Consider the following 72,089-nt stretch of genomic DNA (forward strand, 5'->3'; position numbering starts at 1 on the left):
TCATGTTTATGATTTAGAAGCGGTGATCCTGTATTGCGGGGCTATATAGATTTAGATTATGCTAGTGACAGAGATTGTAGGAAGTCAACATTTGGGTACCTAATGACTTATGCAGGGGAAGCAGTGTCATGGCAATCAAGATTTCAGAAATGTTGTTTCGACATAAACTACAAAATCCGAGTACATCACCATAGTTGATGGTGGCAAGGAAGTTTTGTGGATGAGGAACGTCTTGCAAGAACTAGGCATGAAGGAAGAAAAGTATGTCATGTTTTTTGAAAGTTAGAGTACTATTCATATTTCCAAGAATTCAAGCTAGCACTCTCAAACCAAGCACATTGATGTGAGGCATCATTGGATTCGAGATGTTGCGAGTCCCAAGTTGCTATAACGTGAGAAAATCCATACCGACAAGAACTATTCGGATATGATGACTAAGATATCAAGCTACATGCATGATGCAAGTTAGCACATTTGGCATTGACTCCCTCATGAGTCGGAGGGAGGGTTTGTTGGGATATTCTCCTTATGTGGGCTATGAGGAGATGAAAAAAATGAAGCCTTTAGCCAACCCAAACATGTGGCAAAGGCCACTACCAATCAGGGTTGTGACCTATTGGTGTTTGGAGGTGAGGGAAGGGGATGTCTATCCCTCCATTCAGTAGCCACCAACACAAGTGATAAAAGTTGGGTTAGACTTCATTGGAGAAAAATAAGAGAAGCCAAGAGAGAAAGGAGAGAAATATTGAAGGAAGATAGTGATGGTTCATATCCACTACCTTGTCTCCTTCAAGTTGTGATTCCATCATGTTTGGTGGGATTGTTCCAATCTCTATCTCTTGAATCCCAAATTTTATTGTGGTCATCTAAGGTTGTCAGTTCTTGATCTATGAGAGGCTCTAGTGCTATCTGGAGAAGAACATGTTGTATCCCACCAATTGGTTATAGTGGAAAAAGATTTGGGTGGCTTCAGCCCGTGGCCCCCCCAACTTGGGGGTTTCCACATAAAAATACTGGTGTTCATCTATGCTGATTTCTGCTAATTTTTGTGTGCTTTTGCTTGGCACATAACCTATGAGATGGATGTCAACACTGGAGCAATTTACAAAAAGACTTTAAACTTCGTCATAAGATTTGGATGACAGAACTTACTCCATCTTGTCGTAAGTTTTGGCTTTCATGACTGAGCAACAATTTCTGAGTTAGTTGCATAGAGGTGGTTGTTGTGGTTCTAAGTCTGACAGTAGAATAGGGGGTATGTAGGAGGAGGCAAGATCCTAGCTACGATGAGGTTGTGCACGCAAGATTTACGAGTTCAGGCCCTTCTCGGAGGAAGTAAAAGCCCTACATCTCGGTGCCCGGAGGCGGTCGACTGGAATATGCGTGAAGTTACCGGGGGTGCGAACCCTTGTCTCAGTGGAGGGGGGTGGCTTATATAGAGTGCGCCAGGACCCCAGCCAGCCCACGTTACAAGGTGTTCAATGTACATTAAGGTGGGGCGTTACTGGTAACGCCAACAATAAAGACATATAAATGATCATTAACGCTATAGAGTGAACGCCTGACTGTTGCCATCCTGAGTGACTTTAGATCTTCTGTACTCTGAGTGGTTTCTTGGTACGGTCGAATGATGATATACTGGTCGAATGGAATTAGGTTATCCGAGTGGAATTATTGGTCGAGTGGTTCGCACTCTAAGATGATTCCAGTCGGTGGATGCTGCTGTGCTTTGAATGTTGTCGATCTTAGGCCAGTGTCCTTGGGAAGGGCGTCTAGGTCAGGACTATTACCCTACCCTAGGTACATGTCATCATCAGTGGTGTTGAAGTTACTTTATTTCTACTATAGTATTTCAAATCACTGTTAAATGTGCGCTAATTCCCTACATCTTTATCATATGGCCTAATTATTAAAGCTAGTAAGATATAATGTAGAACCATCATGACTTATGGAGAGGGAAAATATTTGTCTATTGCTAAACTTCATAGCTAGTTCATACACAGCTAATGCCCCACTCTAATTGGAGGATACTTCAACTTAGTGAGATATCAAAAGGATAAGAGCAATAGGGTTGTAGACTAAAGAGATGTGAAAAGTTCAAATTTTGGGTTGAGATTAGGAGTTCATTAAAAATTAAAATGACAAGCAAAAAATTCACATGGACCAACCATCAAACGGAAATGGTCATGTTCACCGTAGATAGAATCTTATGTAACGCTGTTTTTGGAACCTTTTTTTCCTTTTGGCTACTTTTCAAGCATGGGAATAAAATTTCAAGGGGTTTCTAATTTCATGCCCTCCATTCCTTAGTTCTACTCAGTTTTGTCCAACGCTCTAACTTGTGCTCACTTTTGCCCTGCTCTTCCTGAATCTCCCATATGGCCAAATGCAACATTTTTGTTGGGTTAACCCCTTTGACTGTTACATGCATGACTGTGAGAATAAGACATGTGGGCCACTATCAAGTACGGCCATGTCAGGCAACCAGCGGTTAGTCACCGATGCAAAGCATGGCAGAGCGTCATTCCAGCGATGGTTGGATGACATCTTGGCCTCTACCATTAGCTAGTGCTCGTGCGCGTCGAGGGGTGGCATCAGGGTGGCCAAGGGTGGAAGGAAATGAAGGCAGTGGGTGAGTACTATCGTGGCCAGAGTTTGGTGTTTGTAGGCAACAAAGCTATAGCACGGATTCGAACAACTTTTTGTGCTGGTGTTGTTCTACGGATTCTGTTTGTGCAGTTTGACACGATACATGACCAAATGGTCACCGGAGCGTCTTCATGAGCTCATGCCGGATCAAAAGGGAGGTTACGATTAATGGAACTACGCCATGAAAATGTTGACAAGGAGAGTGGGAAAAGTTGTGCATCTTGCTACTTGTGAGCTGTGCGGTGATTTCCTCGAATAGGAGAGGATGATGTTGATAACCCACAAGTATAGGGGATCGCAACCGTTTTCAAGGGTAGAGTATTCAACCCAAATTTATTGATTCGACATAAGGGGAGCCAAAGAATATTTGCAAGTATTAGCAGTTGAGTTGTCAATTCAACCACACATGGAGACTATTTGCAATAGCGTGATCATTAGCACAGTAGTATGATAATTTTGATAGCAGTGGTAATAGCAGCAATAGTAATGGTAACAGTAGTAGTAGTTTTGTAGCAATTGTGACAGTAGCAACAACAGCAGTAACTTAGCAAAGACCAATAAGTGAAAAACTAGTAGGCATTGGATCAGTGATAGTATTGGATAATATTCATCATGTAACATACATAACCTAGGGCGGCACAAAACTAGCTAATGTAATGTAGGCATGTATTTCGTAAATAGTCATATGTGCTTATGGAAAATAACTTGCAGGACATCTTTTGTCCTACGCTCCCGTGGCAGTGGGGTCCATAAGGAAACTAAAGGATATTCAGGCCTCCTTTTAATAGAGAACCGGAACAAAGCATTAACACATAGTGAATACATGAACTCCTCAAACTATGGTAACCACAGGAAATAATCCCAATTATTGTCACCTTGGAGTATGCGGATCATAACACGTAGCAGGTGCATATAACTTGCATGGTAGGATCAAGACCACAAATATATTCACAAAAACATAAAGAGTTCAGATCTGAAATCATGGCATTCGGACCCTAGTGACAAGCATTAAGCATAGAAAAGTCATAGCAACATCAATCTCAGAACATAGTGGGTACTAGGGATGAAGCCCTAACAAAAGTCAAGCCCTAACAAAACTAACTCGATTACATGATAAATCTTCTTCAACCTGTCGTGGAAGTGTCACGGCAGATGTCCTCATGGAAGGACTTAGTTGTGGAGCGATTGCGACGAGGTTAGCTTAAAGGGGTTAAACAGGACAAGGGACACGGAGAGTTTATACTGGTTCGGCCCCTTGCGGTGAAGGTAAAGGCCTACTCCAGTTGAGGTGGTGTTGCTAGGGTTTCGATTACCAGGGAGCAAACACGCTTTGCCTGGCTCTCGATTTGATGTTTCTTGCCCTAAGCCGCTGCCGGTCGTCCCCTTATATACACGGGGTGCGCACTGCGGCCTACTGAGTCTCGGCCGGCTCATACAACGTGTCCGGTTCGGTGACGTATCTTACATGCCTTATATTACAAGTCTACTCATACATGGTGGTTTATACTTACGGACCTTAAGCTGTCTCTGGGCTTGGGCCACTTGCCGACCTATCTATGAACCGCCGTCTGGTATGCTCTTGGGCTTCTAGGATGAACCATCATTGTGGTTGACCCGGCCCCTCCTGGGCGGGTCATACCTGATAGTCATATTCCCAACATTAGGCCCCAGGTTGATTTGAACTTGTTCAGGTCAATCTTCAACACTTAGAAAAAATCCTTCCTCCTCAGCTGTGAAACATTGTAACCCGCCATGCTGTCATCTCCAGAAATTTTGGAAACCCGCCACGACGTCATCTTTAACGGATGGATAACCATCATTTGGCTTCCTCATTTTTCGCGCCTGCATGTTGCCTCTTTCCTTATAAATAGGGTCAAAGCACCCCTTTCCCATTCTCCTCTCTTCTTCTTCTCGTCTTCTTCTTCCTCGCGACACCCCAACCCTCTTGAGCTCCGCCACCGTCGGCCTCCGTCCCTTCATCAACTTCGGCCGCTGCATCGCCCTGAACGGTCCAGAAATGCCGCGGCACTCTTTCGTTGTCAGCTAGCATCAGTAAGTCTCCCCTTTTCCATTTCATGGATCTGTTCTTTAGGGTTCCGGTGTTCATCGGTGTTCATCACTGCTCCTCCTTCTTATTGCTAGATCGCGTAGTTTTGATCTGAAAATAATGTAGGTCTTGTGCGGTAGTAGTTTTAGCACCCGCTTTTGATATTACAACATATCCTCATTGCGATAGATCTCTTCTGGGGCACCTCCACTTTTCTGCTGCCGCTTCTGTAGGTTTAGAATTTATTTCCTTTTTCTAAACAGTTGTAGATCCAAATTTACAGCTTTAACCTGTGGAACCTGTTCGTCCCAGTACTTAGCAAATTTCGCTCTTGGTAGATCTTGAATATCTTAGTCATGGTGGCTTACTTTGTCGGCTTATTGTTACTTCATATATCATTAGCCCTCGCTTAAGCCACCATTGTGAACATACAATGCAACTGTTAATTTGTGATCTCACCAACTAACTTGAGCCAGCCAATTATTCCCTTCCTTTAGGTTGTCCTTTCACCATGCCGCCAAAGACAGTTACTACATGTAACTGGGTTCCCTCCATCATCACTGAGAGTACTTTAAAAGATTTTGTCATGGTTGGATATCTGCCAGAGAAAAGTGTCATGCATTACCGTGCTCCTGACCCGGGCGAAGAGAGACCTCAGCCAAAGGATGGTGAAGTCATTGTTTTCACTGATCATATGAACCGGGGGGCTTCTCGCCGCCCGCCTCTAAGTTCTTTAGGGATGTTCTTCATTTCTTCAAACTCCATCCGCAAGACATTGGACCCAACTCTGTGTCAAACATCTGTAACTTTCAAGTTTTCTGTGAAGTATACCTTCAAGAAGAGCCTAGTGTTGAGATTTTCAGGGAATACTTCTATCTGAACCAGAAAAATGAGTTTGCAAACGGGCCCATCTTGGAACTTGGTGGAATTTCAATTCAACACAGAAGAGACGCCATCTTCCCTCAAGCAGCTCTACCTAGTCACCCCAAGGACTGGAATCAGACATGGTTCTATTGTAAAGATATCTCGCCGTCTGATGAAAATCGATTGCCAGGTTATCATGCTGAACGTCTTGACTCAAGTTACCAACTCCCTGAGATACTTACCGCCGCCGAACGCCAGAAACTCATCCCTACAATCAAGAAAGTCCAAGCCTTGCTAGGAGACGGTTTAACCGGAGTCGATTTAATCCGCTTCTGGGTCGCATGGCGGATCATACCCTTGAGCCGCCGATCTGGCTTGATGTGTACTTACACCGGAGGAACAAATGATCCATTATGCCATAGTTCTCAGCGTCTAACTGAAGAAGGCATTATTGAAATGGCAACAACACTTGTAAATAGCAAATTCGAAGATTGCAGCAGAGTGGGCCTGAATCCTTTCTGCAAGCTTAACCCGCCGCCAGACGTAAGTCTCTTGATTTCCCTTACTTTACTTCATTACCCAAACATTATGTGAACTCAAATATGTTGGTCTTCCGCAGTCTAAATCTGACTTCTGGAAGGAAAAATACGACCACGAGGCTGCCAAAAATGCTAGGGCTGCCGCGAAAGCCGCCAAAAAGACCAGCAAGAGACCTAGGAAGAAATCAAGCGCCTCTCATCTTCTTAAGCTGGACGATACCTCTGAGTCGGAGATAGCCCTTGAATATCTTGGCTTGTTTTTCAACCACCTTATTGACACTGACTATTGCCAGGATGACACGGGAGCCAGCCAAGCGGTTGAAGAAGAGGTAACTATTATTTCCTTGGACTCAGAACCTTTACCAAGGCAGAAACTTTGGCGAGTAACCCGGAAATTAAGGTTTTCACACCCCTTGGCTTATTTAGATCCTCACTTTCTTTTGAAACGACAGCAACACGAGAGCCGCCGCCAGACCCGGACCAGTGGAAGCGAAGATTAATCCTCTGGTTTACCAAACACTCCTCGAAAATGCAAAATGAGGTTCTTTTAGCCTTTACTCTTTTATTTGCTAGCAGGTCTTTCGTTAACCACTCAACTCTTTGATTTTATTTTGCAGGAGATTTCCTGTTCTTCCTCTGGCGATTCATCTCAGACTCAGCTGCCGGCTTTCAAGACTACCCCTGGGTCAGAATAATTACCTCTCTTTTGTACCTTTATATATTTACCCTTATGTTGACTTGTCCAAATTCTTTTTAGCGGCCAAGCAAAGCCCAATAAGAAAGCAAAGGTGATAAAACCGGCCGAAGACCCTAAAGCTGCTGAACCAGACCAGCCAACTTTTGCACCACAAGCCTCTGAACAACCAGAAGATCCTACTCCCAATACTCAACCTGAGATGCCTGAGTTGTCTGTTGATGACACCAATATTGACCCGTCAACTACTGAACCGTCAAGCTCACTTAACCCGCCGGAGACTCATGCTGATGACATCCTTATTACTGGCACTGACTTTACTGAACGGGGAATCCCACTGTATTAGCTAGACATTCTGCCAAACAAGAAGTCATGGAAAGATGGAAAGCGAGGTTTGATGTCTCCCACTATACTCAATTGAGTAATAGTGAAGTATTATCTGGTTATCTCAATCAAGTACACTCCAACCGTGACTTGGAAATTGAGATGGTTAAACAGATGCACCAGAAGTATGAGGTACGTCATCCGGCTTACATAAGTTATATATCCTGCCAGCCCCCAAGTCTTCTGATTATGATAAGATTGAATAATCTGTAGACTTAAAACTTACAAGCTTCTGTCCTAGACTCCTTCCAAGTCCGGTTTACAACTAAACCAGATGCCGAAAATAGCATAATTTTGCACTTGTAGTCCCCAAGGGCTGGTTTAATCAGTACGAATGAGCTGGTCCTATTGATCACTGTGTAAAAGAGCAGAACTTAACAATACAACCCCCATGAGTCGGCTGAGACTTTTTACAGCATGTCCGGCTCATCCTTAGGAAGAGACAAGCAATATGGATTAGCCCCCAAGTGCCAAGTGTTGTTTCTTGCAAAGCGCTTGGGACTTTAGTTATAAAAGCCATTTCTATTGAAAAATTGCGCTGATAGACATTAGCCCCCAAGTGCCAAGTGTTGTTGCTTGCAAAGCGCTTGGGACTTATATTGTTGCAATCGCCATGAAATATGTTTGATAAATCTATGCTGCCTACAGGCTGCTGCCACTGAATTGGAATCTCAACTGAACGATGCCAAGAACCAGTTGGCAGCTCAGGAAACTGAGACCAGGAAGGCTGAATCGAAATTCTAGTTTAGTGTGTCTGAATTGGAAAAATTGAAGACCAGTTTTACTACAGATAAAAATGCTTGGGCTAAAGAAAAGACTGCCTTGATACAGTGTGCAGAGAAGGCAGAGGCGGCTCTTCAGGAGGCTACCACTGAACTCACCGGTTTAAGACACCGTGTGTCTCAGATGGTTTCGGCTATCTTCGGTGATTCGCCTTGTTATTCATTGAAAGTACTTGTCGTCATATAAACTGCCATTTTAACCAATCTATGACTTACTCAGGTCCCAGAAGCAGCAACCTCAGCCAAGATACACTTGTGAAGCTCAAGGCGCTTTATACTCTTGTTGAGCAATTATATACTGGAGCTCAACGTACATTGGCTACCATCTTCCCGACTAATCAAGGACCCAATTTGTTGAGCGATGAACTGAAGAAATTATCCATCCTACTCACTAGAATCCAAGAAATAAAGTGGTCTTGTGCAAGAGCCGGCGCTGTGACGGCCTTGAGCCGTGCCAAAGCGTGGGTACCGGAATTAGACCCGGCAGATGTGGTCAGTGGGTATCCTAGCTTAAAGGAAGACGGAACCTCCTTCGACCAGCAAGGCTTTGCCGCCTGTGTCAAAGAGATTCGTCCTCATGCAACAGTCATTGCTAAAGAGACCAATCTTTCCAAGTATCAGCCGGCTTATGATGCAGGTAATCAGAAGATGCATATGCCTACGTACAAAGTGATGGACTTAATTCTGCCGATTCGTAAGCACACCTTTGCCCCTGATATTGACCCGTCCAATCCGATTGACGACAAAGCTGAATTCTTCGCCTTGCGTGGCTTTGACTGGTCGAAATCAACTTCCAGACGGCGGAGGAGGAAGAAGACCCGGCAAGGGATGAAACGGAGGCCTCCCGTCAGCAAGATCAAGAAGAGTGAACCGCCAGGCGGTTGAAAGACTTTAAGTTTGTGTTAAAACACTTGACCTTATGTTGGCTCATGGAGCTGTGTAAAAGAGTAGTTAAGACTTGAATCGACCGTGCCATCGTGCATGTTTTCTATTTTCCATAACACTGATGATCCACCGGTTTAAATGACCACTCTCTGTATGATAATCTTTGACTTATGCAAATGTGAATTATTATGATCCTGCACACAAAGAAAAACCAGAAGGCCTCTGGCGGCTTACCACCGGGTGGGTCATGATACCCAATGGAAGACGCTGGGGACGAATAGTCCATAACCAGGGCCGGTCTGATAACTGCAAAGAAAACAACATACCTGTGATATATATATACTTAAACTACCGGCTTATCAACGTCGTGCAATTTAGAGCTATAACTTAAACCATGGTATTCATTACACGTTGGCGATTTAGAGGCTGTCCTCCCGACGGGTTATATAAACCCCAAGCATACTTCCAATGTGAGCCGTAAACAGGGCAGCTGGGCCCGACTTAAAAACCAGAAAACAACGAAAAAACTCAAACGCGAATAAGAAACCAAACGAAATTCGGGACTTTAATAGATTGTCAAAGTAACGTGTCATCTTCAATGAAACTAGCCGGAGCCACTGGATTGTTCGTACTGCCGTGATCCTGAGTCATAGTGTGCCCAATCGACATTTGAACCCTAGATAAGTCTGGTCTTGCTCAAAGACTTATGAGGAGTACGCGGGGCCGGAGCAACAGTATCATGGGCTGATTTATCCAAGTTTCAAGGAAGGTGGCTTATGAAGCCTGGATCCATCCGACTCTATAAACCGTACTCTCCCATGACAAGTCGTTGTTTGAACCTTAATCGAGCTCAGATCTTGGTCGAATACGCCGTAAAGACTGATCGTTAAGAGTTCGGCGGGTCAATCAGGATGACCTGATGGAGTTGAAGTATTGGTGTTATAGGTAGGACGACCCGGTCAGAGTTTGTTCTCTTCGGTCGAATACGCCTATGTTTGAACAAACCTGTTCAAGAGGGTAGTAACGCTATGTTCTCTTCGGTCAAATATGTCTATGTTCAAATAGGAAGCCCCCAAGTGACATACTTACAAACGTGGCGTTGAGCCGATCAAGAGGGTACCGACAGCTATGTTCTCTTTGGTGAATACACCTATGTTTGAACAGGAAGCCCCCAAGTGACCATATAACCTTTTGGCCTTGCGCCGATCACGTGGGTACTGACAGCTATGCTCGATGAGCAGGAAGCCCCCAAGTGATCATATAAGTTTTTGGCATTGCGCCGGATCAAGAGGGTACCGACAGATATGCTCAATGAGCAGGAAGCCCCCAAGTGATTATATAAGTTTTGGCATTGCGCCGGATCAAGAGGGTACCGACAGCTATGCTCAATGAGCAGGAAGCCCCCAAATGATCATCAAGGACCTATGTTTTAGCTGTTCTATGCATCCAACTCTCTTTGGCCCTAGAAGTTGTGGGTGTCAAGCCTCTTAAATGATGATAAAGACTTAGATTTGAATAAGTAAAACGGCAGAGGCCCTGAATTGTCAGGGGTGCCGGCTTTATTATACTGCTTATAATATATACATCAGATAACTATGTACATTATGAGAGCCGGAGGCTCAAGTGTAGTAGGGCCGAAGATGAGCAATGTTCCATGGCCGACGGGTCTCCTCCTCCGATGTGCGTGAGTCTTTGTTGTCTCGAACGTCGATAAGGTAGTATGACCCATTATGTAGATTCTTGCTGACCACAACAGGTCCTTCCCAAGGTGGTGATAATTTGTGCATATCTGTCTAATCTTGGATGAGCCGGAGCACTAAGTCGCCTTCTTGAAAGGTTCTAGTTTGACCCGACGGCTGTGATAACGCCGTAGGTCTTGCTGGTAAATCGCCGAATGAGCCGCCATGAGGTCATGCTCCTCATCCAATAAGTCAAGTGCGTCTTGACGCGCCTTTTCATTGTCGGCCTCAACATAAGCCGCCACCCGGGGTGAGTCGTGACGGATGTCACTAGGGAGAACCGCTTCTGCCCCATAAACCATGAAGAAGGGTGTGTGACCCGTAGACCTGTTGGGGGTTGTGTTGATGCTCCATAACACTGAAGGTAACTCCTCCACCCAACAACCCGGCGTTCTCTGTCAAGGAACCATAAGCCGGGGCTTGATACCTCGCAGAATCTCCTGATTCGCTTGTTCTGCCTGCCCATTGGATTGAGGGTGAGCTACAGAGGAAACATCATGCCAGATATGCCCCCGTTGACAAAATTCTTCCATAGCACCTTTAGAAAGATTAGTGCCATTATCTATTATGATGCTGTGTGGAAAGTCAAAATGGAAGATCACCTTCTTCATGAATTGAACCGTCGTTGCCGCATCACATTTACTAACCGGCTCTGCTTCAATCCACTTAGTAAACTTATCAACCGCCACCAAGAGGCGGGGTCTTCTTATCCTTGGACCTTTTAAAATGCCCAACCATATTAAGCCCCGAAGTTGCAAACGGCCAAGTAATTGGAATCATCCTCAATTCTTGAGCCGACACATAAGGTCGTCGTGCAATTTTCTGATAGCTGTCACATCTACTTACCAAATCCTCGGCATCAGCATGAGCCGTTAGCCAATAAAACCCATGACAGAAAGCCTTGGCCACCAGAGATTTAGATCCGGCGTGATGACCACATTCTCCCTTGTGTATTTCTTGTGAAATCTCACAGCCTTCTTCAGGAGAGACGCAACATTGAAACTCTCCTGAAACGCTGTGACGGTGCAAATCTCCATTGACAATCGTCATTGACTTAGACCGTCAGGTTATCTGTATGGACAAGACCTCATCCTCTGCCAACTCACCCCGGGTCATGTAAGCCAAATACGGAACCGTCCAATCAGGAATATCATGGAGAGCCGCCACCAACCGTGCTTCCGGGTCAGGAACTGCAAGGTCCTCCTCGGTAGGTACTTTCACGGACGGTTTAAGCAGAATATCCAAAAACGTATTGGGCGGCTCCGGCTTACACTGAGATCCTAGACGGCTTAAGGTATCAGCCGCCTCGTTCTTCCGGCGATCAATATGTTCAACTTGGTAACCCTTGAAATGACCTGCAATGGCATCAACCTCCGGGCGATAAGCCGCCATAAGAGGATCCTTGGAATCCCAAGTGCCAGAAACTTGCTGAGCCACCAGATCTGAATCGCCAAAACACCTCACCCGGCTTAAGCTCATCACCTTAGCCATCCGAAGACCCTGGAGTAAGGCCTCATATTCTGCTGCATTGTTAGTACAAGGGAACATTAACCGGAGAACATAGGAAAACTTGTCACCTCGCGGGGAAGTTAAAGCGACTCCAGCCCTCCAGCTGTCTGGATCCGTCAAAGTGGTTAGTCCAATATGTGTTATCCAGCTTTTCCTCAGGCGCCTACAACTCTGTCCAATCATTGATGAAATCCACCAGTGCTTGTGACTTGATGGCCGTGCATGGCACATACTTTAAACCATGAGGACCGAGCTCAATAGCCCATTTAGCAACCCAGCCTGTCGCTTCTCTGTTTTGAATGATATCTCCTAAAGGAGAAGAACTCACCACAGTGATAGGATGACCTTGAAAATATTGCTTGAGTTTCCGGCTTGCCATAAAAACCCCATAAACAAGCTTCTATTAGTGTGGGTATCTCTGTTTGGACTCGATAAGCACCTCACTGATATAATAAACCGGACATTGAAGCGGATATTCCTTGCCTGCCTCCTTCCTTTCCACCACAATGGCTACACTGACGACCCGACTATTAGCAGCCACATATAGCAACAAAAGCTCTTTATCAACTGGGGTAGCAAGCATGGGCGGCTCAGCCAACTGTTTCTTCAGATCCTCAAACGCTTGATTTGCAGCATCACTCCAAACAAAGTGATCTTTCTTCTTCATCATCAAATAAGAGGAATAGCCTTCTCCCCCAACCGGCTTATGAACCGGCTCAGAGCTGCAATACGACCCGCCAATCGCTGGACATCATTGATACATGCTAGTTTAGCCAAAGACGTAATAGCCTTGATCTTATCCGGGTTAGCTTCAATGCCTCTGTTAGAAACCATAAATCCCAATAGCGTGCCAGCTGGCACACCAAAGACACATTTGGCCGGGTTAAGCATCATTTTGTAGATTTGGAGATTGTCAAATGTCTCCCTCAAATCATCAATCAAGGTCTCTTTCTCTCTTGACTTCACCACAATGTCATCTACATAAGCATGAACATTGCGCCCAATCTGATTGTGAAGGCAATTTTGTACACACCACTGATAAGTCGCCTGGGCGCACTTGAGCCCAAAAGGCATAGACACATAGCAGAAGGCTCCAAACAGAGTAATGAAAGCTGTCTTCTCCTGGTCCTTAACTACCATCTTGATCTGATGATAACCAGAATAAGCATCCAAAAAACTCAAATGCTCACAACTCGCCGTAGCATCAATGATTTGATCAATACGAGGGAGAGCAAACGGATCAGCCGAACAAGCTTTGTTTAAGTCTGTGTAATCCACACACATTCGCCAAGTGCCGTTCTTTTTGAGTACCAGCACCGGATTAGCCAACCACTCAGGATGAAAACTTCAATGATAAATCCGACCGCCAAAAGCCAGGCCACTTCCTCACCAATCGCCTTCCACCTCTCCTCATTAAACCAGCGAAGAAATTGCTTGTCCGGATTAAACTTCGAATCAATATTAAGAGTGTGCTCAGCGAGTTCCCTCGGTACACCCGGCATGTCAGAAAGCTTCCATGCAAAGATGTCGCGGTTCTCACGGATGAACTCGATGAATGCGCTTTCCTATTTCAGATCCAAATTAGCACTGATGCTGAACTGTTTAGATGAGTTGCCAGGGAATAAATCAATCATCTTGGTATCATCCGCCGATTTAAATTTTAACGAAGGATCATGCTCAGTGGTTGGTTTCGTCAAAGACTTCATGTCCGCCGGGTCAACATTGTCTTTGTAAAATTTTAGCTCCTCCATTGCACAAACTGATTCAGCATAAGCCGCATCTCCTTCCTCACATTCCAAGGCCACCTTGCGACTCCCATGCAATGTGATGGTATCCTTATAACCCGGCATTTTAAGCTGCAAGTAGACATCACAGGGCCTCACCATGAACTTAGCATAAGTCGGCCGCCCAAGTAGAGCATGATAAGGGCTTTTGATCTTGACCACTTTGAAGGTTAACGTCTCAGACCTGGAATCATGCTCATCTCCAAAGGCAACTTCTAATGATATCTTACCCACTGGGTAGGCTGATTTAGCTGGCACGACACCATGGAAGACAGTATTTGACGGCTTAATGTTCTTATCTGTCAGTCCCATGCGTTGGAAGGTCTCATAATATAGGATGTTAATGCTGCTACCTCCATCCATGAGCACCTTAGTAAACTTATAACCCCCAACTTGAGGCGCCACCACCAAAGCCAGATAACCCAGATTATCAACCCGCGGCGGATGATCCTCTCGACTCCATACAATAGGCTACTCCGACCATCGTAGATAACATGGGACCGCCTGCTCAACTGCGTTCACAACTCTCTTATGAAGCTTCTGATCCCGTTTACACAAACTGGTGGTGAAAACGTGGTACTGCACACTATTTAATTATTTCGCATTGCTCTGATAAACGGACTGCTGCTGCTGTTGATTTCCCTGATTACTCTGCTGATTGTAACCACCCTGGTTACCGTGACCTTGAAAACAGGAACTTGAACTGCCGCCTCCATGACCCAGACCATGATAACCGGATCCTGACCCGCCGTTTGGGCCATGGTGGCGCTGGATGGATTCCCGAAAGCTCCTCATTATGCCGCAATCCTTCCATGAATGAGTAGACGACTTACGATCTGTTCTGTGTTTTGGACATGACTGGTTTAACATTGCTTCAAGGTCGAATTCTGCCCTCGAAACCGGCGGCCCGAGCGCCCCCCTATGATGACCCACAAGTATAGGGGATCTATTGTAGTCCTTTCGATAAGTAAGAGTGTCGAACCCAACGAGGAGCAGAAGAAAATGATAAGCGGTTTTCAGCAAGGTATTCTCTGCGAGCATTGAAATTACATGTAACAGATAGTTTTGTGATAAGATAATTTGTAACGAGCAACAAGTAACAAAAGTAAATAAAGTGCAGCAAGGTGGCCCAATCCTTTTTGTAGCAAAGGACAAGCCTGGACAAATTCTTATATAGAGAAAAGCGCTCCCGAGGACACATGAGAATTATCGTCAAGCTAGGTTTCATCACGATCATATGATTCGTGTTCGGTACTTTGATAATCTGATATGTGGGTGGACCAGTGCTTGGGTGCTGTCCTTACTTGGACAAGCATGTCACTTATGATTAACCTCTATTGCAAGCATCCGCAACTACAACAAAAGTATTAAGGTAAACCTAACCATAGCATGAAACATATGGATTTAAATCAGCCCCTTACGAAGCAACACATAAACTAGGGTTTAAGCTTCTGTCACTCTAGCAACCCATCATCTACTTGTTACTTCCCAATGCCTTCCTCTAGGCCCAAATAATGGTGAAGTGTCATGTAGTCGACGTTCACATAACACCACTAGAGGAGAGACAACATACATGTCATCAAAATATCGAACGAATACCAAATTCACATGACTACTAATAGCAAGACTTCTCCCATGTCCTCAGGAACAAACGTAACTACTCACAAAGCATATTCATGTTCATAATCAGAGGGGTATTAATATGCATATAGGATCTGCACATATGATCTTCCACCAAATAAACCAACTAGCATCAACTACAAGGAGTAATCAACACTACTAGCAACCCACAGGTACCAATCCCAGACTTAGAGACAAGAATAGGATACAAGAGATGAACTAGGGTTTGAGAGGAGATGGTGCTGGTGAAGATGTTGATGGAGATTGACCCCCTCCTGATGAGAGGATCATTGGTGATGACGATGGATTTCCCCCTCCCGGAGGGAAGTTTCCCCGGCAGAACAGCTCCACGAGAGCCCTAGATTGGTTCCGCCAAGGTTCCGCCTCGTGGCGGAGGAGTCTCGTCCCAAAAGCTTGCTTATGATTTTTTTCTCATCGAAAGACTACATATAGCAGAAGATGGGCATCGGAGGGCCACCAGGGGGCCCACGAGGCAGGGGCGCGCCAGGGGGGTAGGGCGCGCCACCACCCTCGTGGGCAGGGTGTGGCCCCCCTCTAGAACTTGTTGCACTTAGTATTTTTTATATATTCTGAAGATGACTTCCGTGAAGTTTCAGGACTTTTGGAGGTGTGCAGAATAGGTCTATAATATTTGCTCCTTTTCCAGCCCAGAATCCCAGCTGCCGGCATTCTCCCTCTTTATGTAAACCTTGTAAGATAAGAGAGAATAGGCATAAGTATTGTGACATAATGTGTAATAACAGCCCATAATGCAATAAATATCGATATAAAAGCATGATGTAAAATGGACGTATCAACTCCCCCAAGCTTAGACCTTGCTTGTCCTCAAGCGAACGCCGAAATTGAAAAATATGTCCACATGTTTAGAGATAGAGGTGTCGATAAAAATAAAATACGGACATCAGGGCATCATGATCATTCTTAGAACAGTAACTTATATAATTCTTGTCATATGATCTCTTATGCTAGAGTAACAATTCAATCACAATTTCAAGTATGAATCATAAACTCCATTGAAAACTAACAAACTATAATCTCAGTCATTGGAGCAATTGCAATTTATCATAACATAGGAAAGAGTCAATATAAGAGCTTTTCAGCAAGTCCACATACTCAACTATCATATAGTCTTCCACAATTTATAACACTCACGCAATACTTATGGGTATGGAGTTTTAATCGGACACAGAGAAAGATAGGGGCTTATAGTTTTGCCTCTCAACGTTTTACCTCAAGGGTAATGTCAACAATAATAGTTCATGAAAAATCACATCCAATTAGCCATATATACCAGGATCTTTCCAACATGTTGTGCTTGCCAAAAGATAAAATGTAAAAAGGAAGGGTGAAGATCACCATGACTCTCTTTCAAGGTAGGAGATAAAAGTAAAAGATATGCCCTTCATAGAGGGAAGCAGAGGTTGTCATGCACTTTTATGGTTGGATGCACAAAATCTTAATGCGAAAGAACGTCACTTTATATTGCCACTTGTGATATGGACCTTTATTATGCAGTCCGTCGCTTTTATTTCTTCCATATCACACGATCGTATAAAGCTTATTTTCTCCCACACTAATAAGTCATACATATTTAGAGGGCAATTTTTATTGCTTGCACCGATGACAACTTACTTGAGGGATCTTACTCAATCCATAGGTAGGTATGGTGGACTCTCATGGCAAAACTGGTTTAAGGGTGTTTGGAAGCACAAGTAGTATCTCTACTTGGTGCAAAGAATTTGGCTAGCATGAGGGGGAAAGGCAAGCTCAATCATGTTGGATGATCCATGACAATATAATTTATCTCAGATGTAAGAAAACATAACCCATTATGTTGTCTTCCTTGTCCAACGTCAACTCTTTGGCATGTCATATTTTAATGAGTGCTCACAATCATAAAAGATGTCCAAGATAGTGTATTTATATGCGAAGACATCTCTTTCTTTATTACTTCCTATTAATTGCAACGATGACCAAAACTATGTTTGTCTGTTGGGGAACGTAGCAGAAATTCAAAAATTTTCCTACGTAACACCAAGATCTATCTATGGAGAGACCAGCAACGAGTAGAAAGGGGAGTGCATCTACATACCCTTGTAGATCGCTAAGCGGAAGCGTTCAAGTGAACGGGGTTGATGGAGTCGTACTCGTCGTGATTCAGATCACCGATGATCAAGTGCCGAACGGACGGCACCTCCGCGTTCAACACACGTACAGCCCGGTGACGTCTCCCACGCCTTGATCTAGCAAGGAGAGAGGGAGAGGTTGAGGAAGACTCCATCCAACAGCAGCACAACGGCGTGGTGGTGGTGGAGGAGCGTGGCAATCCCGCAGGGCTTCACCAAGCACCATGGGAGAAGAGGAGGAGAACTTGGGAGAGAGGGAGGGGCTGCACCAAAGGCATAAGGTATGTTTGGGAGGCCCTCCTACCCCACTATATATAGGGATCCCAAGGGGGGGGGGGTGCGCCAGCCCCTAGGAGATCCAATCTCCAAGGGGGCGGCGGCCAGGGGAGGAGTCCTCCCCCCCAAGGCACCTAGGAGGTGCCTTCCCCTGCTGGGACTCTTCCTTTAGGGTTTCCCCAGGCGCATGGGCCTCTTGGGGCTGGTGCCCTTGGCCCATGTAGGCCAAGGCGCACCCCCTACAGCCCATGTGCCCCCCGGGGCAGGTGGCCCCACCCGGTGGGCCCCCGGGACCCTTCCGGTGGTCCCGGTACAATACCGATGACCTTGAAACTTGTCCCGATGGCCGAAACAGGACTTCCTATATATAAATATTTACCTCCGGACCATTCCGGAACTCCTCGTGACGTCCGGGATCTCATCCGGGACTCCGAACAACATTCGGTAACCACATACAAGCTTCCTTTATAACCCTAGCGTCATCGAACCTTAAGTGTGTAGACCCTACGGGTTCGGGAGACATGCAGACATGACCGAGACGTTCTCCGGTCAATAACCAACAGCTGGATCTGGATACCCATGTTGGCTCCCACATGATCCACGATGATCTCATCGGATGAACCACGATGTCAAGGACTCAATCGATCTCGTATACAATTCCCTTTGTCTAGCGGTATTTTACTTGCCCGAGATTCGATCGTCGGTATCCAATACCTTGTTCAATCTCGTTACCGGCAAGTCACTTTACTCGTTCCGTAACACATCATCCCATGATCAAATCCTTGGTCACATTGCGCATATGATGATGTCCTACCGAGTGGGCCCAGAGATACCTCTCCGTTTACACGGAGTGACAAATCCCAGTCTTGATCCGCATAAAACAATAGATACTTTCGGAGATACCTGTAGTGCACCTTTATAGTCACCCAGTTACGTTGTGACGTTTGATACACCCAAAGCACTCCTACGGTATCCAGGAGTTACACGCTCTCATGGTCGAAGGAAGAGATACTTGACATTGGCAAAGCTCTAGCAAATGAACTACACAATCTTTTGTGCTAGTCTTAGGATTGGGTCTTGTCCATCACATCTTTCTCCTAATGATGTGATCCCGTTATCAACGACATCCAATGTCCATAGCCAGGAAACCATGACTATCTGTTGATCACAACGAGCTAGTCAACTAGAGGCTCACTAGGGACATATTGTGGTCTATGTATTCACACGTGTATTACGATTTCCGGATAATACAGTTATAGCATGAATAAAAGACAATTATCATGAACAAGGAAATATAATAATAATACTTTTATTATTGCCTCTAGGGCATATTTCCAACAGTCTCCCACTTGCACTAGAGTCAATAATCCAGTTCACATCGCCATGTGATTAACACTCACAGGTCACATCGCCATGTGACTAATACCCAAGAGTTTACTAGAGTCAGTAGTCTAGTTCACATCACTATGTGATTAACACTCAATGAGTTTTATGTTTGATCATGTTGCTTGTGAGAGAGGTTTTAGTCAACGGGTCTGAACCTTTCAGATCCGTGTGTGCTTTACAAATCTCTATGGCATCTCCTAGATGCAGCTACCATGCTCTATTTGGAGCTATTCCAAATAACTGTTCTACTTTGAGCTATTCTAAATTATTGCTCCATTATATGTATCCGGTCTCTCTACTCAGAGCTATCCGGATAGGTGTTAAGCTTGCATCAACGTAACCTTTACGACGAACTCTTTTACCACCTCCATAATCGAGAAAATTCCTTAGTCCACTAGTTACTAAGGATAACTTTGACCGCTGTCCTGTGAGCCATTCTTGGATCACTCTTGTACCCCTTGACTGACTCATGGCAAGGCACACTTCAGGTGCGGTACACAGCATAGCATACTGAAGAGAGCCTATGATAAAAGCATAGGGGACGACCTTCGTCCTTTCTCTCTATTCTGCCGTGGTCGAGATTTTAAGTCTTAACTTCATACCTTACATCTCAGGCAAGAATTCCTTCTTTGACTGATCCATCTTGAACACCTTCAAGATCATGTCAAGGTACGTGCTCATTTGAAAGTACTATTAAGCATTTTGATCTATCTTATAGATCTTGATGCTTATTGTTCAAGTAGCCTAATCCAGGTTTTCCATCGAAAAACAGTTTTCAAATAACCCTATATGCTTTCTAGAAATTCTACATCATTTCTGATCATCAATATGTCAACAACATATACTCATCAGAAATTCTATAGTGCTCCCACTCACTTCTTTGGAAATACAAGTTTCTCATAAACTTTGTATAAACCCAAAATCTTTGATCATCTTATCAAAGCGCACATTCCAACTCTGAGATGCTTACTCCAGTCCATGGAAGGATCGCTGGAGCTAGCATACCTTTTGGCATCCTTAGGATCGACAAAAAACTTTCTGAGTTGTATCACATACAACCTTTCCATACGAAGACTGGTAAGGAAACTCGTTTTGTCATCCATCTGCCAGATTTCATAAATGCAGCTAATGCTAACATGAATCCGACGGACTTAAGCATCGCTACGGATGAGAAAATCTCATCGTAGTCAACTCCTTGAACTTGTCGGAAAACATCTTAACGACAAGTCGAGCTTTCTTAATGGTGACATTTACCATCATTGTCCGTCTTCCTTTTGAAATCCATCCGTACCCAATGGCCTTACGACCATCAAGTATTTCTTCCAAAGTCATGGATCCGTTCTCGGATTTTATGGCCTCGAGCCATTTATCGGAATCCGGGCCCACCATCGCTTCTCCATGGCTCGTAGGTTCATTGTTGTCCAGCAACATGACTTCCAAGACAGGATTACCATACCACTCTGAAGTAGTACGCATCCTTGTCATCCTACGAGGTTCGGTAGTGACTTGATCCGAAGCTTCATGATCACTATCATAAGCTTCCACTTCAATTGGTGTAGGTGCAACAGGAACAACTTCCTGTGCTCTGCCACACACTAGTTGAAGAGACGGTTCAATAACCTCATCAAGTTTCCACCATCCTCCCACTCAATTCTTTCGAGAGAAACTTTTCCTCGAGAAAGGACCCGATTCAAGAAGCAATCCATATTGCTTTCGGATCTGAATTAGGAGGTATACCCAACTGTTTTTGGGTGTCCTATGAAGATGCATTTTATCCGCTTTGGGTTCGAGCTTATCAACCTGAAACTTTTTCACATAAGCGTCGCAGCCCCAAACTTTCAAGAAATGACAGCTTAGATTTCTCTAAGCCATAGTTCATACGGTGTCATCTCAACGGAATTACGTGGTGCCCTATTTAAAGTGAATGTGGTTGTCTCTAATGCCTAACCCATGAACAATAGTGGTAATTTGATAAGAGACATCATGGTACGCACCATATCCAATAGGGTGCAACTATGATGTTCGGACACACCATCACATTATGGTGTTCCAGGCGGTATTAATTGCGAAACAATTTCCACAATGTCTTAATTGTGTGCCAAAACTCGTAACTCAGATATTCATCTCTATGATCATATCATAGACATTTTATCCTCTTGTCACAATGATCTGCTACTTCACTCTGAAATTACTTGAACCATTCAATAATTCAGACTTGTGTTTCATCAAGTAAATATACTCAACATTTACTCGAATCATCTGTGAAGTAAGAACATAATGATATTCACTGCATGCCTCAGCACTCATTCGACTGCACACATCAAAATGTGTTACTTACAACAAGTTGCTATCTTGTTCCATCTTACTGAAAATGAGGCTTTTCAGTCATCTTGTCCATGTGGTATGATTTGCATATCTCAAGTGATTCAAAATCAAGTGAGTCCGAATGATCCATTTGCATGGAGTTTCTTCATGCATATACACCAATAGACATGGTTCGCATGTCTCAAACTTTTCAAAAACGAGTGAGTCCAAAGATCCATGAACATGGAGCTTCTTCATGCGTTTTATACCATTATGACTTACATGGCAGTGCCACAAGTAAGTGGTACTATCATTACTATCTTATATCTTTTGGCATGAAAATGTGTATCACTACGACCGAGATTCAATAAACCATTCCTTTGGGTGCAAGACCATTGAAGGTATTATTCAAAAATAGAGTAACCATTATTCTCCTTAAATGAATAACCGTATTGCGATAGACATAATCCAATCATGTCTATGCTCAACGCAAACACCAATCTCGGTGGTAGAGGGAGCGTGCGATGCTTGATCACATCAACCTTGGAAACACTTCCAACACATATCGTCAGCTCACCTTTAGCTAGTCTCCTTTTATTTCATAGCTTTTTATTTCGAGTTACTAACACTTAGCAACTGAACCGGTATCTTAATACCCTGGTGCTACTAGGAGTACTAGTAAAGTACACATTAACATAATGTATATCCAATATACTTCTATCGACCTTGCCAGCCTTCTCATCTACCAAGTATCTAGGGTAATGCTGCTCCAGTAGCTGTTCCCCTTATTACAGAAGCACTTAGTCTCGGGTTTGGGTTCAACCTTGGGTTTCTTCACTAGAGCAGCAGCTGAATTGCCGTTTCATGAAGTATCCCTTTGTTCCCTTGCCCTTCTTGAAACTAGTGGTTTCACCAACCATCAACAATTGATGCTCCTTTTTGATTTCTACTTTCGCGGTGTCAAACATCATGAATATTTCAAGGATCATCATATCTATCCCTGATATGTTATAGTTAATCACGAAGCTCTAGCAGCTTGGTGGCAATGACTTTGGGGAAACATCACTATCTCATCTGGAGGATCAACTCCCACTCGATTCAAGTGATTGTTGTGCTCAAACAATCTGAGCACAAGCTCAACGATTGAGCTTTTCTCCCTTAGTTTGCAGGCTAAGAAAATCGTCGGAGGTCTTATACCTCTTGACGTGGGCACGAGCCTGAAATCCCAATTTCAGCCCTCGAAACATCTCATATGTTCCGCGACGTTTCGAAAACGTCTTTGGTGCCTCTACTTAAACCATTTAACTGAACTATCACGTAGTTATCAAAACGTGTATGTTCGATGTTTGAAACATCCACAAACGACGTTTGGGGTTCAGCACACTGAGCAGTGCATTAAGGACATAAGCGTTCTAGTGTCCGCATAATCGCTACTGTCAACTTTCAACTATATTTTCTCTAGGAACATATCTAAAACAGTAGAACTAAAGCGCGAGCTACGACATAATTTGCAAAAGGTCTTTTGACTATGTTCAGGATAATTAAGTTCATCTTATGAACTCCCACTCAGATAGACATCCCTCTAGTCATCTAAGTGATTACATGATCCAAGTCAAACTAGGCCGTGTCCGATCATCACGTGAGACGGACTAGTCATCATCGGTGAACATCTTCATGTTGATCGTATCTACTATACGACTCATGCTCGACCTTTCGGTCTCCGTGTTCCGAGGCCATGTCTGCACATGCTAGGCTCGTCAAGTTAACCCTAAGTGTTTTCGCTGTGTAAAACTATCTTACACCCGTTGTATGTGAACGTAAGAATCCATCACACCCGATCATCACGTGGTGCTTAGAAGCGACGAACTAAGAGGAGAACACCCGATCATCATGTAGCACAGTTAGGGGAGAACACTTCTTGAAATTTTGTAAGGGATCATCTTATTTACTACCGTCGTCCTAAGTAAACAAGATGCATAAACATAATAAACATCACATGCAATTATATAGTTGTGACATGATATGGCCAATATCATATAGCTCCATTGATCTCCATCTTCGGGGCTCCATGATCATCTTGTCACCGGCATGACACCATGATCTCCATCATCATGATCTCCATCATCGTGTCTTCATGAAGTTGTCACGCCAACGACTACTTCTACTTCTATGGCTAACGCGTTTAGCAATAAAGTAAAGTAAGTTACATGGCGTTCTTCAATGACACGCAGGTCATACAAAAAATAAAGACAACTCCTATGGCTCCTGCCGGTTGTCATACTCATCGACATGCAAGTCGTGAATCCTATTACAAGAACATGATCAATCTCATACATCACATATCATTCATCACATTCTTCTGGCCATATCACATCACAAAGCATACCCTGCAAAAACAAGTTAGACGTCCTCTAATTGTTGTTTGCATGTTTTACGTGGCTGCTATGGGTTTCTAGCAAGAACGTTTCTTACCTACGCAATACCACAACGTGATATGCCAATTGCTATTTACCCTTCATAAGGACCCTTTTCATCGAATCCGTTCCGACTAAAGTGGGAGAGACTAGCACCCGCTAGCCACCTTATGCACCAAGTGCATGTCAATCGGTGGAACCTGTCTCACGTAAGAGTACGTGTAAGGTCGGTCCGGGCCGCTTCATCCCACAATACCGTTGAAACAAGATTGGACTAGTAACGGTAAGCATATTGAACAACATCAACGCCCACAACTACTTTGTGTTCTACTCGTGCAAAGAATCTACGCAATAGACCTAGCTCATGATGCCACTGTTGGGGAACGTAGCAGAAATTCAAAATTTTTCCTACGTAACACCAAGATCTATCTATGGAGAGACCAGCAACGAGTAGAAAGGGGAGTGCATCTACATACCCTTGTAGATCGCTAAGCGGAAGCGTTCAAGTGAACGGGGTTGATGGAGTCGTACTCGTCGTGATTCAGATCACCGATGATCAAGTGCCGAACGGACGGCACCTCCGCGTTCAACACACGTACAGCCCGGTGACGTCTCCCACGCCTTGATCCAGCAAGGAGAGAGGGAGAGGTTGAGGAAGACTCCATCCAACAGCAGCACAACGGCGTGGTGGTGGTGGAGGAGCGTGGCAATCCCGCAGGGCTTCGCCAAGCACCATGGGAGAAGAGGAGGAGAACTTGGGAGAGAGGGAGGGGCTGCACCAAAGGCATAAGGTATGTTTGGGAGGCCCTCCTACCCCACTATATATAGGGATCCCAAGGGGGGGTGCGCCAGCCCCTAGGAGATCCAATCTCCAAGGGGGCGGCGGCCAGGGGAGGAGTCCTCCCCCCCCAAGGCACCTAGGAGGTGCCTTCCCCTGCTGGGACTCTTCCTTTAGGGTTTCCCCAGGCGCATGGGCCTCTTGGGGCTGGTGCCCTTGGCCCATGTAGGCCAAGGCGCACCCCCTACAGCCCATGTGGCCCCCCGGGGCAGGTGGCCCCACCCGGTGGGCCCCCGGGACCCTTCCGGTGGTCCCGGTACAATACCGATGACCCCGAAACTTGTCCCGATGGCCGAAACAGGACTTCCTATATATAAATCTTTACCTCCGGACCATTCCGGAACTCCTCGTGACGTCCGGGATCTCATCCGGGACTCTGAAAAACATTCGGTAACCACATACAAGCTTCCTTTATAACCCTAGCGTCATCGAACCTTAAGTGTGTAGACCCTACGGGTTCGGGAGACATGCAGACATGACCGAGACGTTCTCCGGTCAATAACCAACAGCGGGATCTGGATACCCATGTTGGCTCCCACATGATCCACGATGATCTCATCGGATGAACCACGATGTCAAGGACTCAATCGATCTCGTATACAATTCCCTTTGTCTAGCGGTATTTTACTTGCCCGAGATTCGATCGTCGGTATCCAATACCTTGTTCAATCTCGTTACCGGCAAGTCACTTTACTCGTTCCGTAACACATCATCCCGTGATCAACTCCTTGGTCACATTGCGCATATGATGATGTCCTACCGAGTGGGCCCAGAGATACCTCTCCGTTTACACGGAGTGACAAATCCCAGTCTCGATCCGCATAAAACAATAGATACTTTCGGAGATACCTGTAGTGCACCTTTATAGTCACCCAGTTACGTTGTGACGTTTGATACACCCAAAGCACTCCTACGGTATCCAGGAGTTACACGCTCTCATGGTCGAAGGAAGAGATACTTGACATTGGCAAAGCTCTAGCAAATGAACTACACGATCTTTTGTGCTAGTCTTAGGATTGGGTCTTGTCCATCACATCATTCTCCTAATGATGTGATCCCGTTATCAACGACATCCAATGTCCATAGCCAGGAAACCATGACTATCTGTTGATCACAACGAGCTAGTCAACTAGAGGCTCACTAGGGACATATTGTGGTCTATGTATTCACACGTGTATTACGATTTCCGGATAATACAGTTATAGCATGAATAAAAGACAATTATCATGAACAAGGAAATATAATAATAATACTTTTATTATTGCCTCTAGGGCATATTTCCAACATTGTCAACTCTCAACAACTTCTATTCATCACGCTCTTTCTATGTGAGCTCATTACTCTCCATAAGATCCATATGATCTCTTTGTTTCTTTTTATTCTTTCTCTTTTCTTTTATTCACTCAAGATCATGGCAAAATAATCAAGCCCTTGACTCAACACTAATCTTTATTATATATATAGCTCACGGTCTCGATTACATAGAAGGATCATAAAGCAAAACTCACAACTAGATCATACTAAGAACTTTTATTCTACTAGATCAAAATATTATCAAAAGGATCGAACTAAAAAAATGGTAAAGATAAAAGTGATGGTGATACGATACCGGGGCACTCCCCCAAGCTTGGCAGTTGCCAAGGGGAGTGCCCATACCCATGTGATTATATATCCCTTTTCGGGGATGGTGATGTGATATTCTTGGCGATGATGCCCCTCAGGATACGATACTCCTCCTCGAGCTTATTGACTTGCTGCTTGAGGTACATTATTTGCTTTCGAAGTTTTCCTATAATAGACAAAGCTCCTTGCACCCAAGGGTGTTGCACAGCCGCGGGAGAACAAGGGACACTCTTTATCATATTCTCATAAGAAAGAAATATAGCATTGGAAGGGATAGCCGAGTTTGGGATAGCCGAGCTCTGCAATTCCCCCATTGTGAATCCAACTCGGAAGTGATAAGTGACTTCTTGATCCTCCTCCATGGCATCTATCCTCTTCAAATCAGACTCCATCCCTTCCTCCGTTGCTGGCCCAAAGTGGTCAACATTGTTGTTTGTCATTGATCTCGGTGCCGGATGAGACACCCGGCTCTCCCCAACTGACTCTTGCGAAGACATCTTGCTCTTATCTGTAGCAGCAACAGTTCAAAACAAGGACATGAGATTTTTGCGTGATACTATGGTCAAGACTTTCGGGACATTATATAATGAATTTTTACCGACCAAAATACGTAACGTGCAATAAAACGGAGTCCGGAGAGCACACGAGGTGCCCACGAGGTAGGGGGAGCGCCCAGGGGGTAGGGCGCGCCCTCCACCCTCGTGGATCCCTCGTGTCCTTCCCGGATAGCTTCTTATTTTTCTAAATATTCCAAAACGGAGAAAAATGCCATTAGAACTATTTTGGAGTTGGTTTATCGTACCACGTACCTATTCCTTTTCGGAGTCTGAAATGTTCCGGAAAGTGTCCCTTATGTATTCCTCCAGGGTTACGGTTTCAATAATGCTGGTTTCAACATTTATAGGATTACTGAGATATAATGTTTGATTCTTTGACCCTTCACCACCTTCGGATTTGTGCCTTCGAAGTTGTTGATTTTTATGGCACCGGAACGATAGACCTCCTCGATAACATAAGGACCGTCCCATTTAGAGAGAAGCTTTCCTGCAAAAAATCTTAAATGAGAGTTGTATAGCAATAGATAATCACCTACCTTAAACTCACACTTTTGTATCCTTTTGTCGTGCCATCTTTTAACTTTTTTTAAACAATTTGGCATTCTCATAGGCTTGGGTTCTCCATTCATCAAGTGAGCTAATGTCAAATAACCTCTTCTCACCAGCAAGTTTGAAATCATAATTGAGCTCTTCAATAGCCCAATATGCCTTATGTTCTAGCTCAAGGGGTAAATGACATGCTTTACCATAAACCATTTTATATGGAGACATACCCATAGGATTTTTATATGCAGTTCTATGGGCCCATAATGCATCATCAAGTTTCTTGGACCAATTCTTTCTAGATCTACTAACAGCCTTTTGCAAAATTAATTTGAGCTCTCTGTTACTCAATTCTACTTGACCACTAGACTGTGGGTGATAAGGAGATGCAATTTCATGATTAACATCATACTTAGCAAGCATTTTACGGAAAGCACCATGAATAAAATGTGAACCACCATCAGTCATTAAATATCTAGGGACTCCAAACCTCAGAAAAATAACTTCTTTAAGCATCTTAATAGAGGTGTTATGATCAGCACTACTAGTTGGAATAGCTTCTACCCACTTAGTAACATAATCAACAACAACTAAAATATGTGTATATCCATTAGAGGCAGGAAAAGGTCCCATATAATCAAAGCCCCAAACATCAAATGCTTCAATAACAAGTGAATAATTTATAGGCATTTCTTGACGTCTACTAATATTACCAATTCTTTGACATTCATCACAAGACAAGACAAACTTATGGGCATCCTTGAAGAGAGTAGGCCAATAAAAACTAGATTGCAATACCTTGTGTGCAGTTCTATCTCCAGCATGGTGTCCTCCATAAGCCTTGGAGCGACACTTGCATAGGATCTGTTCCTGTTCATGCTCAGGTACACAACATCTAATAACACCATCTACTCCTTCTTTATAGAGATGTGGGTCATCCCAGAAGTAATATCTTAAATCATAGAAAACTTTTTCTCTTGCTGGTATGTGAAACTAGGTGGTATAAATTTAGCAACAATGTAATTAGCATAATCAGCATACCATGGAGCAGTATGAGAAGCATTTATGACATTTAATTGTTCATCAGGAAAGCTATCATCAATAGGTAGTGGGTCATCAAGAACATTTTCCAACCTAGACAAGTTATCTGCAAAGGGGTTCTCAGCTCCCTTTCTATCAATAATATGCAAATCAAATTCTTGTAGCAAGAGAACCCATCCAATAAGTCTAGGTTTAGCATCTTTCTTTTCCATATGATATTTAATAGCAGCATGATCAGTGTGAATAGTTACTTCAGAATCAAGAATATAAGGTCTGAACTTATCACATGCAAATACAACTGCTAGAAATTCTTTTTCAGTAGTGGCATAATTTCTCTAAGCATTGTCTAGAGTTTTACTAGCATATTGAATAACATTTAATTTCTTATCAATTCTTTGCCCTAGAACAGCACCTACAGCATAATCACTAGCATCACACATAATTTCAAAAGGTAAATTCCAATCAGGTGGCTAAACAATAGGTGCAGATATTAATGCTTTCTTAAGTATTTCAAAGGCTTCTGCACAATCATCATCAAAGGCAAATGGTATATCTTTTTGTAATAAATTAATCAGAGGCCGAGAATTTTTTGAGAAGTCCTTAATGAACCTCCTATAAAAACCGGCATGACCAAGGAAACTTCTTATACCTTTGATGTCCTTGGGACACGGCATCTTTTCAATAGCATCAACTTTAGCTTTATCAACTTCAATGCCCCTTTTAGAAATTTTGTGCCCCAAGACAATACCTTCATTAACCATAAAGTGGCATTTCTCCCAATTCAAGACAAGGTTAGTTTCTTCACATCTTTGCAAAACTCGATCAAGGTTGCTTAAGCAATCATCAAAAGAGGATCCATAAACAGAGAAATCATCCATGAATACCTCACATATCTTTTCACAAAAATCAGAAAATATAGACATCATGCATCTTTGAAAGGTAGCAGGAGCATTACATAAACCAAGAGGCATACATCTATAAGCAAAAGTATTGAAAGGGCAAGTAAAAGTAGTCTTAGATTGATTATCAGCCGACACAGGTATTTGGGAGAAACCAGAATAACCATCTAGAAAGCAAAAATGAGTATGTTTGGATAATCTTTCTAGCATTTGATCAATAAAAGGTAAGGGGTAATGATCTTTTTTAGTAGCCTTATTTAATTTGTGGAGATCAATTACCATCCTATAACCCATAATAATTCTTTGTGGAATCAATTCATCTTTGTCATTAGGAACGACAGTAATACCTCCCTTGTTAGGAACACAATGGAAAGGACTTACCCACTGACTATCAGCAACGGGATAAATTATTCCAGCCTCAATGAGCTTTAGTATTTCTTTTCTTACCACTTCTTTCATCTTAGGATTCCGCCGTCGTTGGTGATCAATAACTGGTTTGGCATATTTTTCCAAATTTATTTTGTGTTGACATAGAGTGGGACTAATGCCCTTAAGATCATCGAGAGTATATCCAATAGCAGCACGGTGCTTCTTCAGAGTTTTCAATAATCTTTCTTCCTCCTTATCTGAAAGGTTAATTAGCACTAATAATAATAGGATATATCTTCTTTTCATCAAGATAAGCATATTTAAGAGTATCAGGCAATGGTTTAAGCTCAAACACGGGATCACCCTTGGGTGGAGGAGGATCCCCTAAGATTTCAACATGCAAGTTGTGTTTCAAAATAGGTCCCTGTTTAAAGAACACTTCATCTATTTCCCTTATTTCATTCATATACATATCATTTTCATGGTCTAGCAAATATTGTTCTAAAGGATCACTAGGAGGTACGGCAATAGAAGCAAGACCAATAATTTCATCTTTACTAGGAAATTCCTCTTCACAGTGTTGTCTACGAAATTTAGAAAAGTTGAACTCATGAGACATATCACCTAAACCAATACTAATAACATTCTTTTTGCAGTCTATCCTAGCATTAACAGTGTTTAAGAAGGGTCTACCAAATATAATGGGACAAAAGCTATCTTGTGGGGAACCAAGAACAAGAAAAGCAGCAGGATATTTAGTTTTCCCACAGAAGACTTCAACATCTCTAACAATCCCAATTGGTGAAATAGTATATCTATTGGCAAGTTTAATTGTGACATCAATATCTTCTAACTCAGCCGGTGCAATATCATGCATAATCTCGATGTACAAGTCAATAGGTATTGCACTAGCACTAGCACCCATATCATACAGGCCATGATAACAATGATATCCTATTTTAACAGAAATAACAGGCATGCCTACCACAGGTCTATGTTTATCTTTAGCACAAGGTTTAGCAATTCTAGCAGTTTCATCACAGAAATAAATAACATGCCCATCAATATTATCAGCCAAGAGATCCTTAACAATAGCAATATTAGGTTCAACTTTAACTTGCTTAGGAGGTGTATAGGTTCTAATATTGCTTTTACGAACCACAGTTGAAGCTTTAGCATTATCTTTTATCCTAACAGGAAAAGGCGGTTTCTCAACATAAGCAGTAGGAATAATAGGATCATTATAAGTGGCAGTCTTTTCTTCAACTTTAATAGGTGCAACTAGTTTTACTTCTATGGGAGGATGATATTTAAACCACTTCTCTTTAGGGAGATCAATATGAGTAGCAAAAGATTCACAGAAAGAAGCTACTATTTCAGAGTCAAGTCCATATTTAGTGCTAAATTTACGAAAAACATTGGTATCCATAAAAGATTTAACACAATCAAACTTAGGTGTCATACCTGACTCCTTACCTTCGTCGAGATCCCAATCTTTAGAGTTGCGTTTAATTCTTTCCAATAAATCCCATTTGAATTCAACAGTCTTCATCATAAAAGAGCCAGCACAAGAAGTATCGAGCATGGTGCGGTTGTTATCAGAAAGCCGAGCATAAATTTTTTTGAATAATCATTTCTCTTGAGAGCTCATGATTGGGGCATGAATATAACGTTGACTTAAGCCTCCCTAAGCTTGAGTGATGCTTTCTCCTTCGCGAGGCCAAAAATTATATATATAATTACGATCATGATAAACAAGATGTATAGGATAAAACTTCTGATGAAATTCCAATTTCAATCGTTCGTAGTTCCATGATCCCATATCATCACATAGCCTATCACTAGTAGAAAACAGGGCTTTGGTCCAGGCCGGGTCAGCCCATTAGTCCCGGTTCAGTCCAGAACCGGGACCAATGGGGGCATTGTACCGGGTTCGTGAGACCAGGGGGCCAGCCGGGCCACGTGGGCCATTGGTCCCGGTTCATCTGGACCTTTTGGTCCCGGTTGGTGGGACAAACCGGGACCAATGGGCCTCGCTCCTGGCCCACCACCATTGGTCCCGGTTTGTGGCTTGAACCGGGACCAAAGGCTCCCTTTAGTCCCGGTTCATGCCACCAACTGGGACCAATGAGGTGCCTATATATACCCCCTCGCGTAAGAGCAGAGCACACTGCTCTGTTTTTTTATGGCCGAGGGGGAGAGGGCTTGGTGGTGCTCTAGCTCACCTCCTATGCACACAAGGTGTTCTATGGAATGCCCGAGCCACAGTACTTAAGCTTTCTCCTCTCCAAGCTCGACCTCCAAGCTCCATTTTCCTCAATATTTGTCTAGGTTTAGCGGTCCGTCACGCCCCATCCCCGTCTTCACCGCCGTCGATCACCCGCGCCGAGCTCATCGCCGGCACCACCGTGGTGAGCCTCTTGTTCTTATCTTCTTTCTGAAAGGAAAAATATTCTTACTTGTATGTTTACATAGATACTTGTATTATTTTCTTACTTTTATTATTGCATCTTATATAGTGCGATGGTTTTGGTATCCGGCCCCGTCGGCCCTCGTCCTATCTATGATTCAGATGTGGTATATATATTATCTTTATAACTATTGGTTCATTTATTGTTTATGAAAATTATGCCGACCAACATGACATAGATTTTATTTATGTAGGATGTATGTGAATCGGAAATGCCAACCGACCCTATTGTCGAGAGGTTAAATTTAGTTGAAGAAGAAAACAATTTGTTGAAGGAAAAAAAAAATTGAGGAGGAGAAGATGATATTGGAGTTGCATGTTGCGGATGTCGTCGATGATCACAAGATCAAGATGGATGCAATGCGCTTGAAGATTAGAAAGATTAGAAAATATGCCATTCATACCGAGGCTTGGTATCATTATGCCGTTGGATCAATTGTTACCTTGGTTGCGATTATGATCGCATTTGTTTTCGCATTGAAATGTTTTACATAGTTTCAATGTATGGTTTAATTAATTAGATGCTCTGGAGAGCTATATGTTGTTAGATGAGAACTATGTATGCACTTTGGTTTTAATGTGATGATGAACTTCTATTAATTTGGACACTTAATTATATATAATGCACGCAGATGAACCGGCAATGGATGTACGGTGACAGACACACCTCCGAGTACATTAAGGGCGTGCATGAGTTTCTCGATGCGGCTGAGGCAAACAAGCAGAATGGTTTTATGTGTTGTCCATGCACTGAATGTGGGAATACGAGGTCTTACTCTAACCGGAAAATCCTTCACTCCCACCTGCTTTACAAGGGTTTCATGCCACACTATAATGTTTGGACGAGGCACGGAGAAATAGGGGTTATGATGGAAGACGGCGAAGAAGAAGAGTACGATGACAACTATGTGCCCCCTGAATACGGTGATGCTGCAACGGGGGAGCTGGTGAAGATCAAGAGGAACCAGACGATGTGCCCAATGATGCTGCAACGGGTGAAGCTGCTGAAGATCAAGAGGAACCAGACGATGTGCCCGATGATGATGATCTCCGCCGGGTCATTGTCGATGCAAGGACGCAATGCAAAAGTCAAAAGGAGAAGCTGAAGTTCGATCGCATGTTAGAGGATCACAAAAAAGCGTTGTACCCCAATTGCGAAGATGGCAACACAAAGATCGGTAATGTACTGGAATTGCTGCAGTGGAAGGCAGAGAATGCTGTGGCTGACAAAGGATTTGAGAAGCTACTAAAAATATTGAAGAAGAAGCTTCCAAAGGATAACGAATTGCCCAACAGTACATACGCAGCAAAGAAGGATTGGAGGTGGAGAAGATGCATGCATGCCCTCTAGGATTGGATGTGAAGAAGATGCATGCATGCCCTAATGACTGCATCCTCTACCGCGGTGCATACAAGGATCTGAACGCATGCCCGGTATGCGGTGCATTGCGGTATAAGATCAGACGAGATGACCCTGGTGATGTTGACGGTGAGCCCCCCAGGAAGAGGGTTCCTGTGAAGGTGATGTGGTATGCTCCTATAATACCATGGTTGAAACATCTGTTCAGAAACGAAGAGCATGCCAAGTTGATGAAATGGCACAGTGAGAACCGAAAGAAAGACGGGAAGTTGAGAGCACCCGCTGACGGGTTGCAGTGGAGAAAAATCGAGAGAAAGTACTGGGATGAGCTTGCAAAGGACCCAAGGAATGTATGGTTTGCTTTAAGTGCGGATGGCATTAATCCTTTCGGGGAGCAGAGCAGCAATCACAACACCTGGCCCGTGACTCTATGTATGTATAACCTTCCTCCTTGGATGTGCATGAAGCGGAAGTTCATTATGATGCCAGTTCTCATCCAAGGCCCTAAGCAACCCGGCAACGACATTGATGTGTACCTAAGGCCATTAGTTGAAGAACTTTTACAGCTGTGGAATGGAAACGGTGTACGTACGTGGGATGAGCACAGACAGGAGGAATTTAACCTAAAGGCGTTGCTGTTCGTGACCATCAATGATTGGCCCGCTCTCAGTAACCTTTCAGAATAGACAAACAAAGGATACCACGCATGCATGCACTGTTTAGATGACACTGAAAGTATATACCTGGACAAATGCAGGAAGAATGTGTACCTGGGCCATCGTCGATTTCTTCCGACCAACCATCAATGTCGAAAGAAAGGCAAGCATTTCAAAGGCGAGGCAGATCACCGGAAGAAGCCCGCCATGCGTACCGGTGATCACGTACTTGCTATGGTCAATGATTTACACGTAATCTTTGGAAAGGGTCCCGGCGGACTAGCTGTTCCGAATGACGCTGAGGGACACGCACCCATGTGGAAGAAGAAATCTATATTTTGGGACCTACCCTACTGGAAAGACCTAGAGGTCCGCTCTTCAATCGACGTGATGCACGTGACGAAGAACCTTTGCGTGAACCTGCTAGGCTTCTTGGGCGTGTATGGGAAGACAAAAGATACACCTGAGGCACGGGAGGACCTGCAACGTTTGCACGAAAAAGACGGCATGCCTCCGAAGCAGTATAAAGGTCCTGCCAGCTACGCTCTTACGAAAGAAGAGAAAGAAATCTTCTTTGAATGCCTGCTCAGTATGAAGGTCACGACTGGCTTCTCGTCGAATATAAAGGGAATAATAAATATGCCAGAGAAAAAGTTTCAGAACCTAAAGTCTCATGACTGCCACGTGATTATGACGCAACTGCTTCCGGTTGCATTGAGGGGGCTTCTACCGGAAAACGTCCGATTAGCCATTGTGAAGCTATGTGCATTCCTCAATGCAATCTCTCAGAAGGTGATCGATCCAGAAATCGTACCAAGGCTAAGGAGTGATGTGGCGCAATGTCTTGTCAGTTTCGAGCTGGTGTTCCCACCATCCTTCTTCAATATCATGACGCACGTCCTAGTTCATCTAGTCGACGAGATTGTCATCCTGGGGCCCGTATTTCTACACAATATGTTCCCCTTTGAGAGGTTCATGGGAGTCCTAAAGAAATATGTCCGTAACCGCGCTAGGCCAGAAGGAAGCATCTCCATGGGCCATCAAACAGAGGATGTTATCGGGTTTTGTGTTGACTTCATTCCTGGCCTTAAGAAGATAGGTCTCCCTAAATCGCGGTATGAGGGGAGACTGACTGGAAAAGGCACTCTTGGAAGTGACTCAATAATATGTAGGGACGGATATTCTTGGTCTCAAGCACACTACACAGTTCTACAGAACTCTACCTTGGTGACCCCGTATGTCGATGAACACAAGAACAGTCTGCGCTCCAAACACCCGGAGCAGTGCGACGACTGGATTACATGTGAACACATCAGGACTTTCAGCAGTTGGTTGGAAACACGTCTCAGAGGTGACAACACTGTTTGTGATGAGTGTACTTGTTGTCCAGGGGACCATCTTTGACTGTATTGACTTACAAAGGATACGAGATAAATGGGAATACATTTTACACGATCGCCCAAGATCAAAAGAGCACCAACCAAAACAGCGGTGTCCGCTTTGATGCAGCAACCGAGAGCGGAAAGGACACATATTATGGTTACATAGTGGACATATGGGAACTTGACTACGGACATGATTTTAAGGTCCCTTTGTTTAAGTGCAAATGGGTCAATCTGTCAGGCGGCGGGGTACAGGTAGACCCACAGTACGGAATGACAACAGTGGATCTGAAAAATCTTGGGTACACTGACGAACCGTTCGTCCTAGCCAATGATGTGGCACAGGTTATCTATGTGAAGGACATGTCTACCAAACCGAGAAAAAGAAAAGATAAGGAAGCGAATACATCATACGATGAGCCAAAGCGCCACATAGTTCTTTCAGGAAAAAGGGACATCCTGGGAGTGGAGGGCAAGACAGACATGTCTGAAGATTATGAAAAGTTTCATGAAATTCCTCCCTTCGATGTCAAGGCTGACCCAAGCATCCTGATAAACGATGAAGATTATCCATGGTTACAGCGCAATAAGCAAATGACACAAGCGAAGAAAAAGTGAAGACTTTCTCCCGCAACTATTATGATGATACCATGCCAACTTTGTAACACACGAGTATGCTATGCCAACTTTTTCAGAGTTCATTTGAAAACTATGAATTTAGGTCGAAATTTCTCTATAGGTGCATCTATGTTCATTTTTAGTAAAGTTAATCACAAACTTGTGATTCACACAAATTTCAAAGAATTCAAATTTTAACTATTCAAATTTGAAAACTAATGGCACTAACAGAAAGTTTATAATTTTTCTAAAACTAATGACACTAACAGAAAGTTTATAATTTTGCTGACCTAAAAGCAAAAAGAAATAAAAATAAAGCAAAAAACAAAAGAAAATAAATAATGCAGAAAACAAAACAAAAAATCTGGAAAAAAATAAAAATAGCAACAATAAGTATTTTTTGTAAATAGAAACAAAATAAAATAAATAAAGCAACAAAGAAAACAAAAAAACTAAAAAAGTGTTTTCAAATTTGAAAACTAATGGCACTAACAGAAAGTTTATAATTTTTCTAAAACTAAAAGCAAAAAGAATTAAAAAATAAAGCAAAAAACAAAAGAAAATAAATAATGCAGAAAACAAAACAAAAAAACTGGAAAAAATAGCAACAATAAGTATTTTATTGTAAGTAGAAACAAAATAAAATAAATAAAGCAACAAAGAAAAAAAAAAAAAGTGTTTTCAAATTTGAAAACTAATGGCACTAACAGAAAGTTCATAATTTTTCTAAAACTAAAAGCAAAAAAGAATTAAAAAATAAAGCAAAAAACAAAAGAAAATAAATAATGCAGAAAACAAAACAAAAAAACTAGAAAAAATAGCAACAATAAGTATTTTGTTGTAAGTAGAAACAAAATAAAATAAATAAAGCAACAAAGAAAAAAGTGCCACCTACTGGGCCCCCACGGCCTGAATACGACTAGAAACCCTACCATGGGCCAGGATTCAGGCCCGCAGGAGGCCCAGTAGGCCCACAGGCACACAGCGCAGGGTTAGGCCCGAAAGCCTGCATTTGAGAGGAGCTCGAGAGGGAAGGCGCAGTAGCGCTTATAAACCACTCTCGAGCCCTCTCAGCTAGCGAGGTGGGACTAAAGTTTTGGCATGGGGCAGGCGCAGGCCTTTGGTCCCAGTTGATGGCACCAACCGGGACTAAAGGGGGCATTGGTCACGGTTCGTGGCACAAACCATGACCAATGCCCCCTTTAGTCCCGGTTGGTGCCACCAACCGGGACCAAAGGCCGCCGCTTCCCGCCCTTTGGGCTGCTGAAAAGAGGCCTTTGGTCCCGGTTGGTGGCACCAACCGGGACTAAAGGGGGCATTGGTCCGGTTTGAGCCACGAACCGGGACCAATGCCTTTGCTATATAAGCAACACTTGGGAAATTTTCAGATTTCCCTCGCCAATTGCCCCCGACGACGCCGACCTCCTCGATGCCGCCAGGCTGCCCCGACGCCGCCCGCCGCCCCCACCGTCGCCCTCGCCCGCGCCTGTCGTCGCTGTTGCCCGCGGCCGTCGTCGCCGTCGCCCGCGCCCTCGCCCGTGCCCTCGCCCGCGCCCTCGTTGCCCGCGCCCGTCGTCGCCGTCGCCCGCGCCTCGTCGTCGCCGTCGCCCGCGCCCATCGTCGCAGTCGCCTGCGCCCTCGCCCGTTCCCTCGTCACCCGCGCCCTCGTCGGCCGTCGGCCACGCCCTCGCCGGCCGTCCCCTGCCCCGACGTGTCGCCGCCTCTGTGAGCACCGCGCGTCTGCTGCCCCCGCCGCCGCCGTGCAATTTTTTTAATTATACATGCTTTTTTACATGTTTTTAGATTTTCATATATATATATGTATGTATGTATTTTTTAGATATATGTTTTTATGTATGTTCATGTATGTTTTTATGTATGTTCATATATGTATATATGTATGTATTTTTTCAATTGTAATGATGTTTTAAAAATACATATATGCAAAAGTTAGATCTTTAATTAGAAAAGTTTTATCTATATATGTTCTCTGATTTAGTACATTTTAGGTTAGTTTCATTAAAAAAAGTTTTATATATTTAGGAAGAAGGAATAGAAGGAAGAAGAAGGAAGAAAAGGTTTTATATATGAGGGTCGAGAGGGGGTCGACGGCTGCCGAGGGGTCGAGGGTCGTCGAACATGAGAGGAAGAAGAGGATAAAAAAAAGAGGAAGAAGAAAAAAAGAGGAGAAGAAAGAATAGAGGAGTTCTTCTCCTCTATTCTTTCTTCTCCTCTTTTTTTTCTTCTTCTTCCTCTTTTTTTATCGGGAACGAGGGTCGTCGAGGGTCGCCGAACATGACAGGCAGAAGAGGATAAAAAAAGAAGAGGAAGAAGAAAAAAAAGAGGAGAAGAAAGAATAGAGGAGATCTTCTCCTCTATTCTTTCTTCTCCTCTTTTTTTCATCTTCTTCCTCTTTTTTTATCAGGAATGAGGGTCGTCGAGGGTCGCCGAGGGGTCGAGGGTCGAGAGGGGGTCGACGATTGCTGAGGGGTCGAGGGTCATCGGACATGAGAGGAAGAAGAGGATAAAAAAAGAGGAAGAAGAAGAAAAAAAAGAGGAGAAGAAAGAATAGAGGAGTTCCTCTATTCTTTCTTCTCCTCTTTTTTTTCTTCTTCTTCCTCTTTTTTATATCGGGAACGAGGGTCGTCGAGGGTCGCCGAGCGGTAGAGGAAACCCTAAATAGCAAGTATCGTCAGTGTGAGATACATGTGGTCGTCGGTGTCGGACACTACATCCACATCCCACAAGTGACGCGGGCTTCGACGCCCATGTCACTTGTGGGATGTGGATGTAGTGTCCGACACCGACGGCCACATGTATCTCACACCCACGATACTTGCTATTTAGGGTTTCCTCTACCGCTCGGCGACCCTCGACGACCCTCGTTTCCGATAAAAAAAGAGGAAGAAGAAGAAAAAAGAGGAGAAGAAAGAATAGAGGAGTTCTTACTCCTCTATTCTTTCTTCTCCTCTTTTTTTCTTCTTCCTCTTCTTTTTTTATCCTTGAAGCGTTGTCGAGGCCACCCCAAACCCTAGAGAAGCAGCGTCGAGGCCACCCCAAACCCTAGAGAAGCAGCGTCGAGGCCACTAATTAATATTAGTTCTACGTTTGCCACTAATATATCCATCTGTCATGTTTGAATAATAATTGCCATGTTGTAAATATTTGTAGAAACTATGGACACCGCCCGAGACGAAGTACAAGAAGAGTTGTTGGGGGACATAATCGCACGAGGAAGTGATGCCGTCTGCTCGTTGTTTCTCAACGACACCGATGGTCTGGAAGCAGCTGGCTATGATTATGATGGCTCCGGTGACCTAATGCCGGTGCAAGAAGGAGACCGTGAGGACGGCTCCGGTGACCCAATGCCGGTGCAAGAAGGAGACCGTGATGACGTCTCCGGTGACCGAACCGAGTCCGGCCAGGTATATATATTAGTTAAGCTTCTGCTGACTAGCTAATTGATGCATTCATTGTTTTGGTATGTACACATATTAATTAAGTCTTTGTTCTTTTTTCTAGCCCTCCGGATCGAGCACAACTTCGGTAAAGAGACGAGGCCCGAAGAAAAAGTTGAGCTCGGATGAAAAGTTTGAGATCATAGCAATCGCGCCCGACGGCCAACCGATTGAACCCCTCCGGACAAAGAGCGCATTTGTTGCTCAGTGCGGGGTTTTGGTTAGGGACAAGATCCCGATCAGCATCCAGCAATGGTTAAAGCCGGCTACAGAAGACCCTGAGGTGTCTTATGTCAATGATATGCAGAAAAATGATCTTTGGACTGAGCTGAAGTCAAATTTCACCCTACCGCAAGAGGATGATCCGGAGAAGCCAGTTAAAGAGCAATTAATCAAGTCTTTTGCTCTTAAGAGGATGGCAGAACTATTCAGGAGGTGGAAGAAAGAGCTGAATAAGTTTGTCGAAAATAAAGAGACACCAGAATTCAAGGGCAGATATGAGAAGATCAGAGATCACTGGCCCGCATTTGTGGCCCACAAGACATCGGAAAAGAGTAAGAAGATGTCGGCGACAAACAAGCAAAATGCTGCGAAGAAGAAGCATCACCATCGCACGGGGTCAGGTGGCTACCTCGTAGCCCGGCCTAAGTGGGCCAAGACTGAGAATGATCTGGTTGATAAAGGGATCGAACCAGAGACAATTAACTGGCCAGACCGTTGCCGGACTTGGTTCTTCGGGGCTGGCGGAACCTTGGACCCTGTATCAGGGAAGTGCATTTGGACGAACGATCAAATGAACATACCAGTCAAGAAGCTTCAGCAGTATATCGAAGCAGCGCAGCAAGGTACGTTCGTTCCAGACAGAGAGAACGACGAGCTCACAATGGCCCTCGGGAATCCTGAGCACCCTGGACGGACACGAGGCACGCCAGGCTCCATTCCGTGGAAGGTTGGGTTTCCGGACGCAGGCGGTTACAAATGCCAGGAGAGGAGGAAAAAAGTGCAGCAGACCCAAATGCAGGCGCTGCAAGCAAGGGTACAAGCGATAGAGGAACGAGAAACAAATCGCAGCAAACGAACTGCCGAAGCTTCCCCCGAAGCTACCCCGCCATCTCAGCGGAGAAGCAGCGTGGCTTCCACCGAGCTGCTTCAGCCGGAGCATGTCTTGATGGCTCCTGCCAGCTATCCCGTGGATGCTATCACGGAGTCTCAAAATTGCCACCTTATGACGCAATGGATTAATATGAAGGTCAAGGCGGCTGTTGGCTCTGTTTTTCCTACTGAACCCGGCGCAACTTTTCATTGCCGGCCGATTCCAGAAGGATGTGCTAGGGTGATGGTGGATGAAATAACGGAGGGATTTGAGGACCTCCAGCTTGACCACCCTACCGGTGAAGGGGAGACTCGGCTGGGTTCTGCTCTGAAGACTCCATGCCTATGGCGGAAGGAGCTCATCAACCTTCCGAACTGGACGCCTCCGCCTCCTCCTCCTCCTCCGGCGAGTCAGGGCACTCCGCCTCCTCCACCGCCTCCTCCTCCGGCGAGTGACGATCAGGGCACTCGGCCGGCTCCTTCTCCGGCGCGTGGCGGCACTCCGCCTCCTTCTCCGCCTGCGCCGGCGCGCCCGAGCAGCCAGCCTCCTCCTTCTCCGCCTCGTCAGCAAGGGCGGAAGAGACCTGCCGCCGCTCCGGCTGCTCCGGCGCGTCGTAGTCCTTCTCCTCCGCCTCGTAAGCAAGTAAAGAAGACAACCGCTCCGTCTGCTCTGCCGGCGTCTAGCAGTACAGCCAGAGGCGGGAGGACATACAGATTCGGTCCTTCTCTGAAGACTCCAGAGAAGTTACCATACGAGAGGACCCCGGAGGAGAACGCCGAGATCGCGCGAGAAGAAGTGAGGAACTTCTTTGAAGGGGTGAAAGCAAAGAAACATCCACCTCCGGAGGAGAAGGTAGATCCGGTGAAAGCGAAGCGCACTCTGGCTGCCCTGACAAAACCACCCAAGTCTCCGCCGAAAGGAAACTATGAGCGCATTATTGGAAAGGAATTTGCCGAAGCGGAGCGGTCGGGAAGTACTGTCAGTGATCAAAGGCTGAAAGAACGACGAGCTGGGAAACAAATTGCCCAGCTCGGCGAACAAGCGAAGCAATCGTGCCCCCCGCTCAAGGTGCCTAGCGACATCGTCGCTAATGATCCGAGGATGGTGCCCGGTTATAGCAATCTTGGAGATTACCTGCCCGACGATGTACATTATGATTTCATGGAGGTGCAGATACAAAGATACGAGTACGGGAAGCCTCTCGTCAAAGATGAAAGATCTCTATCAACGATGATGCGAAGATTGCATGATTGGTACTTGAAAATCTGCAGAGAGTCTGGGGGGAGGAGTACTTTGTATGTGAGAGTTAAAAAGGAGCATGACCTCGTTGGAATTGAACTGTTGCCTGTTCCATTTGAGGAGTTCTTTCAGTTTTTCAATCAATTGGCCCTCGATAAAGCAACGGTCACCTGCTACTGTCTGTAAGTAGTACTACTTCTGTCATTAAGTCTCTCTATATAGCTCAGCTCTTTCATTGCATGTATTTATAATTATCCTCACTATATTATGCAGATTGAAGATCGCCGAATTGAAGAAAAGACAAATCGGTGATATTGGGTTCATTAACACAAATCTCATAGATGCAACTCAGGTTAAATTTCATGCCGCAGATACCGAGGCCAACTTGCTACGATCGTTGGTAATAAATGAAAACAAAGATATAATACTCTTTCCTTACAACTTCAAGTGAGTGTTACTGTCTTGTGCGTATTCGGTTTCCCTTATATATTAGTCAAGGTTATAGTAATGTAATTGATGAGTTATGCATGCGTGTGCAGTTTCCACTATATTCTCCTAGAGATTAAGCTTGAGCAGGGACTAGTAACCGTCTTAGACTCAAGACGAAAAGATCCCCAGGACTATGCGGACATGACTCAAATGCTCGAGAAGTAAGTTAAATCGATCATTATCCACCATATCAGCAACTTTGTTCATTTCCTGATATATCAAGTAATTGTTTTCTTTGTCTGGCAGGGTTTGGAAAAAATTCACCAAAAAAGCTCCGGGACTCCCGAAGAAGCTGCAATTTAGACACCCGAAAGTAAGTACTATAGTAGCATGTTCCGCGCATCTCCTATTGATTCAAGCGCTAGTTTCATCAATACCATTTGGCATTCTTGCTTATCAGTTTGATTGACCTCTATTTCTTGTAAAGTGGTTGTGGCAGGAACAAGGGAATGATTTCTGTGGATACTACGTTTGCGAGTCCATCCGCCACACGACCTGTGAGCGGGGCTACTCTGACGAACAATATGAAGTGCGTAAATAACAACATTCACAATTTTATTTTATTACCATCATTTGTGTTGAGTTTCATTCATTCATATATATATATATGTATATTGACCCCCTTCTTCAAATTAGATGTTTCGGAAGCGGGATGAACTCCTAGCACCAGCTCGCATGCGAGCAATTCAAGAGGAATTGGCGGCATTCTTTCTTGACCACGTGATCGCTGAAGACGGAGAATACTATGTGGACCATGAGTCCGTATGTTAGGAGATTATATTTGTAAGAGATAATTATTGTATATATGTAGCCGGTAGTGTCGGATAGATATACGAGAACTTGTTGTTCGACCAATCTCTCGGAGAAGGAGAGGTGGTCGATATCACTTCTCTCTGTATGCATATATGTTCATGACGATCTTCTATTTCCTTTGTTTGCTTACTAGCTATCTAGCGTGTCTAGTCCTCTCTATACGTATGTATAGTACGTAGCGTCGACCAAGCACGGACATAAGAGAGGACACATCTCTCTATTAATTATAGCTAGCTGACACAATATATGAAACACCTAAATTAACCCCCCAAAACCCCCAACCCCCCCCTTCAAAAAAACAAAAACCCCAGCCACAGAAATGCTGACGCGTGGATGCCTATTGGTCCCGGTTCGTGCCACCAACCGGGACCAAAGGCCCTCCTACCTGGGCTCCGCACACAGGCAACATGGAGGCCCATCTGTCCCGGTTCTGGATTGAACCGGGACTAAAGGGACAGGGCATTAGTACCGACCCTTTAGTCCCGGTTCAGGAACCGGGACAAAAGGCCCTTATGAACCGGGATAATAGGCCCTTTTTCTACTAGTGTATACCATGTCAATGCATCTCCCTCCAAAGATAAAGGGAAGACCTTCTTCTTGATAACATCATCGGGCATACCTACCAGCTTAAATAATCCACAAACATCATCCACATATATTAGGTGCTCATTAGGATGTAATGTTCCATCTCCTGAAAAGGATTAGCTAGCAGTTTTTCTATCATACCCGAAGGAATTTCAAAGTAGACATTTTCATTTTCAGTTTCAGTAGGTTCAGTAGGTTGAGGAGCAAATCTTTGCTCTACTGGTCGAGGTGAAGATACCCCGAACAAGCCCCTCAGAGGATTACTTTCCATAGTAACAGGTGACAGTAAATTTCAGCACACTATATGTCGCGGAGTTGACACGGCAGATGTCCTAGAGCAAGGACTTAGTCGTAGGGCCATCACACTAGGAAGCTTAAAGGGTTTGATCGGGACAAAGGACACACGAGAGATGTTTTATACTAGTTCGGCCCCTTACGATGAAGGTAAAAGCCTACGTCTAGTTGGGATTGATATTGCTGAGGTTTCGATCTCCAAGAGGCTCAACTCGCCGGCTTGGTTATCGACTTGGTTGTTTCTTGCCCTAAACCGCCACCGAGTCGTCCCCTTATATACACAGGTTGACGCTTGGTGGCTTACAGAGTACCGGCCGGCTCATAACCGTGTCCGGCTCAGTGACTTCCCTTACATGCCTTTCTTTACAAGTCTTTCCTTACATACGACGGTTTACAATATCAGGCCTTAAGCTGGCCCTAGGCCTTTGGGCCTTCTATACATTTAGTAAACTATCATCTTGAATGTTTATCAGGCTTCTTCTGTAACCCGCCATTAGGGCTGACCCGGCCCCTCTTGGGCGGGTCACACTGGTAGTAATATCCCTAACATTAGGCCCCAGGTTGACTTTGAACTTTGTTCTCTATCAATCTTCAATACTTAGGTGGAATCCATCCTCTGTCTGAAAACTTCTGTAACCCGCCGTGACGTCATCTTCTGAAAACACAAAAAACCTTCATGACGTCATCTTCCAACGGACCTTTCATTTTTTAATGCCTTCCGAGAATCGAGGCGTCCGTTTATTTGGATAATCATTATTCGGGTCTCCTTGATTTTTGCGCCCGCCTGTTCGCTTTCTCCCTTATAAATAGGTACCACTTAGGTCTTTTTCATTCTCCTCCTTCGGTCATCTTCCTCCTCTCACTGTTTCACTGCCGCTCGAGCTCTGCCGCCGCCGCTGCCGCAGATCTCCTTGTCTCCACCTCAGGTCGCTGCATCGAGCTGACTTGTCCAGAGAAAACGCGACGATCCTCCGTAGCGAATCCGCACCCGTAAGTCTCGCCTTCTCAATCTTTTTAGATCTGCATTACGGCTTTGCGAGTTCATCGGTGTTCTTCATCGTTCTTCATGAAATTTCCTGGTAGTTCTTCCTCCGCAGCCTCTAGGGATCCAAAAAGGAAATATAACTCGCGCAGTAGTTGTTTGGTATCCATTTTTGATAGCCGTAGATCCCTTTTTCTGTATAGATGCTTTGTTATAGCTGACGAACCCATCTGTACTAGATAGTTAGGTCTAGAATATTTTTCTTTTCAGAAGAGCCATTTGATCCAAACTAATAATGACAGCTTGCCAAAACTTGTTTATGCCAATACTTAGCTGAATCTGCTTTCTGAGAAAATCTGTAGTCATGGCGGCTTACCGCTCCGGCTTTCCTTTCCCTATATGTCATTAGCCCTTAGTTAAACCGCCATTACTTGTTTTATATCTGACCGCAAAACTGAACCAGCATGTTGTTATTTCTTTTTCAGTTCTTTGCACATCATGTTATCAAAGACACCCACCCAGCGTCTGTAACTGGGTCCCCTCATCCATAACTGAGGAACGGTTAAAAGGGTTCTTCCTCATTGGGTTTCTTCCTTCAAAAAATGTCATATCTTATCATGCTCCTGACCCGGAGGAAGAACGCCCCAATCCAAAAGACGGAGAAGTTATTGTCTTCACTGACCACATGAACCATGGCTTCTCACGGCCCAGTTCAAAATTCTTCAGAGAGGTCCTTCATTTTTTCAAACTTCATCCTCAGGATCTTGGACCAAATTCCATATCTAATATTTGCAATTTCCAAGTACTTTGTGAGGTGTATCTTCAGCAAGAGCCGACTGTAGAGCTGTTTAGGGAATACTTTTATCTGAATCGGCAGAACGAATGCACCAACAGTCCTAGCTTAGAACTTGGAGGCATCTCAATTCAGCGCCGTCAGGGTGCTGTCTTCCCTCTCATCGTCTTACCAAGTCACCCAAAGGACTGGAACCAAACTTGGTTTTATTGTCAGGATATCTCTCCAGCAAACGAGAAACCGCTGCCGGGTTACCGCACCGGTCGTCTTGACTCCAAGTTCACCCTTCCAGATAAGCTCACCATTTCTGAACGCAATTGGCTGCTTCCATCCATCAGAAGAATCAACGCTTTGTTGGGCAATGGTTTAACCGGAGTAGATCTGACCCGCTGCTGGATCTCATGGTAGGTTATTCCATTAGGTCGTCGATCCAAACTGATGTATGAATATGGCAGAAGCCTGGACGACTCTCTTCGTCACAGCCCAGTTGAACTCACCGAAGAAGACATTGTTTCAATGTCAGCCCTTTTGGTGAATGGGAAATATGAAGACTGCAGCATTGTTGGGTTAAATCCCTTCTGCAAGCTTAACCCGGCACCAGAAGTAAATATATTCTTATCTCTTTTCCTTTGTATTTTACCCAGCTATTATTGCTTGAGCACTGATCTTTCTTCCTGTCTTTGCAGGCCAATTCTGACTTTTGGAAAGTCAAATATGACCACGAGGCTGCTAAGAAGGCGAAAGCCGCTGCCATGAACACCAAAAAGTCGACCCAGAAGTCGAAGAAGAAAAAGAAAACCACTACTGAAGATTTAATGAAACTTGATGATACGTCTGACTCAGAGGTAGGCCTTGATTCCCTTGGCCAATTTTTTAACAATCTTATTGACACTGATCCTTACCAGGATGGCACTGGGGCCAGCCAGGTCGGGGTAGCAGAGGTAACTATCATTTCCTCCGACTCAGAGCCCTTACCAAGACACAAAGTTCGACGAGTGATCCGTAAAGTAAGGTTTTCTAACCCCTTAGCTCACTTGGATCCCAACTTTCATTTGAAAAAGCAGCAACATGAAAGCCGCCGTGAAGTTGAGATTGAAGATGAACCGGCTGTCGTACTTCAACAGACCCCTCTGAAACGCCCGAACGAGGTTTACTTATTACTGTCCTTAGCTTGTTTTAATGAATCCTGCTCCTTGTATTTCTTTTAACTCCTTTCTTTTACCTTTTCAGGAGGTGTCTCGTTCCTCAGGCGACTCATCACAAACACAATTTCCGGCTTTCAAGACTGCTCCTGGGCAATCAGAAATCCTCTTTTCTTCCGGGTTGATCAATTGTATCTTGATGCTGACTATCCTGCAATATATTTTTTTCTTAGCGGCCAGGCTAAATCCAAGAAGGCGAAGGTAACAAAACCGGTGGAAGACCCGCCAGTACTAGCATCTGAGCCGGCTAGGCCGCCTTCTCCATTAACTGTTGCCCCAGAAGACCCGCCTATTGGCAATGAAACAAATCCTCCGGAGCCATCCCTTGACAAAGCCACTATAAATCCTTCTATGGCTGGACCGTCAAGCTCAACCGACCCGCCCTCTCCCCGTGTTCAAGATGTTCAAATTACTGGGAGCCGCTTTGTTGAGCCGGGGAACCCAACGGTATTGGCTCGGTGCACAACTAAGCAAGAAGCATTGGAGAGGCAGAAGGTTCGCTTTGATGTTGCCAACTATGACCATCTTAATGCCAGTGATATCTTATTCGGCTATCTCTGTCATGTACACTCCAGTCGTGAGTCTGAGATCGAGATGGTCAAGCAGCTTCAGTTGAAGTATGAGGTACGTTGTTTCCGGTTTACCAATATTCTTTAGCCCCAAGTCTTCAGATTATGAGATAAACAGAATAACCTGTAGACTTAAAATATAGACCGAGACTTTTATCGCTGAATCTTTGCCTGATATCGGTAGAACAAAACTTCACCCGTAGTCCCCAAGGATTGGTTTATTTTTATCATTAATGAATCGGTACTTCAGAATTTAAAACCGTCTGCAAAGTACTTAACACTCCGGTTTAACCTTGATAAACTTGCTGAACTGCATACATTAGCCCCCAAGTGCCAAGTGCTATTACTTTGTAAAGGACTTGCGACTTCAAATATGTTGGTAGAGTCATAAAAATTTGATTTGGCATACATTAGCCCCCAAGTGTCAAGTGGTTTATTCGTAAAGTACTTGTGTAACGCCCCGAGACCGTTGCGCCAGGTGTCTTCCAGTTATTCGTTGTCGTTGCCGTGTCATTCTCTTGCGTGTTGCATCTTTCCATGTCATCATGTGCATTGCATCATCATGTTTTCAAAACTTGCATTAGCCCGGGTTCTCCCAGTTCCGTCCGTTGTCCGTTCTGAGCCCAGACACACTTGCACGCGCCCGCGGCATGTCCGAAATAGTATTTTATAAGTGGCCGGAAAATGTTCTCGGAATGGGATGAGAGTTGACGTGTGGTCTTATTATAGTGTAGATAGACCGCCTGTCAAGCTTCATCGCATTCGGAGTTCGTTTGACGACCAAACGATTAACTATAGCGGTAGTATAGCCGGTCTAACGCCGGACGTTTTCGGTCTCCGAAAACAGTTGCCGGGCTGCACTCCTCTCCTCTCATCTCAGCCCAACCTCTCTTCACAGCCCACTAGCCCACCTATCTAACCCCCCTCCACTCCGGGTCGTCCGATCGAGATCGAACGGCTCCGGAACGGACTAAATTCCCCTAACCTAGCCCCCTTGTCTATATATAGACATTCCCCTTCCATTTTTGGAACCCTAAACCCCCTCCACCTACTTCTAGCCTTCCCCTCGGGATCCCCGCAGCCGCCAGCCACCCTCTCCTTAAATTCCGCCGTCGGCCACCTTGTCCCTGCCACTTGGCGCGTGGCCATTGGCTGCGCCGCCACTCAGCGCCGCCCGTGGCCAGTGGCAAGCCGCCACGTCGCCTTCCCGCGACCCACTTCGTCGTGGCCCGCCCGAGCCCGCAACCGGCCCGCCCGAGCCGGATCTAGGCCCGTCTGCCTCAGCCCCCGGTGCCCTGTCTTCCTCCCCACGGTCAAGGAGCCCGAGCTCCCTCTGCGCCGACTTGCCGCCACCTCGCCAAACCCCGATGGCCACCGGGAGCTGCACCGGCGACCGCCACCCCTGCATCAGGCTAGCCCCGCCGCCCCGCCTCTCTGCTTCCTTCTCCTTCGGCCTTCCTCTCTAAACTCTCCCTCTCGCGCGCGCAGGAGAGATCACCGTCACCGGAGTCGCCCATTCCATCGTCGTCGAGGACGTTGCCGGCCTCCTCGCCCTGAAACATTGTCAGATCCGGGACCCCCTCGCCAGGATCTGCTCGTTCCCGACCTCGCCGACCGCGCCCGTCGTCGTTTCCCCGTGCGCCGCGCTCGCCGGAGTTCGGCCGCCGCTGCCGGGGTTCTTCGCTGACCGCGCCTGCGTCGACCGCACGCACCTGGGCCGCCTCCTCTTCCTTCGTTGACCGCGGCCACCTCCCCATGGGCCGATACCCAGCGTAGGGCCCGGCCTGTGCTAAGTCGGCCTACTGCACCCGCTCCGTCCGCACCAGGCCGGATCTGCCAACCGGCCCAAGGCCCGCTGTGAGTAGATCCCCCAGTCCCTCCTCTCTATTCAGCCCAGCAGTGCACCAGATTCAGCCTGTTGATGTTTTTTTCAGGATTTGTGAATTTGTCTATTTATCCTGAGACTGCAGTTTTACAGAAAAGACCCTCATGTTCATGCATATAATAACTCACAATTCGTGCATCGGTTTAAAATGAATTATATATGAAACTTGCTCAGAATTTTGTCTAGTTTAATAATATGTCTTTTTCACCCATGTTTAAAATGTCTAAAATGATGTTGGTTTAAATTTGCTCCTATGCCATGCTAAAATGATTTAATTCATAACTATTCAACCGTAGCTCCGAATTAAATAATCTTTATATGTAAATGGGGTAGAATTTTGCCTAGTTTAACATGGTAGCTTTACGTTGCATGTTTAACAACTCTAAAATTGTGTTTAGGGCAGATCAGTACCAAATTTATAATATGCATATGGGGATTTACCGGAATTGTTGTTCGTTGCTTCCGGCCTCATTTAACCTTGCCTAGATTAGATAGTTTTATTATGCTTCACCCTCTTGCCATGTTTAACAACATTTAATATTGTTGGGTACATAAACCAGTTCGAACCAAATAAGTCATGTGGTGTTTTGGTAATATGCAACTCCGTTGCATATTATGCTCCACTTAATTTGTAGGTTTGCTTGTGCACTTTGCCATGCCATGCCTCATTAAACCGGACATGCATCATAATTGTTTGTGCATCATGCCATGTTGATGTGTTGGTTGTTTACTATGTTGTTTGCTTCTTTCCGGTGTTGCTTCTTCGGGTTGGTTCCGATAACGTCGTGTTTGTGAGGAACCGTTCGTCTACGTTCGTTTGTCTTCTTCATGGACTCGTTCTTCTTCCTTGCAGGATTTCAGGAAAGATGATCATACCCTCGAAATCACTTCTATCTTTGCTTTGCTAGATGCTCGCTCTTTTGCTATGCCTATGCCGTGATACCTACCACTTGCTTATCATGCCTCCTAAATTGTTGAACCAAGCCTCTAACCCACCTTGTCCTAGCAAACCGTTGATTGGCTATGTTACCGTGTTGCTCAGCCCCTCTTATAGCGTTGTTAGTTGCAGGTGAAGATTGAAGTATGTTCCTTGTTGGAACATGGAGTTGTTGTTCCTTGTTGGAACATGTTTACTTGTTGGGATATCACAATATATCTTATTTAATTAATGCATCTATATACTTGGTAAAGGGTGGAAGGCTCGGCCTTATGCCTGGTGTTTTGTTCCACTCTTGCCGCCCTAGTTTCCGTCATATCGGTGTTATGTTCCCGGATTTTGCGTTCCTTACGCGGTTGGGTAATAATGGGAACCCCTTGACAGTTCGCCTTAAGTAAAGCTCCTCCAGCAATGCCCAACCTTGGTTTTACCATTTGCCTCACCACCACCTACTTTCCCTTGGGATTCGCTCTCCCGAGGGTCATCTTTATTTTAACCCCCCGGGCCAGTGCTTGTCTAAGTGTTGGTCCGAAATGGGCAGCCTGCGGGGCCACCTCGGGGAAACTTGAGGGCTGGTTTTACTCGTAGCTTGACCTATCCGGTGTTGCCCTGAAAACGAGATATGTGCAGCTCCCATCAGGATGTCGGTGCATCGGGCAGTGTTGCTAGTTTAGTTTTACCCTGTCGAAATGTCTTGTTGTACCGGGATACCGAGTCTGATCAGAATGTCTTGGGAGGAGGTCTATTCCTTCGTTGACCATGAGAGCTTGTGATGGGCTAAGTTGGGACACCCCTGCAGGGATTTGAACTTTCGAAAGCCGTGCCCGCGGTTATGGGCAGATGGGAATTTGTTAATGTCCGGTTGTAGAAAACCTGAAGTTGACCTTAATTAAAATGCATCAACCGCGTGTGTTACCGTGATGGTCTCTTTCCGGCGGAGTCCGGGAAGTGAACACGGTGTTGGAGTTATGCTTGACGTAGGTTGCTATAGGATCACTTCTTGATCATAGATTTCTCGATCGTGCTTTGCTTTCTCTTCTCGCTCTCATTTGCGTATGTTAGCCACCATATATGCTAGTCGCTTGCTGCAGCTCCACCTCATACCTTTACCTTACCCATAAGCTTAAATAGTCTTGATCACGAGGGTGCGAGATTGCTGAGTCCCTGTGGCTCACAGATACTTCCAAAACCAGCTTGCAGGTGCCGATGAGTCCATGCAGATGACGCAACCAAGCTCAGGAGGAGCTCGATGAAGACTTTGTCCGTTCTGTTGTTTCGTTCTAGTTGATCAGTAGTGGAGCCTAGTTGGGGTCGATCGGGGACCATGTCGCATTTGGGGTTCTTCTTTTATTTTGGTTCCGTAGTCGGACCTTGATTGTATCTGGATGATGTAATGCTATATTCATGTAATTGTGTGAAGTGGCGATTGTAAGCCAACTATGTATCTCTTTCCCTTATGTATTACATGGGTTGTGCGAAGATTACCTCACTTGCGACATATGCCTTCAATGCGATTATGTCTCTAAGTCGTGCCTCGACACGTGGGAGCTATAGTCGCATCGAGAGTGTTAAAAGTTGGTATCAGAGCCTTCCCCGACCTTATGAGCCCCATTGCTTGATCGTTTTTAGCGGTCGAGTTGTGTCTAGAAAAATGTTTTGAGTCATTAGGAATTATATATCGGAGAGTTTAGGAATTCATTTTACTCCCCAGTCTCCTCATCGCTCTGGCAAGGCATCCTGACGTAGAGTTTTGACTCTTCTCTTCTCAAATTTCACTAATAAAAATTTTTAGGATCACGCGGGTATCTTGGAATCGTTCCGATGGTTTTATGATGAGAACATTGTCTTGGTGCCTCCTCTCAGGGGTTTTGTGGAAGTGTCCCGGGGAGTTGAGGTCTGAGGTGTTGTCTTCATAATTTTATCGTTGCAATTCTGGAATACCTGAGTTTAGTACGCCGACATCGAAAATCTCTTTTATGCAGTTCGTTGGTGAGATAACCTCGACGCCACCCAGTACTGGGGCGGGAGTTTGGGAGTATTGCCATAACTGGTATAACGGATGCTTTTCGAAGGTTGAGGTAGATGATTTCCGAAGGTTTCTTGGTTATGTGTTGAAGGATGGATACAGCTGGATGTAGGATTTGCTAGTTTGGGTGAGATATTATGCTTCCCCTGTATCCCCAACACCTGATTGCATAACCAGAAAGGTTCGGGAGTTTCATAGGTGGGAATTCAAGTAGCTCTTAGGATATCTTTCCGACAGATGTATGATACGAAATTGAGGTTCGACGTCTAGTGGTCCGCCTATTCACGGTCGGTTTTACAGTGGTCTCGTTATGTCTTAAGGAGTCCTTGGCTATGCCGACTCGGGGACACTTCGTATGTCATGTGCACTGCCTTGTACATGATGGTGTTGTACGATCGAGCCCGTGTAGGCCCCATCCCGAAAACTTCGGACGAAATCTCTATCATATGTTTGTTCCGGCTTATTCTGCAAGCGAACCCTTTGTTTTTGTTTTGAGTTGTGGTATTCAAGTTGCTTCAATGTCAAGTGTTGATTCCATACCTTTTCTAAGTGGTGTTCTCATATTCCTATGTGAATACCAATCCTTCATGATAATCGATATTGTCTTGTCAATCCTTTTTCAACCGGTGTGTTTCTCTTCAAGTGGATCCGATCACTTCAACATTGGCAAGATCAATTATCAGTTCCTCTCAACGATGTTTGTTTCATTCGTTCCAAGCTGCCCCGCCCGCCCACCCTTTTTCCTCAAGGACTAATATTTCTTAATCAAGTATTCATCTTATTGATGCGAGGTCTCTTCATTCCTTTTCCGTCAATGTTCTTACCCGGTGATGCTCATGAAGATTCGAACGGAGCTTCTAGTTCATCATTCTTCGTTTCTTTTATCTTCTCTGGTGGTTTCAAGTCAAGCTTTGTTGATCTTACCCTTTCCTCATTTCAATGCCTTCTCATACCGGTGCACCTCATATTCATTCACTTCTCGTTATTCATTTGTTCCGGACTGCTGAAGATACCTCGAAGAATTGTGTTTTCACTTTGCATCCGTTCAAGCTATTTCGAGGTCCTATCTTATTCAAGCCGTTTAATTCAACCGGTGCTATCCCCTTTTCAAGCAATCATTTCAACGGTGTTTCTTTTTAGTGGGCCCTAACCCACAGGTCTTTTCCCAGGATCTTACCTGACTCTTCTTATTCTCCCTGAGTTATTCTCAAATCTTCTAAAGTTTGATGTAAGAATGAATTATCATTAGTCAAATGTCTTTCTCCAAGATCGGTTAAATTCTTTCCATCATTGGTTCAACTTTTCTATTCTTCTCTATTCTGGTGTGCCTCAATAATTCATGGTGGTGTTTCTCCTCGTCATTCTCAACATTTGAAGACCGAAGAAGTGTTTCTCTCAGTCTTGACCCATTCTCTTCAAGATTCGTCATTCTAGCTTGTTGTCATCCTCTCATAATTATTTTTTGATTGTGAGAATTCTTTTCACCCATCTGGAGCATTTCATGAATTGTTTTCCATTTCTTTTCCCCGAAGCCCATCATTTAAGAAGACTTATTCATTCTCAGCTTTCAGTTGTCATTCTCCAATCTTACCGGTGCATCAAGTGATCCTCTAATCACCTCGTAATCTCTTCATTCTCATGTATCTAAATCTTCTCAAGCATCTTCATTCATTTTATAATTCTTCCCGGTGATTCGTTATCTTTTCTTTGTTCATTTTGATTCTTACGGTGTTTTGTTCAAGACTTCTCTTCCTCATCAATTGTTCGTTGTTCCTACCCTACCGGTGGTTCGTCGAAGACCTTCTCAAGTTTTGCATTAGGGCTATCTTAATTTTTTCTACGAGAATAAGTTGTATGCCAATTCCATTGGTTGTCATCAATTTGAATTGGTGAAGGATACGCATAACGTAATCCTTATTCTTGTTCATCCAAGTGATTAATTCCTTATTCCGGAGGTGCATCAACTTCTTGATTCCAATTGTGTTTAGCTTTTTCTTTTCCCGGAGTTTCAAGATCTCTCATTTATCTCGTCGCAAGCTTCATCTAATCATTGCAAGGCTTCAACTTTATTCTTTTCATCCTTCACTTCTTTGTGATCATTCTTTTAACCGGAGTTCTTCATGGAGGCTCTACATGAGGGTTCATAAAGGATTTAATTCCTTCTCAAAGTTTTCATTGAGATTCTTTTTAGAGGAGCTCAAGTATTCTTCTTCTTGTAATCCGGAGTGCAAATTCTTTCTACCATATTATTGGAGGTGGTATTATGTCATTCTTGATAATTTGGAATTCATGCTTCATCATTCACATGTTGTCATGAATGAGATATTTTAAATCCATCAATCTCGTCATTGGAATTATCTTGGGTTATATTTCACCTAAAGCTTTCCCTAAGGAGTAATGCTAGTAATGGTGATAATATATGATCCAAGATTTTCATTTATCCTCCCAGTGAATTAGTTTCTCATCTCCTTGTTCCTATCAATCCAATTCTTTTTCCCATGAGTGGCAGGTTGTCACCTCATAATTTGAGATGTATTCCATAAGACCATACCAAGCTTATTCTTTTCGTTGTTGGTTTTCCAACAACTCCGTTCTAGCATTTGTTGTAAGCGTGCTCCCTCAAGATCTTGTTTCCCTGCGTTCCGGGCATGGTGATGTTGCTCTCTCAACCCATCTTCTTGCTTTGTCAGGATCGTGTTCTTTTCATGCCTATCCTTTTAACCGGAGTGTTGTGTCCTCTTTTCAAGTATCCTCTCATCTTGTCAAGTTCAATTCCTTCCATTTACAGGCGGAGTGCTGTCCAAATTATATCACTCTTATTCCTTCCCTATCTTGTTTAACCGGAGTATTGTGCCCCTTTGTTCAAGTTCTTTTCGCCTTATCAAGTCTTACATCTCTTTTAACCGGAGTGCCATACGAATTTGTTCTTCCTTGTTCCTCTTCCCTACTGGAGTGCTTTCAACTTTGTTCTACTTTGTTGTATTCTTACTTTCAAGTTGTTCAACTTCTGAAGGTTCTTTGGTTTCACTCGTTTGTCAAAGAAGCAACTTAGTTTTACCTCTTCTTTTTCTCTTCCGTTTTTCCCTCCGGTGCCATTCTAGATCTCGGGACGAGATCCTCTCGTAGTGGTGGAGTGTTGTAACGCCCCGAGACCGTTGCGCCAGGTGTCTTCCAGTTATTCGTTGTCGTTGCCGTGTCATTCGCTTGCATGTTGCATCTTTCCATGTCATCATGTGCATTGCATCATCATGTTCTCAAAACTTGCATTAGCCCGGGTTCTCCCAGTTCCGACCGTTGTCCGTTCTGAGCCCAGACACACTTGCACGCGTCCGCGGCATGTCCGAAATAGTATTTTATAAGTGGCCGGAAAATGTTCTCGGAATGGGATGAGAGTTGACGTGTGGTCTTATTATAGTGTAGATAGACCGCCTGTCAAGTTTCATCGCATTCGGAGTTCGTTTGACGCCCAAACGATTAACTATAGCGGCAGTATAGCCGGTCTAACGCCGGACGTTTTCGGTCTCCAAAAACAGTTGCCGGGCTGCACACCTCTCCTCTCATCTCAGCCCAACCTCTCTTCACAGCCCACTAGCCCACCTATCTAACCCCCTCCGCTCTGGGTCGTCCGATCAAGATCGAACGGCTCCGGAACGGACTAAATTCCCCTAACCTAGCCCCCTTGTCTATATATAGACCCACCCCTTCCATTTTTGGAACCCTAAACCCCCTCCACCTACTTCTAGCCTTCCCCTCGGGATCCCTGCAGCCGCCAGCCACCCTCTCCTCAAATTCTGCCGTCGGCCACCTCGTCCCTGCCACTTGGCGCGTGGCCATTGGCTGCGCCACCACTCAGCGCCGCCCGTGGCCAGTGGCAAGCCGCCACGTCGCCTTCCCGCGCCCCACTTCATCGTGGCCCGCCCGAGCCGGATCTGGGCCCGTCTGCCTCAGCCCCCGGTGCCCTGTCTTCCTCCCCACGGTCAAGGAGCCCGAGCTCCCTCTGCGCCGTCCTGCCGCCACCTCGCCAAACCCCGATGGCCACCGGGAGCTCCGCCGGCCACCGCCACCCCTGCATCAGGCTAGCCCCGTCGCCCCGCCTCTCTGCTTCCTTCTCCTTCGGCCTTCCTCTCTAAACTCTCCCTCTCGCGCGCGTAGGAGAGATCACCGTCACCGGAGTCGCCCATTCCATCATCGTCGAGGACGTTGCCGGCCTCCTCGTCCTGAAACATCGTCAGATCCGGGCCCCCTCGCCAGGATCTGCTCATTCCCGACCTCGCCGACCGCGCCCATCGTCGTTTCCCCGTGCGCCGCGCTCGCCGAAGTTCGGCCGCCGCTGCCGGGGTTCTTCACTAACCGCGCCTGCGTCGACCGCACGCACCTGGGCCGCCTCCTCTTCCTTCGTTGACCGCGGCCACCTCCCCATGGGCCGATACCCAGCGCAGGGCCCGGCCTGTGCCAAGTCGGCCTACTGCACCCGCTCCGTCCGCACCAGGCCGGATCTGCCAACCGGCCCAAGGCCCGCTGTGAGCAGATCCCCCAGTCCCTCCTCTCTATTCAGCCCAGCAGTGCACCAGATTCAGCCCGTTGATGTTTTTTTCAGGATTTGTGAATTTGTCTATTTAATCTGAGACTGCAGTTTTACAGAAAAGACCCTCATGTTCGTGCATATAATAACTCACAATTCGTGCATCGGTTTAAAATGAATTATATATGAAAGTTGCTCAGAATTTTGTCTAGTTTAATAATATGTCTTTTTCACCCATGTTTAAAATGTCTAAAATGATGTTGGTTTAAATTTGCTCCTATGCCATGCTAAAATGATTTAATTCATAACTATTCAACCGTAGCTCCGAATTAAATAATCTTTATATGTAAATGGGGTAGAATTTTGCCTAGTTTAACATGGTGGCTTTAAGTTGCATGTTTAACAACTCTAAAATTGTGTTTAGGGCAGATCAGTACCAAATTTATAATATGCATATGGGGATTTACCGGAATTGTTGTTCGTTGCTTCCGGCCTCATTTAACCTTGCCTAGATTAGGTAGTTTTATTATGCTTCACCCTCTTGCCATGTTTAACAACATTTAATATTGTTGGGTACATAAACAAGTTCGAACCAGATAAGTCATGTGGTGTTTTGGTAATATGCAACTCCGTTGCATATTATGCTCCACTTAATTTGTAGGTTTGCTTGTGCACTTTGCCATGCCATGCCTCATTAAACCGGACATGCATCATAATTGTTTGTGCATCATGCCATGTTGATGTGTTGGTTGTTTACTATGTTGTTTGCTTCTTTCCGGTGTTGCTTCTTCGGGTTGGTTCCGATAACGTCGTGTTTGTGAGGAACAGTTCGTCTACGTCCGTTTGTCTTCTTCATGGACTCGTTCTTCTTCCTTGCGGGATTTCAGGCAAGATGATCATACCCTCGATATCACTTCTATCTTTGCTTTGCTAGATGCTCGCTCTTTTGCTATGCCTATGCTACGATACCTACAACTTGCTTATCATGCCTCCTAAATTGTTGAACCAAGCCTCTAACCCACCTTGTCCTAGAAAACCGTTGATTGGCTATGTTACCGCGTTGCTCAGCCCCTCTTATAGCGTTGTTAGTTGCAGGTGAAGATTGAAGTATGTTCCTTGTTGGAACATGGAGTTGTTGTTCCTTGTTGGAACATGTTTACTTGTTGGGATATCACAATATATCTTATTTAATTAATGCATCTATATACTTGGTAAAGGGTGGAAGGCTCGGCCTTATGCCTAGTGTTTTGTTCCACTCTTGCCGCCCTAGTTTCCGTCATATCGGTGTTATGTTCCCGATTTTGCGTTCCTTACGTGGTTGGGTAATAATGGGAACCCCTTGACAGTTCGCCTTAATTAAAGCTCCTCCAGCAATGCCCAACCTTGGTTTTACCATTTGCCTCACCACCACCTACTTTTCCCTTGGGAGTCGCTCTCCCGAGGGTCATCTTTATTTTAACCCCCCGGGCCAGTGCTTGTCTAAGTGTTGGTCCGAAATGGGTAGCCTGTGGGGCCACCTTGGGGAATCTTGAGGGCTGGTTTTACTCGTAGCTTGACCTATCCGGTGTTGCCCTGAGAACGAGATATGTGCAACTCCCATCAGGATGTCGGCGCGTCGGGCGGTGTTGCTGGTTTAGTTTTACCCTGTCGAAATGTCTTTTTGTACCAGGATACCGAGTCTGATCGGAATGTCTCGCGAGGAGGTCTATTCCTTCGTTGACCGTGAGAGCTTGTGATGGGCTAAGTTGGGACACCCCTGCAGGGATTTGAACTTTCGAAAGCCGTGCCCTGCCGTTATGGGCAGATGGGAATTTGTTAATGTCCGATTGTAGAAAACCTGAAGTTGACCTTAATTAAAATGCATCAACCGCGTGTGTTACCGTGATGATATCTTTCCGGCGGAGTCCGGGAAGTGAACACGGTGTTGGAGTTATGCTTGACGTAGGTTGCTATAGGATCACTTCTTGATCATAGATTTCTCGATCGTGCTTTGCTTTCTCTTCTCTCTCTCATTTGCGTATGTTAGCCACCATATATGCTAGTCGCTTGCTGCAGCTCCACCTCATACCTTTACCTTACCCATAAGCTTAAATAGTCTTGATCGCAAGGGTGCGAGATTGCTGAGTCCCTGTGGCTCACAGATACTTCCAAAACCAGCTTGCAGGTGCCGATGAGTCCATGCAGATGACACAACCAAGCTCAGGAGGAGCTCGATGAAGACTTTGTCCGTTGTGTTGTTTCGTTCTAGTTGATCAGTAGTGGAGCCCAGTTGGGGTCGATCGGGGACCGTGTCGCATTTGGGGTTCTTCTTTTATTTTGGTTCCGTAGTCGGACCTTGATTGTATCTGGATGATGTAATGCTTTATTCATGTAATTGTGTGAAGTGGCGATTGTAAGCCAACTATGTATCTATTTCCCTTATGTATTACATGGGTTGTGCGAAGATTACCTCACTTGCGACATATGCCTTCAATGCGATTATGTCTCTAAGTCGTGCCTCGACACGTGGGAGCTATAGTCGCATCGAGAGTGTTACAACTTGGGACTTGAATCTTGAATTTAAATACTGGAATTTGAAACCAAGTCTTGACTTATCTGAACATTTCACAGAATGCATTGTCTGAATTGAATTCTCAATTATCGGACGCAAAGACCCGGCTAGCAAGTCAAGAGTCCAAAATCAAATCTTCCACTTCCAAACTGCAAATGAGCCTTTCTGCAACAGAAAATTTGAAGACCAGCTTTGCTACCAAGGAGAAGGCTTGGGAAAATGAGAAAACACTCCTGACCCCACGAGCTGAGACAGCCAAAACAACTCTGAAAGAAATTTCAACAGAGCTGAACAGTTTGAAGGGCTGGGTGTCTCAGATGGTTGCTGCTATCTTTGGTAAGCTGCCTAAGTTGACCTTTCGTATAATTTTTGCCAAACCGGAATATGATCCGCCAACTTACTCTGTTAAAAATATATGCAGGTCCGCGAAGTAAAAGTCTGAGCTAAGACCCATCGATTAAACTGAAGGCAGTCTACACCTTGGTTGAACAATTGTACATTGGTGCACAACGGGCTTTGGCCGCTATCTTTCCTGCAAATCAAGGACCCAACCGGCTTAGTGATGTCCTGAAGAAGCTGTCCATCCTTCCGGCTAGATTCCAAGAAGTAAAACGCTCCTGCGCGCGAGCCGGAGCTTTGACTGCCCTAAGTCACTCCAAGGCTTGGGTGCCAGACCTAGACCCGGCGGACGTAGCAAGAGGTTACCCTACTGTAAAGGAGGACGGGTCTCCGTTTGATCAGGATGATTTCATAGCGTGTGTACGCGAAGTACGGCCTCAGGCGACTAGTCTTGGAGAAGATACCAATGTTGACAAGTACCAGCCAGGTTTTGATAGTGAAAATAAGAAGATGGCCACTCCTTCATACAAAGTAGCAGATCTGATCCCACCTATGAGAGAAGATACCTTTGCTCCGAAAATTGACTCGGTCGTCCTGATTGACGACGAAGCCGAATTTGTCGCCATGAACGACTTTGATTGGTCAAAATCCAACTCCCAGCAAATAGAAGATGGTGAACCAGCGAGGGAGGGACAATGATCATCTTCATAGGCTTATAAAGCCTTGTAATAACTTTAGTTGCTAAAACACCGCATGTTTGCTTATACCATCGTGCATAAAATACTTCTATGTGAATCTGCTTCCAGATGTCAATGTATGCATCGTTTAATGTTTGTCGCTGCGATATTTGAACTCTGTTTCTTGTCCTTGTTGATCCTTAGATCACCGAGTTTAATAATCCGGGTGGTGAACTTTGGATCCTTGAGCCACTATCTTGAATAACCCGGGCGGCTGTGTCATTCAATAATTGAGCTGGTGAAGAAAACCAGTCTATCTTATTTGTAATATTGAAACAACAAAAGTTACAAGGCAAGCAACAGATAATAAACATAATTTTAACTCTGTATTCAAAAGGCTGGGGTTTCTGATTTGAATACGATCAGTAAACCGGACCAAAGGGGTTAAGCTAAGGTTCGAATACGACCATATAGCCCCCAGTGGCTTTGGCGTTGCGCCGATCAAGAGGGTACCGACAGCTATGTTCTCTTTGGTTGGAATACGACCTATGTTTGAACAAGAAGCCCCCAAATGACCTTGAGAGGTTTTTAACGACCCTGATTCGAATACGATCCAAGTCGGACTCAAAAGGGGTTAGGCTATGATTCGGATACGATCAAGAAGCCCCCAAGTGAGTTTGGCCTTGAGCCGATCAAGAGGGTTACGACAGCTATGTTCTCTTTGGTTCGAATACGACCTATGTTTGAACAAGAAGCCCCCAAGTGACCTTGAGATTTGTAGCTAGATTCGGATACGATCATAAGCCGGACCAAAAAGGTTAAACTTGATTCAAATATGATCAGCTCCTTAATAGTCATTTGTAAGTAAGAAATAATAAAGATGTATAGTCTGTGAAAAGAAAGGAGACCGATGGTCTTACTTTATTGCTTATCAGAGTATATACAACATGAACGTATGTACATGTTGAGAGCCGGTGGCTCAGGTGTAATATGGCCGAAGTTGAGCAATGTTCCATGGCCGGCGGGTCTCCTCTTCCGACTTACGTGAGTCTGCATACTCTCGAACATCAATGAGGTAGTATGACCCATTGTTTAAATTTTTACTGACCACAAAGGGTCCTTCCCAAGGTGGGGATAACTTGTGTGCATCTGAAAGATCTTGGATGAGCCGGAGCACCAAGTCGCCTTCCTGAAAAGTCCTGGACTTAACCCAGCGACTGTGATAATGACGCAGGTGCTATTGATAAATTGCTGACCGCGCTGCTGCTAAGTCTCTTTCTTCACCCAACAAGTTAAGCGCATCCTGTCTGGATTTTTCATTGTTAGCTTCAACATAAGCCGCCACGCGGGGTGAGTCATGACGGATGTCACTAGGAAACACTGCTTCTGCTCCATAAACCATGAAGAAGGGTGTGTAACCCGTAGACCTGTTGGGTGTAGTATTGATGCTCCATAACACTGAGGGCAACTCCTCTACCCAACAACCCGGCGTTTGCTGTAAAGGAACCATAAGCCGGGGTTTTAGCCCTTTCATAATTTCCTGATTGGCTCTCTCAGCTTGACCATTGGATTGAGGATGAGCCACAGAAGAAACATCAAGCCGGATGTGCTCTCGCTGACAAAACTCTTCCATAGACCCTTGGGATAGATTAGTGCCATTGTCTGTGATAATACTGTGTGGAAAACCAAAACGGAAGATTACTTTTTTCATGAACTGAACCGCCGTACCTGCATCACACTTACTCACAGGCTCCGCCTCAACCCATTTGGTGAACTTAACAACAGCCACCAAGAGATGTGTCTTTTTATCTTTAGACCTTTTGAAAGGTTGCACCATATCAAGCCCCCAGACTGCAAACGGCCAAGTGATTGGAATCATCCGGAGCTCTTGAGCCGGCACATGCTCTCGTCGTGCAAACTTTTGACATCCATCACATCTACTGACCAGATCTTCTGCATCATCATGAGCCGTCAACCAGTAAAAACCATGACGAAACGCTTTGGCCACTAAAGATTTTGACCCGGCGTGATGACCGCAATCGCCTTCATGGATCTCACGAAGGATTTCTTGACCTTCTTTAGGGGAAACACACCGTTGAAACGCTCCGGAAACACTGGGATGAAATAACTCTCCATCCGAAATCGTCATGGACTTAGATCGCCGGGTTATCTGCCGAGCCAGGGTCTCATCCGCTGGCAACTCTTCCCGGGTCATGTAAGCCAAGAACGGCACCGTCCAATCTGGGATGACACCAAGAGCCGCTACCAACTGCGCCTCCAGGTCAGGAACAGCTAAATCTTCTTCTGTGGGCAACTTGACAGAGGGGTTATGCAAAACATCCAAAAAGGTGTTGGGTGGTACCGGCTTACGCTGAGACCCCAGCCGGCTTAAAGCATCAGCTGCTTCGTTCTTTCGATGGTCAATGTGTTCCACCTGATAACCTTTAAAATATCCTGCAACAGCATCGACCTCTTGGCGATAAGCCTCCATGAGAGGGTCTTTGGCATCCCACTTGCCAAATACCTGTTGAGCCACTAGATCTGAGTCACCAAGACATCTGACCCGGCTCAAGCTCATCTCCTTTGCCACTCGAAGACCATGGAGAAATGCTTCATACTCTGCTGCGTTGTTAGTGCATGGAAACATCAACCGTAAAAAATAACAAAATTTATCACCTCGTGGGGAAGTTAGTACGACTCCAGCCCCCAAGCCATCCAATTGCCTGGATCCATCAAAATGAATAGTCCAATATGTGTTGTCCGGCTTCTCTTCTGGCATCTGCATCTCTGTCCAGTCATTGATGAAGTCAACCAGGGCTTGAGACTTAATTGCAGTTCGTGGAACATACTTCAGCCCATGAGACCCAAGCTCAATTTCCCACTTGGCAACTCGCCCTGTGGCTTCTTTGTTTTGAATAATGTCTCCCAAAGGAGCAGAGCTAACCACAGTGATTGGATGTCCCTGAAAGTAATGCTTAAGCTTCCGGCTTGCCATGAACACCCCATAAACAAGCTTCTGCCAATGTGGATATCGTTGCTTAGATTCAATTAGAACTTCAATCATAATAAACCGGCTGCTGAACCGGATGCTCTTTGCCAGCCTCCTTGTGCTCTACCACCATAGCCACACTAACAGCTTGTGAGTTGGCAGCCATGTATAACAATAGCGGCTCTTTCTCAATTGGAGCAGCTAGGACCGGCGGCTCAGCCAGCTGTGCCTTCAGATCCTCAAAGGCAGCGTTCGCAGCATCGCTCCAAACAAAAACATCTGTTTTCTTCATCAACTGATACAAAGGCATAGCCTTTTCCCCTAACCGGCTTATGAACCGGCTCAAAGCAGCCACACGACCCGCCAGTCGCTGAACATCATTGATGCAAGTTGGTTTGGCTAGAGATGTAATTGCCTTGATTTTCTCTGGGTTAGCTTCAATACCTCGGTTAGACATCAGAAAACCCAAGAGCTTGCCGGCTGGCACTCCAAAAACACACTTGGCCGGGTTAAGCATCATTTTGTAAACCCGAAGATTATGAAAAGTCTCTTTCAGGTCTGTGGCCAAGGTTTCTTCTTCCCTGGATTTCACCACTATATCATCCACATAAGCATGAACATTGCGCCCAATTTGATCGTGAAGACAATTCTGCACACACCGCTGGTAAGTCGCCTGGGCACTCTTAAGCCCAAAAGGCATAGACACATAACAGAAAGCTCCAAAAGGAGTTATAAAAGCTGTTTTTTCTTGGTCCTTGACTGCCATCTTAATCTGATGATAACCGGATTAAGCGTCTAAGAAACTCAACCATGCGCAACCCGCTGTAGCATCAATGATCTGATCAATACGGGCGAGAGCAAAAGGATCACCCGGACAAGCCTTGTTCAAGTCTGTGTAATCCACACACATACGCCAGGTGCCATTCTTCTTGAGTACCAGCACCAGGTTAGCTAACCATCCGGGGTGAAAGACCTCCACAATGAACCCGACTGCCAAGAGCCGGGCCACCTCTTCTCCGATGGCCATGCGCCTTTCTTCATTGAACCGTCGGAGAAACTATTTGACAGGTTTGAACTTTGGATCGATATTAAGAGTGTGCTCAGCGAGTTCCCTCGGGACACCCGACATGTCTGAAGGTTTCCATGCAAAGATGTCCCGGTTCTCACGGATGAACTCGATGAGCGTGCTTTCCTATTTCGGATCCAAGTTTGCGCTGACGATGAACTGTTTGGATGAATCGAAAGGCACAAAGTCAACCATCTTAGTGTCATCATCTGATTTGAATTTTAACTCCGGCTCATGCTCTGTTGTTGGTTTCTTTAATGACGTCATGTCCGCCGGGTCAACATGATCCTTGTAGAATTTCAACTCCTCTGTTGCACAAACAGATTCAGCATAGGCAGCATCACCTTCTTCACATTCCAAGGCTATATTCTGGCTCCCATGTACTATAATGGTGCCCTTGTGACCCGGCATCTTAAGCTGCAAATATACTTAACACGACCGAGCCATGAACTTGGCATAAGCCGGCCGCCCAAACTGAGCATGATATGGGCTTTTGATCTTAACCACTTCAAAGGTTAATTTTTCTGCTCTGGAGTCATACTCATCCCAAAAGGCTACTTCTAGCCCAATCTTACCAACTGGGTATGCCGATTTACCAGGTACCACACCATGAAAAATAGTGTTGGATTGTTTAAGATTTTTATCCGTCAACCCCATCCGGCAGAACATCTCATAGTAGAGGATGTTGATGCTGCTGCCTCCATCCATTAGCACCTTAGTAAACTTGTACCCACCTACTTGAGGTGCCACCACCAAAGCCAAGTGACCCGGATTATCAACCCGGGGCGGGTGATCCTCTCTGCTCGACACAATAGGCTGCTCTGACCAACGTAGATAACGTGGAATTGCCGGTTCAACGGCATTGACGGCCCTCACAAAAGGCGCTTCACTCCCCGGCAACGGCACTAGAAAAGAATCTTGATGACCCACAAATATAGGGGATCTATCTAGTCCTTTTGATAAGTAAGAGTGTCGAACCCAACGAGGAGCAGAAGGAAATGATAAGCGGTTTTCAGCAAGGTATTCTCTGCAAGCACTGAAATTACAGGTAACAGATAGTTTTGTGATAAGATAATTTGTAACGAGCAACAAGTAACAAAAGTAAATAAAGTGCAGCAAGGTGGCACAATCCTTTTTGTAGCAAAGGACAAGCCTGGACAAATTCTTATATAGAGAAAAGCGCCCCCAAGGACACATGGGAATTATCATCAAGCTAGGTTTCATCACGATCATATGATTCATGTTTGGTACTTTGATAATCTGATATGTGGGTGGACCGGTGCTTGGGTGCTGTCCTTTCTTGGACAAGTATCCCACTTATGATTAACCTCTGTTGCAAGCATCCGCAACTACAACAAAAGTATTAAGGTAAACCTAACCATAAAATGAAACATATGGATCCAAATCAGCCCCCTACGAAGCAACACATAAACTAGGGTTTAAGCTTCTGTCACTCTAGCAACCCATCATCTAGTTGTTACTTCCCAATGCCTTCCTCTAGGCCCAAATAATGGTGAAGTGTCATGTAGTCGACGTTCACATAACACAACTAGAGGAGAGACAACATACATCTCATCAAAATATCGAACGAATACCAAATTCACATGACTACTAATAGCAAGACTTCTCACATGTCCTCAGGAACAAACTTAACTACTCACAAAGCATATTCATGTTCATAATCAGAGGGGTATTAATATGCATATAGGATCTGCACATATGATCTTCCACCAAATAAACCAACTAGCATCAACTACAAGGAGTAATCAACACTACTAGCAACCCGCTGGTACCAATCCCAGATTAGAGAGAAGAATTGGATACAAGAGATGAACTAGGGTTTGAGAGGAGATGGTGCTGGTGAAGATGTTGATGGAGATTGACCCCCTCCCGATGAGAGGATCGTTGGTGATGACGATGGTGATGATTTCCCCCTCCTGGAGGGAAGTTTCCCCGGTAGAACAGCTCCGCGAGAGCCATAGATTGGTTCCACCAAGGTTCCGCCTCGTGGCAGCGAAGTCTCGTCCCGAAAGCTTGCTTATGATTTTTTTTCTCATCGAAAGACTACGTATAGCAGAAGATGGGCATCGGAGGGCCACCAGGGGGCCCACGAGGCAGGGGGCGTGCCTAGGGGGGTAGGGCGCGCCCCCACCCTCGTGGGTAGGGTGTGGCCCCCCTCTGGAACTTCTTGCGCTTAGTATTTTTTATATATTTTGAAAATGACTTCCGTGAAGTTTCAGGACTTTTGGAGGTGTGCATAATATGTCTCTAATATTTGCTCCTTTTATAGCCCAGAATCCCAGCTGCCGGCATTCTCCCTCTTTATGTAAACCTTGTAAAATACGAGAGAATAGGCATAAGTATTGTGACATAATGTGTAATAACAACATATAATGCAATAAATATAGATTTAAAGCATGATTCAAGATGGACGTATCACCCTACGGCGCTGATTATCATTGCGTGCACCTGTGTTATCCATGAAGTCATCAGCCCTGCACTTACTGTTGCCACCCTGACCGGCAGAGTTGTACCATTGTCCCTTCATGCCATTACTCTTCTTTCTCTTTCCCGATCTTTCATCCTCTGAATCGGGGTCCTTGGTACCATCAGAGTCGGCATACTTAACTAGAGCCGCCATCAGCTCACCCATGTTGTTACAATGACGCTTGAGTCGCCCAAGCTTCTACCTGAGTGGAATGAACCGACAATTTTTGTCCAACATTAGAACCTTTGAACCGACGTTGATGTTATCTAAAGAATGTATGATGGTTGAGACCCAGCGCACCCAACTGGTCATAGACTCACCCTCGGCCTGAATGCAAGAAACCAAATCCACAATCGACATAGGCTGCTTGCACATGTCTTTGAAATTCTGGATAAACCGGGACTACTAGAGAAAAGCTTACCAGTAGCGCTGGTTTTTATGCTACTAGTAGCGCGGGCACCAACGCTACTGCTACGGCGCTACATCTATTTTGTAGTAGTAGCGCGTTTTTAGGCCAGCCCTACTGGTAAGTTCAAGTACTAGTAGCGCGTTTTTAGGTCAACGCTACTGTTAACATTCATGTTTTTTTAGCATTTTGGCGTTGTACATATTTAAACAGATATATCGTTTATACAATAACAACTCATCATGAACTAGTCTATTTAAATAGCATATTCATTACCACTTGTCATCACCACCAAACAATGTTCGTCAATGAGACATCATATAACAAGTTGGTCACTAGTCATAATCATAACTCATCATCATCATCATCATCATCATCATCATCATCATCAACTCTAACACATTGTAGCACATAATAACACATTCTAGCTATGACCTACTCCTCTCATAGGACCTACTCTACCCTCTCTTGGGTAAAATATCATAAAACAAGATAGGCATTGACTCTCCATTAACGAAAATTGACTCTCCATAATAAAGAACGGAGATCATCCTGTCTCCAAGTCTTGGCCTACGCACAATGTTGCTTCCAAGTAGCTCTCTACGATGGTTCAACCCTTTTTTGAAATCATATATTATCATGGCTTCCTCGCTTATAGAAATCCCGTATGGACAGGAGTGATGTGGATACTGCGGCTGACCTGGCCGTGGTGGCCGTAAGCTCATAACATTAACGTGACCTCTTGGCAACATCAGATGAGGCACACAATCCATCGGGACTTTCTGTTCAAAAACATAGTAATAACTTTGTAGTTAGCAATGTAGTTTAGTTTTAGAAGAATTAATGCAAAAGATGCACGGATGTCGTAATAGTAGAAAATCTTACCATGATATCTCCATTGATGTTACCGTAGTTCAACACGTGCACTAGTGGCACGTATTGACCATGATGTGGAGGAGTTTGATAATAGCTATTGTAATTCTCAAGATTAGTAAAAAATGCGATAAGAGCATCTTGCTCCTTATAAGTTAATTGTGCTTCATCATTGTAGTAGTAGGTTATGTCTACCATTTTCTGTACATTTTTTGAAGAATGAAAATAAGCTGTCAATGGAAATAAGCTGTCAAATATTTTGAAATAAACAATATAAATTACTTAGTAAATATGTTTAAGAAACTCACACAACGGTAGAACTGGAAGCGTGTCAACCAGGACCCAAATGGTCATATCATTTTCGTCGATGTCAGGATCACCAAGATCGAAGGTGAGAAGCATACCCTCATGAAAATCATACGCCTTGCAAAGGGCTTCCCAATTCAGGCAACCAAAATTGGATGAGTTCACAGAATTGTATAGATTTACAGCAAAATCATAACCATGATGGGTCCTTAGTTGAATCATCTTTGTCTCCATTCTTTCATGATCTTTAAAACCCATCTTCTCCCAGACATAGCGTCTTTCATGTCATGTGATAAGCTAGTAGAATTGTAAAAGACGGAAATTACACGTTGAAGAAGCAGAGAAGTCGTGCAAAAAATAACAAAAAACACTTGTCGTCGTTGCGTACCGTTTCAACATCGAAGGTCTCTTGGAGCTTGATGCTGAAGGGCCGGCCTTCTACCAGGTGAGGCCTGTCGCACAGACCACGCTCATCTTTGCATTACTCGCACATAGCGAATTCCCTTTCATCATCAGACATTTCCTAATAGGTAATTAATAATCCATCATCGAATACATATATAGTAGTTTGTAGCAAAGATCATCATATAACAACTAAAACACCTAAAATTTGTAGTTTTTAGTAGTTTGTAGCAAAGATCATCATATAATCCATCATGAATACATATATAGTAGTTTGTAGCACAAACCACACTCATCTTTTGCATTTAGTAAGAAAATAACTAATAGGTAATTATTAATCCATAATCGAATACATATATAGTAGTTTGTAGCAAAGATCATCATATAATATCACTAATGCATCTCAAATAATAGCTCCTCTAGGTTCAGTGGGCCGCGGTGGACACCCAAAGAGAAGGAACCATCACCGGATCATAGCTCTGATGAGATCCCCAAAGAATCTGCCAGGTATTGGAGAACCGGCCGTTCGCCAATGCAACCAAGTAGCGCTGGACGTGCGCGTTCTCCTTCGTGACACGGTGCTGTACCACCTGCACGGGGGACTCAAGCCTCTCTACCGATGCAGGCCCACGTGACCGCCACCAAAGAAGCTCCGGGTCGACGACGGGCTGGCTCCTCACTAAGCTGCGCTCATGAGAAGGTAGCACAACCCAATACCATCCCGGCGGAGCCCAGTCCCAGACATGGTCCCTCGGCTCAACCAGGAGTCCTCTGCCAAGTTGACGACGAGGATGCGGGATAGGCATCGTCGACGTCAAGATCAAAATGCTTAATTATGAAAACAAAATTAATAAACACTTAGCAAAATTTGGCATGACCTTTGCTAAAAACAGGACATATCGAGCGCCATAAATTTGCCAGAACGTAAACGAATTGACATTTCTGGCAAAACATAGGCCACTCGGAAAAATATAACATGTCCAAAATGTGACATGTTCAAAATATGACATGTCCACTGCAAATTTGCATATAACAGGAAAAATTGCTTTAAGTAAAAAAATAACAACAATTGCTTTAACTAAAAAAATACCTAGAATTCTGTTAACTACACCTAAAATAACTAAAACACCTAAAATGCTGTTGACTACACCTAAAATAACTAAAACACCTAAAACTCTTTTAAATACACTTAAAACAAATTCAACATTATTCTAAGAACACCTACATTATTCTAAAAACCTACATTTTTAACTAAAACACCTACAAATTTAACTAAAACACCTACAAATTCAACTAAAACACCTACATTATTCTAAGAACCTACATTTTTTCAACTAGGATTCAAAATAATTAACTACTCTCTAATAACTATAACTAGGGAGGGAGGAAGGAGGAGGGAGGAGTACCTCTCGGTGGAGGAGGGCCGGCAGGGGGGGGGGATAGGATGGCCGGTGCGAGGGGGGGTGGGGGCGGCCGGCAAGGGAGGAGGGCCGGCGCGGGGAATAAGGGCGGCCGATGGAGGAAGAGGGGCCCACACGAGGAGGGCGGCCAGAGTAGGACGCGGGGGCGGCGGCCGGATCGGGGGACGATTGAGGGATTCGATCTGGTGTGAGCATGGGAGTGTGAGAGAGGGGAGGGGTGTGCGGGCCAGCGCGGGAGAGGAAGTAGAGGTGGGCTTAGCGGCAGCGCGGGGAAGGAGGCCCAGCGCTATAGCTAAAGCTGCAACAGGGGGCCGAGAGTGTGGCCCGTTAGCAGTAGAACTGGCTATGAAATATAGCGCTACTGCTAACGTGCGCTTGTAGCACTGGTGCTGGCCGGCGCTACTGCTAAATAGTAGTAGCATGGGGTCTCTAACCAACGCTACTGCTAAATGTCTACCTATAAGCATTTTCCGAGTAGTGCGGGCCTTCAACTCCACCCATGACCCGATGGAATTAGCCGGCAATCCCTTCAACCAGGTACGAGCCGTCCCTTCTAACATGATGGTGAAGTACTTGGCGCAAGTAGCTTCACTAACATCCAGCATCTCCATGGCCATCTCATAACTCTCCACCCACACCTCAGGAGGTTGATTGGCTGTGTAATTTGGCACCTTACGAGGGCCTTTGAAGTCCTTAGGCAGACGCTTGTTTCGTATAGTTGCTGTTAGACACGGCACACCGAAAGCCTTGGAAGCCACTCCTGTCTCAATTGAAGCTGTCAGGTAAACCGGCGCATGCTGATGAGCCGCCAGTTGAGCCGCCAGCTCAGCCTCCCGACGTGCTCTGGCTTGTCCACCAAATCTTGTGCGTTAGCTCCACTGTGTGCCAGGTCATGAGGTTGGTTACGGCGCCTTTCAGTACTTGAGACCACCGGCGAGTCAATGTGCTTGTTGTAGCTCTGGCTCGGACGAGGGGTCTTATGAATCCGATCGCGACTATAAGAGTAAGCCTGCTGCTGCACCAGAGCTATTTGAAGAAGCTCCCTGGCCCTTCGGGTTTCAACCGTCGCTGGAGTTTCACCCTCATCGGGCAGAGCCGCCAACCGTGTGGCTGCCGCAATCATGTTGTCCAAAGGGGTGGAGTAATGACCCGGTGGTGTCGTCACATGCTGAGGCGGAGTGCTGTGTATGCGTGGCTGACCGGGGGGTTCAACCATCCGGTTTACCACCGGCTGGTTACTGGCCCCAACTCCAGGGGTGTTGAAGAGGTCCCTTGACTCATAAACCAAGGGCAAACAACTCCGCT

Source organism: Triticum aestivum, chromosome 6A, assembly GCF_018294505.1.
Source record: "Triticum aestivum cultivar Chinese Spring chromosome 6A, IWGSC CS RefSeq v2.1, whole genome shotgun sequence".
In the NCBI taxonomy this organism is placed as follows: domain Eukaryota; kingdom Viridiplantae; phylum Streptophyta; class Magnoliopsida; order Poales; family Poaceae; genus Triticum; species Triticum aestivum.